At 41.1% G+C, this 53,884-nt stretch overlaps 2 protein-coding genes across 2 annotated transcripts; both read right to left on the bottom strand.

Moving 5' to 3' along the window:
* Positions 1–2,971: 2,971 nt before the first annotated feature.
* Positions 2,972–12,967, bottom strand: COMMD2 (COMM domain containing 2). Its single transcript, XM_055569387.1, has 5 exons — positions 12,808–12,967; positions 12,635–12,712; positions 11,938–12,020; positions 6,251–6,424; positions 2,972–3,546 (listed from the first exon to the last, which is right to left on the bottom strand). The coding sequence occupies exons 1-5, from the start codon at positions 12,872–12,874 to the stop codon at positions 3,349–3,351; spliced, it is 600 nt and encodes a 199-aa protein (XP_055425362.1). The 5' UTR covers positions 12,875–12,967; the 3' UTR covers positions 2,972–3,348.
* Positions 12,968–20,401: 7,434 nt separating this feature from the next.
* On the bottom strand, positions 20,402–50,859 carry ANKUB1 (ankyrin repeat and ubiquitin domain containing 1). The gene is made up of 6 exons (XM_055570356.1): positions 50,770–50,859; positions 49,342–49,485; positions 40,930–41,146; positions 31,013–31,127; positions 26,091–27,029; positions 20,402–20,531 (listed from the first exon to the last, which is right to left on the bottom strand). Exons 1-6 carry the CDS (start codon positions 50,857–50,859, stop codon positions 20,402–20,404), a joined length of 1,635 nt encoding a protein of 544 aa, XP_055426331.1.
* Positions 50,860–53,884: the final 3,025 nt, after the last annotated feature.

The following is a 53,884-nucleotide window of genomic DNA, read 5'->3' as shown; positions in this document are numbered from 1 at the left end:
GGGATTTCTTTGGAGGGAATGATGCTAAAGCTGAAACTCCAGTACTTTGGCCACCTCATGCGAAGAGTTGACTCATTGGAAAAGACTCTGATGCTGGGAGGGATTGGGGGCAGGAGGAAAAGGGGATGACATAGGATGAGATGGCTGGATGGCATCACCAACTCGATGGAGGTGAGTCTGAGTGAACTCCAGGAGTTGGTGATGGACAGGGAGGCCTGGCGTGCTGCGATTCATGGAGTCGCAAAGAGTTGGACACGACTGAGCAACTGAACGAACTAAGTAAACTCAGTATAGAAATTAAGAAGGCAAAGAAAGTCATAATCCTACCACCCAGAAACCACTAGGTAACATTTTCTCTCAGTTCCTTAAATAGAGTGTTTTAGACAGAATTCAGGTTATAAAATAATGAGACCCTCAGACCACATTAGTATATTCTAAAGTCCTATATTATACTGAACATTTTATATGCATGGTCTCATCTGGTCTCTACAAGACAATGAGACAGGTGTTATTATTCCTATTTTAGAGATGAAGAAAACAAAGCTTTGAGAATTTATCAAGGATCCATAAGAAGCCACAAAAACTAAATTTAAATCCTTTTGTCCATTCCCAAAGACTGATTTCTCATAGGATCATACCCTAAAGGGCAACATACTGTTGTACATTTTAAAGGTTCCCACACAAGTATCCTTTACACTTTTTAAAAATTAATTTAATTGGAAGCTAACTACTTTACAATATTGCTTTACACACTCTTAATGATTTTTCAAACTTTCCTTAGTATCAGGTTCTCATTTTCCAGTTTTCACAAAAGTCTGTTTTCTTCTTATAGTATCCACATCACTTTCTAGTTTGCTGTTTTAAATTTACTCAAGCTTGGAAACATCAATAACAAAATAAACTCAAGGAAATTCGTGAAACACAAAGGAGACTTCCAATGGGTGAAGTATATGTAGACTTTGTAATTACATATATTGATTATTCCCTACTCACAGAGCTGTTCTGAGAAATGACATGTTACCATTCTGGCTTTGAGACTTAAGAGCTATTATACTTAAGTCTAAACATGCATCAGCAAATCCTAAAAAATACACACACTCGTAATCCAAAATGTTGTAATAAACATTTAGATAGTTACGGATGGAAAGGCATATCCCAGAGTCAAGAAACTGGTCATATAGGAGAGTAGAATAGTGACTGCATCTGCAGAAAATATCTTCATATACAAACTACAAAAAAATAATTGTGCCATAAAACAAACAAGGCAGGGGAGTGGGTAAGGGTGTGGAATGTTCAAACAAGAAAAGGAAGAGGCTCATTAGATGCTCTGTGGGGAAAAAAAAAAAGTGAGTCCCAGATTCAAAAGGAAGACTGCTCCCAACTCATTCTGGCCCCCAAAAGCAAAGAACATCAGAAAGAATAACAAAGCACAGAGACTGGAGACAAGGGGTTTTTGATCAGTCACCAAGTCTTGTCTGACTCTTCATGACCCCATGGACTGCAGCATGTCAGGCCTCCCTGTCCCCCACCATCTCCTGGAGTTTGCCCAAGTTCACATCCATTGCATCGGTGATGCCATCCAACTATCTCACCCTCTGTCATCCTCTTCTTCTCTGGAGAAAGGAACGGCAAACCACCCCAGTATATTTGCCATGAGAACCCCATAAACTGTAATAAAAAAAAGGGGAGTTTGATACAAATAAAAAAAGAGACTAACACATGCTTTGTTGTTTTGCTTGGAATAAGAATAGTGGATATAGAGGAAGAATAAAAGTTGCCCTAAGAAGACACAAGGATATTATTTCAATTTTGGCTGGAGTCAGCCCTGCTTATCTCTACCCAATGTGGACAAATAAGAAGCCTCACAGAGCTATTTTTATTGTATAAGCTCAGCAGGCATGTTGCTTTTAACCTGATGACATTTGTTACAATTTCATGTAATACGTAAAGTTTCCTATTATTTGTGAGGTTGTTAACATGAAAGCTTCATTAATCAAGTTATCACTGTAACTAAAAATTATCTGAGTATAGTTTGCTTATAGCTACTTTGCAAGTGCATAACATGTTTTTTCTACACATGTATGGAAAAAAGATGCCTGCAAGGGGATGATGGGTGGCAATTTCAACTGTGCTTTTCTTCCACTGGCCTGTTTCCTGCTAGGCTCTCTCTTAAGAGAAAAGAAGAAACATGATGCCACTTTGACTTGGAAATCTCTAACTCTTAGGGGGCAAAGTAACAACAGAGCCTGGAGTACTGCTTAGAGTCTGACCTTTCTAAAGGCCCTCCTGGTTTGCTACATGGGCTAAGATTTTCAGAATAAGGTTTTGGATAGATATTTGAGACAGAACCCCATTTTCCACCCTTCCACGCAACATCCTCCTTTAGATTGTTACTCCTTAAGTCTTCCTGTGTCCCTGAGACTGACCTGACATGTCGGCATCTGAATTTTTCAGGCTAATAGCTTATAATCACCCACTTAAAAACAACACAAAACAAAAATCAAGTTTTTTTTTAAGGGAGAAGGGAAATTTGCCTGGAAAGTAGTAAACATGGCCTCCCTTTGCCCTCTTTACACTTTATTCGAACAGAATTTTAAAAAGTGACTGTAATTTATATCTAGATAATTAAGAACTGATTACAGTCTGCCTGCATCCATTGTTTGTAAATGTTGAATGGCAGCGTGTCTCTTAGATGCTTTGGTAGTAGGGAAAAAAATTAATCCTTGTTAAACTACAATATATTCACACAAATTTGAGTACTATTTAAGCTTATTAGCATGGCAACTTAAACTTAAGCAACAAGGTAAGTACTTAGTATATTCACAGCCAAATAAAATACATGAACTGCCTAAAAAATGTTGCTTTAAAAAATTCATATTCACTTCCCACTATTCTGTGGCTATTAACATCAAGGTGTGCTTTAAAGTCAAAAACATTAAATTGTCTAGAAATACTATGAATAGTAATAGAATTACACTGTGAACTTTATTTTTTTAAGTTTAGATCAATAAGGAGGAAAACAATAAACTAGTCAGGAAAAGCATCAAAAAAATATAGTCATTTATATACACAGAGATTTGAACAGTATAGATTCACTTTCAGTTGATTCAATCCTATTTACACATTTACGACACAAACTACATCTTAACTCAAGAAACTGACCATATTTAGCACCGAGAAAGAAACTTCACTTAGCCTGTGATCATGACCTCAGTATCTTGACATAGGAAAAGAAATTTTATGAAATCTCTATGCATTTATCACTATCAACTTAAAAAATTGTTTTGAAAAATAACTACTGGTATCATCAATTCACAAATGATTCAGGAGGAAGAAAACAAATTGGGACTACTTGATATTGCGCACGACTCTCCTACAGTGGTTTGTTTTCATCTCCTCCAAGGCTTGTTCCAACTGCTGAACCAAGTGGAGCAGGGTGGCTGGGTCTGTCTGCAGAACTTGGGTGTTGTGATCTCCATTCTGATTAAGGTGGAGCTTTATAGTCACTGATGGTTTAATCTGTTGCCTGAGGCTTCTGCTTGCAAGCTTAGTTTTAAATGGAATAAAAGCATAATGACTATTTAACAATCATGCTGAACATATGAATAATGACATTATACCATACACAAAAATTGAATTCCAGATAAATCACAGACTTCAAAATGAACAGTAAACTTTAAAATCTTTGGGGGAAAAAAAAACAAAACTACAATGTATAGGTAGTCATACAGTATGCAAGGGTTTCTTAAACATGATATAAAAACAAAAATCATAAATAAAAAACTGATAAACTGAAATACATTAAAATTATTAAAATTTCTTGGAAAGATATCTAAAAATAGTGGGGGGAAAAAAGCCACAACCTGAGAAAAGATACTTTGTAACACATAAAACCAAAAAAAAGTATCAAGAATGTATGAAGAAGTGTTCTGATTTAATAAAACCCCCACAAAACCAAGAAAATTGTACAGAAGATATATGAAAGCACTTTGCAAAAGTAATAAAAATAGATAAACACAGGAAATACATTCAATTGTATTAGAAAATGGCCAATAAAATCATGCTGTTTTATCAGACTGGCAAGAATTAGAAACCGGCCCATAAAGAGCACTGCAAAGTGATGGTAATGAAAACTCATCCACTGCTGGTGAGAGTGATGAGAGAATTACTTTGGAAAACAGATAAATTACCAGCAATTCCACTCCTAGGTACATACCGTAAACTCTTACACATATACACATATTCATAATAGTATTTGTTTCCAAGAGCCAAAAACTAGACATATCTCAAATATTCTTTACCAACAGAATGGATAAATTGAGAATCTTCATACAATGAAATGCTTACTAAATGACGGGGAAAAGAAGTAAACTATAGCAACCTGAACTGTCATCAATAAATCTAAAAATAAAATGTTTAATCAAAAAAGCAAGTTGCATATGCCTTCAAGGAGCCTGCTGCTGCTGCTGCTGCTGCTAAGTCGCTTCAGTCATGTCCGACTCTGTGAGACCCCATAGACGGCAGCCCACCAGGCTCCCCCGTCCCTGGGATTCTCCAGGCAAGAATTCTGGAGTGGGTTGCCATTTCCTCCTCCAATGAATGAAAGTGAAAAGTGAAAGTGAAGTCGCTCAGTTGTGTCTGACTCCTAGCGACCCCATGGACTGCAGCCCACCAGGCTCCTCCGTCCATGGGATTTTCCAGGCAAGAGTACTGGAGTGGGGTGCCATTGCCTTCTCCGTCAAGGAGCCTATAATCTGCTTTATACCTTCTCCTGTGTTAATATAAGCTTGTCTAGCTGAATTTCTGTAACCTATTCAGACCACTCAAATCAGAAGAATCTATTACAGTGGTTTACAAACGTTATTACACATTAGAATTACCTGGGTGACAAGAGAGCTTTAAAAAATCCTGATGCCCAGGTAAAACTCTGTACCAATAAATCAGAACCTCTGGGGCAGAACACAAATATCAGAAATTTTTTTAAGCTCCCTAAATCATTTCAATGTGCAGTCAGGTTTGGGAACTAGGGAGCTATCCCACATATTCATTTGTTCACTCTCAGATTCATGTGGGCCTTTACAACTTATGCTGTCTCCTCTCTCAATAATATTACCCTGGTTTTCTCCATTCATTTCTTTTTCTGAAATTTACCCTTCTTTTATTGATGCTTTTCTGGAACATGCCAGTGTACACTGAACTACATGAGATACAGCTTTTCTGAAATACTCAGAAGTACCTTTATTTATACAATTATATTCTTTTTTCCTCTCCAGAACCTTATTTCACAATTATCTTTAATTACTAGTAATTTTGAGACATCTAATATCACTAAACAAATAATATCTTTTCTAGCTGAGAAAGTATCTTACAAATCTGGTTCCCAAAGCATTCAGCACAGTCCTAATCAGTGATTGGATGGCATTCAATAAACATTTCTTAACTAGCTTATCTGTCACTGCTTGAGAAAGGGCTGCATGCAATGTCTGAAAATTCCTTTTTGGTTGTGTACGTGGCTTTAAAAACAGCCCAATCTCATAAAAAGAAGGCAGACATAGAATATTTATTGAATCATTTCATGAATAGAAAGTTAAAGAACAGAAAAAAATAATCTGTGCATTAAGAGTCAGGATGCTGGTTACCTTTGAAAAGAAGGATGGGGAAGTAACTTGTAAGGCAGGAAGGATGGGGAAGTAACTTGTAAGGCAAGAAGGCAAGAAGGATGCTTCTGAAGTGCTGATCATGGGTGCTGGTTTCATGGGTGTTTTTACCACATGATAATTCATTGGGTTATATACTGACCTGTGTACTTTTCTATAAATGTGCTTTATTTAGACAGAAAAAAGGTTTTCTAAAAGCTAAGCACCACTTTAAAAATATAGATAACCATCTGCTTTTCAAAATAACCTATTTCTTACAAACTTCACAAATTAAACCAATGTGAACATATTAAAAATATAAGAAAATGAGGAATTCCCTGACGGTCCAGTGGTTAGAACCCACCACTCTCACTGCCAAGAGCCTGGGTTCAATCCTTGGTTGGGGAACTAAAAAATCCCACAAGTCTTGTGGTGTGGTTAGAAAAAAAAAAAAAAGAAAATGAACTATTTGTGAAATGGTCTAAAAATGGACATTAAAAAACTGAAGTTTCAAACCAGAATTTGGTTAAGGTGGTAAAGAATACAATAAGTGTGAAGACATAGCCTAAAATAAATCTTATATTCTATGTCAGATTTTTTTAAAAAAGTCATACCTGTACATCCAGCCGCCATTCAAGGCTGTGGTAACTGGGAAGGTCTGGTGCCAATTCACTCAGGATAGTTCTGATCTCCTTTCTGTTGTCTAGATAAAGCTGAAGCAACAATTTGTTCAATTCTTCAGGAAATCCCAGAACAAAAACAGAGTCTTGGAAATCCAGTTCAGAAATCTAAAAATGAATCAAGTTTATCAAAATTTATTTGTGTCTAATAAATGCTGAAATACTGGATATACACAAAAAAATATGAATTCTATTCTGTCTAGTAAAAGAAACAACACTCCTTAGTAAAAGGCAACCCCTGTCCACTATTCCAAATTCTGAGTTTCTGATACATGAAAATAAAAATAAGCAACAAAAGCAAAAACAAACTAATGGGACTACTTTGGATAAAAGTCTTCTGCACAGCATAGGAAAGCATCAACAAAATGAAAAGGCAACCTACTGAATGAAAGAAAAATCTGCAAATCACCTATCTAATACACAATAGCAAAATAAATAAGTAAATAAACCCATAAACAATCTGATTAAAACATGGGCAGAAGATCTGAATTCACATTTTCCAAAGAACACATATAGAAGGCCAACAGGCACATGAAAAGATGCTCAACATCACTCATCACCAGGGAAATGTAAATCAAAATGATGAGATATCACTTCACATCCACTGGAACGGAGAGTATCAAAATGACAAGAAACAAGTGTTGGTAAGGCTATGGAAAAAAGGGAACTCTTGTACACTGTTGGGAGGAACACAAATTGGTGCAGTCACTATGTACAACAGTATGGAGGTTCTTCAAAAAATTAAAAATAGAACTACCATATGATCTAGCAATTCTAATTCTGGATATTTATCCAAAAAAAGCAAAAACACAAATTCGAACAGACATATGCACCCCCAAGTTCCTGAAGCATCTGTTTACAGTGGATAAAACATGAAAACAAACTAAGTATCCACTGAACGATGAATGCATAGGGAAGTTGTGGCAAACATACACAGTGGAATATCACCCAGCCATAAAGAAATGCAATCTTGCCATTTGCAACAACATGGATGGAACTTGAGGGCATTATGCTAAGTCAATTAAGTCAGACAGAAAAAGAAATACTGTATGATCTCTCTTACATGTCAAGTCTAAGACAAACAAAAGACAAAAAAAGCCCCATCAAACTCACAGATACAGAGAACAGACTGGTGGTTGCCAGAGGCAGCGGGTAGGTGGAAGAAAACAGTTTAGGTAAATCTTCGTGCGATATTCAAATGCTGACTGGACACAGGAAAGTCATGTATTTGGTCAGTAAAGGGAGTGGGAGAGAAGGACATGGAGTCACAGATTTTGGCTATCCAATGGAACAACATTATTAGGGACCAAGCAACCCTAACATTGGCAATGACTCTCAATAGGAAAAAAGGAAACTGCCAACAGCAGGCTTGCTTTTACTCCCTTATTGGATGCCCAACATGAGGAGGGATAAACAGGTGGAGAAAAAGTAGAGGAAGCACAATTTTTTTGTTTCTCTTCCCTTAATTGTATTTACCTCAGCCACTTTAATACTCTACTTTCCTTGTTCTTTTCCAGTTTCTGCATGCCACCCTTTTGGGGAGGGGATGTCACTGTCATTAGACTTGTTTCTATTTGTAATAGCATAGGCTTAGGTTATCTTGTCCCTTTAACAAGTATTTCCTGAGATCCTACTATGGGGTAGGTCCCATGCTAGGTATACAGAACTGAATAAATCAAATGGGCTCATTGCTGGTGAGGAGGGCTTATAGTCTTTGGGGCCGAGTGGGTTAGGTTTGTTGACCAATCACATCAGGTAGTCTGTCAGAAGATTCAACTCGACTAAATCGAAGAGCAAGAGGCTAGAGATCAATTGCGAGGAGAGCAGACAGGAAGGCTCTGAAGAGGGCCAGAAAAGATCACCTCAGGAAGCAAAAATGAGTTCCCCATATCAACTAATGGAACGCAGATTTATGTGACAGAGCAGTTGCTGTGGAACACCTCTAAGTGTAACATTTTAGGGAGTCTGACAAAAGCAAATCTATAAAATATATTTTTATGTAGTTAACCACTCAAATAACCTAATTATTTCACCCTAATTATTAGGGTGAAACACCATAACTCAATAAGCCATACTGTCTTTCATCACTTCCAGCATGATGATTTGCTATCAAAATGTTAAGCCTTTAGGGCAGTTTCCCAAATTTACCTGATCTTAAGAATCATTTAAAGTACCTTGAAAATATATTCTCAAGCCCCTCTTCTGGAAAACCTGATTCAACAGGTTTGAGACAGAAACCAGGAATTTGGTTTAAAATGGTCACACAAGATTCTCACTAAAAGGTAAGTCTGAGAAACAGGAGAATGGACAATATGTAAATTAAGCCGTGTGTGTGTGTGTGTGTGAGTAAAGTCACTTCAATCCTGCTGGATTTTCTGCGACCCCATGGACTGCAGCCCACCAGGCTCCTCTGTCCATTGGATTCTCCAAGCAAGAAAACTGGAGTAGATTGCCATGCCCTCCTCCAGGGGATCCTCCTGACCCAGGGATTGAACCTGAGTTTCTTATGTCTCCTGCATTGGCAGGTGGGTTCTTTACCACTAGCACCATCTGGGAAGTCCCATGTAGCCAGCTGTAATTTTTCAAATATTTTTTCTATTAAGAGCATGGAGAAACAACAACTGGTACAAGATTCCCAGCCAGTATTAAAAAGGGAAAAATGTGGGAAAAAAGGAAAAAAATACTTTATTAAAATACAAAAAGAACTGCTAAAATGCCCAGTTTGCTCAATTCTCCAACAAGCTGCTGCTGCTGCTAAGTCACTTCAGTCATGTCCGACTCTGTGCGACCCCACAGACAGCAGCCCACCAGACTCCTCCATCCCTGGGATTCTCCAGGCAAGAACACTGGAGTGGGCTGCCGTTTCCTTCTCCAATGCATGAAAGTGAAAAGTGAAAGGGAAGTCACTCAGTCGTGTCCGACTCTCAGCGACCCCATGGACTGTAGCCCACCAGGCTCCTCCGTCCATGGGACTCTCCAGGCAAGAGTACTGGAGTGGGGTGTCACTGCCTTCTCCGCTCCAATAAGCTAGATACTACTAATACACAAAAAGTTAAATCATTTCATTCTCCCTCTTCTTAGGATGCACACAGTAACATGCGGAATTACAGGCAATTCTAATTTATACCAACAAGAGGTATTCATGCCAGTAGGTCACATTATAGTCAGATTATGTACGCATGGCTTCACTCAATCAATTATAAATCAGTAACAACATTACTGAAATGAGCAGATCCTACCAGGACTGATATATAGAGTATATGCACTGGTCATAACAAACACCCTCTTCCAACAACACAAGAGAAGACTCTATACATGGACATCACCAGATGGTCAACACCGAAATCAGATTGATTATATTCTTTGCAGCGAAGATGGAGAAGCTCTATACAGTCAACAAAAACAAGACCGGGAGCTGACTGTGGCTCAGATCATGAACTCCTTATTGCCAAATTCAGACTTAAATTGAAGAAAGTAGGGAAAACCACTAGACCATTCAGGTATGACCTAAATCAAATCCCTTATGATTATACAGTGGCAGTGAGAAATAGATTTAAGGGCCTAGATCTGATAGATAGAGTGCCTGATGAACTATGGACTGAGGTTCGTGACATTGTACAGGAGACAGGGATCAAGACCATCCCCATGGAAAAGAAATGCAAAAAAGCAAAATGGCTGTCTGGGGAGGCCTTACAGATAGCTGTGAAAAGAAGAGAAGCCAAAAGCAAAGGAGAAAAGGAAAGATATAAGCATCTGAATGCAGAGTTCCAAAGAATAGCAAGAAGAAGTAAGAAAGCCTTCTTCAGCGATCAATGCAAAGAAATAGAGGGAAACAACAGAATGGGAAAGACTAGAGATCTCTTCAAGAAAATTAGAGATACCAAGGGAACATTTCATGCCAAGATGGGCTCGATAAAGGACAGAAATGGTATGGACCTAACAGAAGCAGAAGATATTAAGAAGAGATGGCAAGAATACACAGAAGAACTGTACAAAAAAGATCTTCACGACCCAGATAATCACCATGGTGTGATCACTGACCTAGAGCCAGACATCCTGGAATGTGAAGTCAAGTGGGCCTTAGAAAGCCTCACTAAGAACAAAGCTAGTGGAGGTGATGGCATTCCAGTGGAGCTCGTTCAAATCCTGAAAGATGATGCTGTGAAAGTCCTGCACTCAACGTGCCAGTAAATTTGGAAAACTCAGCAGTAGCCACAGGACTGGAAAAGGTCAGTTTTCATTCCAATCCCAAAGAAAGGCAATGCCAAAGAATGCTCAAACTACCGCACAATTGCACTCATCTCACACGCTAGTAAAGTAATGCTCAAAATTCTCCAAGCCAGGCTTCAGCAATACGTGAACTGTGAACTTCCAGATGTTCAAGCTGGTTTTAGAAAAGGCAGAGGAACCAGAGACCAAATTGCCAATATCCGCTGGATCATGGACAAAGCAAGAGAGTTCCAGAAAAACACCTATTTCTGCTTTATTTACTATGCCAAAGCCTTTGACTATGTGGATCACAATAAACTGTGGAAAATTCTGAAAGAGATGGGAATACCAGACCACCTGATCTGCCTCTTGAGAAATTTGTATGCAGGACAGGAAGCAACAGTTAGAACTGGACATGGAACAACAGACTGGCTCCAAATAGGAAAAGGAGTACGTCAAGGCTGTATATTGTCACCCTGCTTATTTAACTTCTATGCAGAGTACATCATGAGAAACACTGGACTGGAAGAAGCACAAGCTGGAATCAAGATTGCCGGGAGAAATATCAATAACCTCAGATATGCAGATGACACCACCCTTATGGCAGAAAGTGAAGAGGAACTCAAAAGCCTCTTGATGAAAGTGAAAGTGGAGAGTGAAAGGTTGGCTTAAAGCTCAACATTCAGAAAACGAAGATCATGGCATCCGGTCCCATCACTTCATGGCAAATAGATGGGGAAACAGTGGAAACAGTGTCAGACTTTATTTTTCTGGGCTCCAAAATCACTGCAGATGGTGACTGCAGCCATGAAATTAAAAGATGCTTACTCCTTGGAAGGAAAGTTATGACCAACCTAGATAGCATATTCAAAAGCAGAGACATTACTTTGCCAACAAAGGTCCGTCCTGTCTAGTCAAGGCTATGGTTTTTCCTGTGGTCATGTATGGATGTGAGAGTTGGACTGTGAAGAAGGCTGAGTGCCAAAGAATTGATGCTTTTGAACTGTGGTGTTGTAGAATACTCTTGAGAGTCCTTGGACTGCAAGGAGATCCAACCAGTCCATTCTGAAGGAGATCAGCCCTGGGATTTCTTTGGAAGGAATGATGCTAAAGCTGAAACTCCAGTACTTTGGCCACCTCATGCGAAGAGTTGACTCATTGGAAAAGACCCTGATGCTGGGAGGGATTGGGGGCAGGAGGAAAAGGGGACGACAGAGGATGAGATGGCTGGATGGCATCACTGACTCGATGGACGTGAGTCTGAGTGAACTCCGGGAGTTGGTGATGGACAGGGAGGCCTGGCGTGCTGCGATTCATGGGGTCGCAAAGAGTCGGACACGACTTAGCGACTGAACTGAACTGAAACCTCCTTAAGGTCCTGGTAATACAAAAGTACCCACAAAAGCCCTTACCATGAGCTTCGAACTTTCAGTGAGGAGGTATATTAATCCTTCCACACCATGTTGGACAGTGTCACTACTCACACTGAGTTTTCCTGAAAAACAGTAAATATTATCCATTACTCCATGTTTTCAAACACTGCAATAAAAATAATTTTGGTAATAACCTCCTGTTCATTCGCCATCCCAGGCAAATGCCTTCAGTTATTTCCCACCATGTAACCTTCTTTACAAAAGACAGATGCGTGGAGACAATACCAGGTGTACTATCACTCTCCTGAGCGCGCAGCCACTTCCAGTCTAACAGAAGAGTTACAATATCGGAAACCTCCCCTCGTCCATTGGGGGAAAAATAGTTCAGTAAAAGCAGATGTCTGAGCAAGGAACAACAGCCAAACACTTGCGTATTTATGGTTCACCGAACTAGTCCACACACTTGGATGCATGTAACCATCATAGTGTAATGGCAGATGGTGTTACGTCCATTACACGCCAAAACCCACAAGCTTTAAGAAAAAAACTCAGTATTTAGAGCACGGGCAGGATCTGCGCCCTGACTTAAGACCCCTTCTGCTTTTATTATGCCACAAACGGGGCGGGGCGGGGGGGGGAACACCCTTGTACCCAGAACCTCGTCCTCTCTAGGGAGATAGAGAACGGCCCACACTTCCCCGAGAAGATTGCACCGCTGTGCCTCCCCGTTTCTTACTGGCAGCGCCTTCGTAGATCTTAGGGTTCGAGCCACGCCTCAGGAACTCCACCGCAATTCGCCCAAACTCTGCGACCACTGCAACGGAAGCCAGGAGACCCTGAGCGCCTGGCAATCCCCCGATCCCCTCCCCAGACCGAAGGGAACCACCCTCCGCCGCCGCGCGCCCTGACCCGCGCTGTCCACTTTCGGCAGGAAGGCCAGGTGCTCCTTGTGCTCCTCCGACAGGTCCAGCAGCATCTTCCCTGGCTAGCCAATTTCACTGTGCAGCGCCAACCCCACCCTCGCGACTTCCGGGGCCTGAGTCCAAGCGTAAAGAGGCTCCGGAGCTTCAGCGCCCGGAGGTTTGGGTTCCGCCTGAAGGCCGTCCTACACTCAAACGCCTTCCTAGGCGCAGACTGAGAGCTGGAGATCCTTCGGTTTGCAAATCAGATGTCGCCTGAGGGGCTCAGAATGCCTTGCTCTGAGGAAGATGAAAATAAGTTTAAAATTCGACTCGCCCCCTTGCGGGGCTTACATTAATAATGTTAGCAGCTAACATTTATGAAGCACTATGTCAGAAACTGTTCTTAGGTTTATTAACTTGTTTAGAGTTCACAAGAACCTTATGAGATAGGTACCCTTATTGTCCCCGATAGAGTTAAGTAAACTGAGACAGGTCAAGCAACTGAAACTTTTTTGAGAGCTAAGTAGTTTGCTCAGAGCTTCTGTATATATTATCTTACTTGATTTATCTCAATAACCATGCCATCGTTTGTACAGACGGGCCATTTGTACGGCGCCGGTCATCATTTGTACATGAAGAATCCAAAGCTCCAGACACGGTGTTATCAGCCAGGGACAGAGTTGGAAGAAGGTCAGAGCCTTTGACCACCTGCTCCGAAATCCATCATTCTGCACAGCATCCTGAAAGATGGAGGTTTGTAACAAGTTCCGTGAGTGACTATAAATTAGGATAAAGATGAGGAGGAAGACAATGACCCATGCTTGTCTTTATTTTTTATGTTTTAAGGGCAGTGGGAGCATTTGGTTCCTTTACTAACTCAATCTTCTCACTCAAATATAATAGTCTTTTATATTTGAATATTATATTCAAATATAAGAGACTATTAAACAGCTTATTAATAAGAATATGACTCCTCAATTCTCACTCTCATAGTGAAGGAAAGGGTTGGGGAAAAGACAAATTTCACATCTATGGTTGTTATATCTAGGTATATAGATAAAAAGCTAACTATAAAAGACTCTTGAGAGTCCCTTGGACTGCAAGGAGATCCAACCAGTCCATTCTAAAGGAGATCAGTCCTGGGTGTTCATTGGGAGGACTGATGCTAAAGCTGAAATTCCAATACTTTGGCCACGTCATACGAAGAGTTGAGTCATTGGAAAAGACCCTGATGCTGGGAGGGATTGGGGGCAGGAGGAGAAGGGGACGACAGAGGATGAGATTGCTGGATGGTATCACTGGCTCGATGGACGTGAGTTTGAGTGAACTCCGGGAGTTGGTGATAGAAAGGGAGGCCTGGCGTTCTGCGATTCATGGGGTCACAGTCAGACATGACTGAGTGACTGAACTGAACTGATGCTCCAAGATATCTATATGCCATCTCCTGAGAAGAACTGAACATTGGAAATGTTTTCAGCTCTCCTCTCTGCGTCTCCTTCATCCCTTACGTGCGACTGAAACTGAAATTGTTTCCTATTGTTGTTGTTCAGTCACTGAGTCATGTCCAACTTTTTGCTTCCCCATGGACTGCAGCATGCCAGGCTTCACTGCTTCCTATGTGGGGGCACAGAAAGTCAGATCCTTAAACGTGTTAGGTCTTGAAGCAGCATTTGCAGAGAGAGTACAATTTTTACTTAGACTATGTTGCAGATCAGCAAAAATGGTATTTTCTGAAGATTTTATTCATACATTATTGAGAGAATGTCCATTATGGAGGGAAAAAGGAATGCTGAAATGAGTTTACGAATAGGTATACTATTATGCCAATATACCATAGCATTTCTTCTCTGTGATCTCAGGGACTTCAGCAGGAGAGATGATGGGGGTTGGGGGTGAGGATGGGAAATAAGGATGAACAGAATGGGGTGGTCAAGGAAGGTGGTCAAAAAGCCAAGTTATAGCTGGGGAAACCAGCCTGGGAGTTAGAACTTGCTAGGATAATGTATAGAGTGACTTTCTGGTACCAGGTGTTTTATGGTTGTTTAGAAGTAATTACCTGACTGAAAAATCAAAACTCTAGATTCCAGATCTGAATCTGACACTTAACTACTTGTAGGACCTCCACCAAGTTGTTTTTATATGTTACCAATTTAGCCTCTTCATTTGTAAAACGTGTGCTTCAATGCTGACTGTCCTTAGTGTGCCAGGGCTGCCATGATGCTCAGACGAATTAACAAATTCATATCAAGAAATTGATCTTGATGATCAAATTAAATAAATCAGCATTAAGCAAGTGATTTGAAAGTGGAAGTATTTATATTTTATGAGCAGATGTTGTGTGCACATGTCATTGAGAATGCCTTGTACATGATTATCATAAAATTCATTTATTTAATTTAACAAATATTTATGGAGCAGTTATTCAAAGCTCAAGCATATGCTATTCCTTGGCAATTTAGAGGTGAATACAACACTGTCCTTGCCTAAGAGAAGATAGTAAAGGAGTCAGTCAAGTAATTTCAATACAGTGTGAAAGTGGTAATACCTGAGGAAAGAACAGAATGACCCAGAGCAAAGAGAAGGTGACGCTTAACTTTGATTTCAGTAAGATTCAAGTTTGAAATAAATGTCCCACGGTATCCTGTCTATGCTAATATACTGCTTGACAACTGTTTAATATTGTAAGAAAGTAAGACCTTAATATCACTTCATACTATCTTACTTCTAGAGCTAAAGTGAATAAAGAATAAAAACTCAACAGTTTTTCAGTTGATTCTGGCAGGGAATCAATTGTGCTGTCACATTCTTTTCTTATCATCCTCCCCCTCATCTACCTTCCTTTCCCCTCATATTTCTTCATATTTCTTTCTTCTTCATAGACATTCCCGCCCCAGGAACTTTGTACCAGGCATCTCCTTGGTTATGTTTCAGTGATAGGCAAATAGTTTTCTTTCCAATCCCAAAGACAGGCAATGCCAAAGAATATTCAAACTACCCCACAATCACATTCATTTCACACGCTAGCAAAGTAATGCTCAAAATTCTCCAAGCAAGGCTCCAGCAGTATGTGAACTGAGAACTTCTAGATGTTCAAGCTGGATTTAGAAAAGGCAGAGAAACCAGAGATCAAATTGCCAACATACATTGGATCATAGGAAAAGCAAGAGAATTCCAGAAAAACACCTACTTCTGCTTTGTTGCCTACGCTAAAGCCTTTGACTATGTGGATCACAACGAACTGTGCAACATTCGTAAAGAGATGGGAATACCAGACCACCTTACCTGCCTCCTGAGAAATCTGTATACAGGTCAAGAAGCAGCAGTTAGAACTGGACATGGAAAAACAGACCAGTTCCAAATTGGGAAAGGAGTACATCAAGGCTATATATTGTCCCCCTGCTTATTTAACTTATATGCAAAGTACATCATGTGAAATCCTAAGCTGGATGAAGCACAAGCTGGCATCAAGATTGCCAGGAGAAATATCAGTAACCTCAGACATGCAGATGACACCACCCTTATGGCAGAAAGCAAAGAGGAATTGAAGAGCCTCTTCATGAAAGTGAAAGAGGAGTGTGAAAAAGCTGGCTAAAAACTCAACATTCAAAAAATGAAGATCGTGGCATCTAATCCCATCACTTCATAGCAAATAAATGGGTAAACAATGGAAACAGTGACAGACTTTCTTTTTGGGGGCTCCAAAATCACTGCAGATGGTGACTGCAGCCATGAAATTAAAAGATGCTTGCTCCTTGGAAGAAAAGCTATGACCAACCTAGACAGCATATAAAAAGCAGAGATGTTACTTTGCCAACAAAGGTCCATCTAGTCAACACTACGGTTTTTCCTGTAGTCATGTATGAATGTGAGAGTTGGACCATAAAGAGGGTTGAGCATCAAAGAATTGATGCTTTTGAACTGTGGTGTTGGAGAAGACTCTTGAGAGTCCCTTGGACTGCAAGGAGGTCAAACCAGTCAATCCTAAAGGAAATCAGTCCTGAATATTCATTGGAAGGACTGATGCTGAAGCTGAAACTCCAATACTTCGGCCACCTGATGGGAAGAACTCATTGGAAAAGACCCTGATGCTGGGAAAGATTTAAGACAGGAGGAGAAGGGAATGACAGAGGATGAGATAGTCGGATGGCATCACCGACTCTCTGGACATGAGTTTGAGCAAGTTCCAGGAGGTGGTAATGGACAGGAAAGCCTGGCATGCTACAGTCCATGGGGTGACAAAGAGTCGGACATGAATGTTCGACTGAATTGAACTGAACTGATTATCTCTTGCAAGGAATTGCAGTTCAGTTCAGCACATGGTCAAGGGGAAGGTAACATGGTGGCATCCATCACATGAACTGCCCTCTCATGAGTCTGAGGCTGGCATCAAGTAGTTTATTAATTAGCTCCTAAAATTTTTCTCATTATTTTAGTTAACTTTTTTTAACTGTATGATAAAATTCACTCAGAAAAGGGTACAGAGTTGGGGGGAAAAAAAACCACTTCTTGTCGAATTTTCTCAAATTGACCACATCTATTAGCCCAGATCAAGAAATAGAATGTTACCAGTACCCCAGAACCTGTGCTGTGCTTTCTTCCAGTTACAATCCCCTCTTACTGTCTCTGCAATGACTAACACTTCGGTACATGCTGCCTACAACATTTCTTCAGCATCATCTTTCCTTTTTTTGGTATCAACTTTGTATATGCCCAACCGTATAATATCAAACTAGAAACCTATTTTTAGATGGCTTTAGATTTTAGGTGTCTCTGACTATTATAAGGATCTACCTTATAAACCTTTCTAGCAAATAGAATAAAAAATTTAAAATATTAAAAAAAACATTTAATAAGTGATTTGTAAGACTTCTACACTAAAAACTAAAAACTTTGATGAGTGAAATCAAGGAAGACTTAAATAAATGGGGACATATACCATGTATGGTGAGATATATGGTGGGTTGTAAGATTCACTATTATTAAGAAGTTAGTTTCGAACAATCAAAATCCCAATAGGCTTTTTTAAAAAATAGAAGATAGCAAGTTTATTTTATTTTTATTATTTTTTACACATATATTTAAAAATCTTTTGGAAATGCAAGTGGCTGCTGTTTTTGCTTTTATTATTTTTTACACATTTATTTTAAAATCTTTTTGGAAATGCAAGTGGCTAAGAATAGCCAAAACAAACAAGGAAAAAGAACAAATCAATTGTAAATTGATTTTTGACAAAGGTGCCAAGGTCCTAGGGCTTCCCTGGTGCCTCAGTGGTAAAGTCACCTACCAATGCAGGAGACACAGTATTGATTTCTGGGTCAGGAAGATCTCCTGGAGAAGGAAATGGTGACCCACTCCAGCATCCTTGCCTAGGAAATCCTATCGACAGAGCAGCATGGAGATCTACAGTCTGTGGGGTCACAAAGAGATGGACACCACTTAGCGACTAAACACGCATAGACCTGAAGAACTCTGAAACTTCTAGAAGAAAACATTTGAGAATATCTTCATGGCTTTGGGGTGGGCAAAGATTTCTTAGAGAGGAAGCAGAAAGCATGAACTATAAAAGAAAAAATGATAAACTGTACTTCATTGGAGTTAAAAATTTTCATTCATCAAAAGACACCATTAATAAAATGAAAGAGCCCACAGATTAGTAAAAAATGCCTACAGTACATACATCTGACAAGGAACTTGTATCATGAATATATAAGACTCTCCAATAAACCAATAATTAAAAGATAAACAACAGAATTTTTTAAATGGACAAAAACTTAATTGACACGTCACAAAATAAACAGTACAAATAGCCAAGAACCACATGAAAAAGCATTCAATATTATTAGTCATCAAGGAAATGCAAATTAAAACCACAATGAGAAGTCATTTCAAACCCACTAGAATAAAAATCAAAAGTACTAATGACACCAAATTTTGGTGAGTCTGTAAAGTGACCAGAACACTTGTAACTAGAGGTGTAAAACTATAATACTGCTTTGGAGAACTGTTAGGTAGGTTCTTATAATGTTACTATATATTTACTGTATTATCACACAGTTCCATACCTAGATGTTTGCCCTCAAAGAAATGAAAGGATATGTCCAGAAAAAGACCTTTACCATAATGTTTAAAGCAGCTTTATTTACAGTATTGCAAAACTGGAGACACTCCAAATGTCATACATCTGAATACATTGTGATGTGACCACATAGTGGAATACTACTCAATAGTAAAAAAAGATTCAAGGAAGACTTGTATAGAGGAAGTGCAAATATTGGAGTTATTTATTAGACCTGGACTGGAAAATAACTATGAATAACATGTCCAAAATATTAGAAGACTAGTAAAGTATTTAATCAGAGCAGCAGAAACTGTAAAAAAAAAATAATTAACAAGTTAGAAAACAAATATACAATATAAAGAGTAAACAAAAGGAGCAGTTCATTGTAGAAAACTAATAAAATTAGTAAAATTGACAAAACCATTACAAGACTGACTATTCATGGCAAAAATAAAAATAGGGCAAAAGATACTAGCAATGATATCATCAATGAATAAAGGAATATTACTACATAGAGAAAAAGAAAAGAATGTACTACTAATACATGCAACAATGTTAATGAGCCTCAATAGATTAAGTTGAGAAAAATAACCCAGACACAAAGTGAACAGCTATATGATTTCTTTAATTGGAAAGTGTTATATACGGAGATATATCAGGAAATCAGAATAGCAGTTGTCTATATGGATTAAGATAAATTTAGGAGCTTGAAGGAACTTTCTGGGGTAATGGAAGTCTTTACGTCTTGACTGGGGTATTAGTTACACAGATGTATATGTTTGTTCAATCTGTTGAATCTTACATTTAAGATCTTTGTAATTCACTGTAGGTAAACTCTACATCAGTTTAAAAAAATTAATAGCAAGCAGTGTCTTAGCAGAAATTCAAAAGATATCTGAGACCAGTATTAGACGTAGATGGTGTTTATAACTCTACCAGGGACTTTCCCTATATCAGTTCAGTTCAGCCGCTCAGTCATGTCTGACTCTTTGCCACCCCATGGATTGCAGCACGCCAGGTTCCCCGTCCATCACCAACTCCTGGAACTTGCTCAAACTCATGTGCATCGAGTTGGTGATGCCATCCAGCCATCTCATGCTTATATAGAATATTTTTCCTATATAGAATTTTTTGAATTAATATTCTACTGTGTACTGCGATCATATGTTTAAAAAACAAAAATCATTTTTAAAAGTCCCAGGAAAGCAAATAATAATAAGAGAGGCAGAGAGAGGGAGAAAATAAACATTCCTGCTCATGTCCTTGTTTCTCACCTTCCCAGTTGCCCTACTACCATAGGCAACTGCTTTTCTCAGTTTCCTATGAATTATACCTCAGACTCTTTGTGTCAAAACAAATGCCCTAAATTTTCACTTAGGGTGATGGAGTTTTTGAAAACATGGTATTGAACTTTAAATATTCATGTAGCATCAGAACTGTTATCAGAAGCCCCCAAATTAAAACAGTTATTAGAAACTTTAGCATTAGAATTAGAAGTTCTGTCTGACCAGGTCTTCATACAAACTGGGGTTGTTGTGACTTTTCAAAGCACAATTTCTGGAGGATTTTCACATGCTGTCAAGCCTCCTTGGATAGTCAGATTAGAAATGCTCTTTTTCGCTAGGACTCTTGCTATTCCTAACTGCTGAAGCCATCGTTTCTCTTTAAAGGCACTGCAAGAAAACAGGGCATAATTTATAAGGAGGTCCATTCTTGTCCCCATTTATAGATAAAGTGATGGAAATCTTGGGCTTATTTTGTTGTTTCTGTGGCTGGTTTGTCTTGTCCTATGAGGAAGTAAACAGGAAAAAGGAATCTTTCTAAAACCATTTCCTTGTGAAGCAGTGGGAATGAAATCATCCCAAGGCAATACCAAAAGGTGAGCACTCACAGCTAGAAACAGAAAGCCACTCAATGTCATAGAATTTGCTGGGTTGAAGCTTTTTTATTTTTTGGCCGTGCTATGCAACTTGCAGGAACCTTAGTTTCTGAACTAGGGATTGAACCCACTTCCTTGGCAGCAAAAACCTGGGGTGCTAACCACTGGACAACAGGGAATTCCCTCCTTGGCACTTTTTATCAAAATGAAACAAAACAAAGCAACATAGAGAGTTCTGCTTTTATCAGGAGCATAAGAGCCCATCAGAAACATCTTTGGGTATTACCATCTATTCTCAGTGCACCCTGAACCTTCTGGACCAGTCCTCCACATTTGGATCTTCACTAAGCTGGATTTCCAGGTTACATCAAGTTCACTGGAATCAGACAATAAGCTGTAAGGAAGACAGTTTTCTAGGCACACCTTGGCAATATTCTTTGATGTGTATAAAGCTGACACTGTCTTCTGAGGAATGAGACTCAGTCACTGTCAGCTCCACACCAGCCACCTGCACTCACCACCTGAGACCCACATTAGCATTGGATCTGAGTTAACTCAATACTCTGAGTCAACCCTCACAAGTATATTTTTGTGAAGCTAAAGATGGCATTCCTAAAGACTTCCCTGGTGGTCTCATGGCTAACTCTCTGTGCTCCCAATGCAGGGGGCCCAGGTTCAATCCCTAGTCAGGGAACTAGATCCCACAGGCCACAACTAAAAGACTGAAGATTCTGCCTGCTGCAACTAAGACCAAGCACAGCCAAATAAATAAATAATAATAAATATTAAAATAAATGAATGAATAATGTTAAAAAAAATGTGGAGTTCCTGAATGACACGTAGTCCAACAAATGCTCTCATATGATGCCAGATGAAATGTCTGGGGTCCTGGTTTGGGAGATCACATTTCTCACACAGTTGGGAACATCTAATGGACTGTCCCTGACCCGGTTCTCCTGGGTCACCACCACGAAGGATTAGTCAGGCTCTTTCCCATCTCCTGGCTATGATACTAGCTTGATGAAGGTGGACCCCACCATCAAGATGGCACATGTCCATTTTTCACATTTTGGCCCAAGAGCTGTAACTGGTCCTTCAGCGCAAAGTGCTCAGACTACCTGGCTGCCAGGCTTAACTGCCAGCTTCAGATGGACATGAGTGCTTTCATGACTTCTGTGAGGGGGGACATGAGTCAAACCAGAGAGAGATTTTCAGGGGCGTAAGGTGTGCAGTTTCCCCCGTGCCCTCCACAACACACCAACAGGGGAATGTGGGATCATCCTGGGAAAGATGCTGTGGGAAAGGGAGAAGACAGATGGGAAGGCAGTCAAGAGTACAAATGCAAGGAAGAGAAAAATATTGGGAAATGAGGAACAATAAGTTTGGAAATAAGATTTCTATTCTCACCCTCATTGTGCTCAGTTTAGTTCAGTCACTCAGTTGAGTCTGACTCTTTGTGACCCCATGGACTGCAGCACGCCAGGATTCCCATCCATCACCAACTCCCAGAGCTTGCTCAAACTCATATCCATCAAGTCAGTGATGCCATCCAACCATCTCATCCTCTGTTGTCCTCTTATCCTCCTGCCTTCAATCTTTCCCAGCATTAGGGTCTTTTCCACTGAGTCAGCTCTTCGTATCAGGTGGCCAAAGTATTGGAGCTTCAGCTTCTTCCAATGAATATTCAGAACTGATTTCCTTTAGGATTGACTGGTTTGATCTTGCAGTCCAAGGGACTCTCAAGAGTCTTCTCCAACACCACAGTTCAAAGGCATCAATTCTTCGATGCTCAGCCTTCTTTATGGTCCAACTCTCACATCCATACATGACTACTAGTAAAACCATAGCTTTCACTAGACAGACCTTTGTCGGCAAAGTAATGTCTCTGCTTTTTAATATGCTGTCTAGATTGGTCATAGCTTTTCTTCCAAGGAGCAAGCATCTTTTAATTTCATGGCTGCAGTCACCATCTGCAGTGATTTTGGAGCCCCCCAGAATAAAGTCTGTCACTGTTTCCATTGTTTCCCCATCTGTTTGCCATGAAGTGATGGGATCGGATGCCATGATCTTCATTTTTTGAATGTTGAGTTTTAAGCCAGCTTTTTCACACTCCTCTTTCACTTTCATGAAGAGGCTCTTCAATTCCTCTTTCTTTCTGCCAGAAGGGTGGTGTGATCTGCATATCTGAGGTTATTGATAATTTTCTTGGCAATCTTGATGCCAGCTTGTGCTTCATCCAGCTTGGGATTTCACATGATGTACTTTGCATATAAGTTAAATAAGCAGGGGGACAATATATAGCCTTGATGTACTCCTTTCCCAATTTGGAACTGGTCCGTTTTTCCATGTCCGGTTCTAACTGTTGCTTCTTGACCTGCATACAGATTTCTCAGGAGGCAGGTAAGGTGGTCTGGTATTCCCATCTCTTTCAGAATTTTCCATTTTTTGTTGTCATCCACGTAGTCAAAGGCTTTGGCGTAGTCAATGAAGCAGAAATAGATGTTTTTCTGGAATTCCCTTGCTTTTTCTATGATCCAGTGGTTGTTGGCAATTTGATCTCTGGTTCCTCTGTCTTTTCTAAATCCAGCTTGAACATCTGGAAATTCTCGGTTCATGTACTGTTGGAGCCCCGCTTGGAGAATTTTGAGCATTACTTTGCAATCGTGTGAGTTGAGTGCAACTGTGCAGTAGTTTGAACATTCTTTGGCATTGCCTTTCTTTGGGATTGGAATGAAAACTGACCTTTTCCAGTCCTGTGGCCACTGCTGAGTTTTCCAAATTTGCTGGCATATTGAGTGCAGCACTTTCACAGCATCATCTTTCAGGATTTGAAATAGCTCAACTGGAATTCCATCACCTCCACTAGTTTTGTTTGAAGTGATGCTTCCTAAGGCCCACTTGATTTCCCATTCCAGGATGTCTGCCTCTAGGTGAGTGGTCACACCATCATGGTTATCTGGGTCATTAAGATATTTTTTTGTGTGATTCTTCTGTGTATCCTTGCCACCTCTTCTTCATATCTTCTGCTTCTGTTACGTCCATATGGTTTCTGCCCTTTATCAAGCCCATCTTTGCATGAAGTGTTCCCTTGGTATCTCTAATTTTCTTGAAGAGATCTCTAGTCTTTCCCATTCTATTGTTTTCCTCTATTTCTTTTCATTGATCATTGAGGAAGTCTTTCTTATCTCTCCTTGCTATTATTTGGAACTCTGCATTCAAATGGGTAGATCTTTCTCTTTCTCCTTTGCCTTTGGCTTCTCTTCTTTTCTCAGCTATTTGTAAGGCCTTCTCAGACAACCTTTTTGCCTTTTTGCTTTCTTTTTCTTGGGGATGATCTTGATCACCAGCTCCTGTACAGTGTCTTGAACCTCCATCCATAGTTCTTCAGGCACTCTATCAAATCTAATCTCTTGAATCTATTTCTCACTTCCACTGTATAATCGTAAGGGATTTGATTTAGATCATACTTGAATGGTCTAGTGGTTTTCTCTACTTTCTTCAATTTCAGTCTGAATTTGGCAATAAGGAGTTCATGATCTGAGCCACAGTTAGCTCCCAGTCTTCTTTTGCTGACTGTATAGAGCTTTTCCATCTTCAGCTGCAAAGAATATAATCAATCTGGTTTTGGTATTGACCATCTGGTGATGTCCATGTGTGGTATCTTCGTTTGTGTTGTTGGAAGAGGGTGTTTGCTATGACCAGTGTGTTCTCTTGGCAAAGCTCTGTTAACCTTTGCCCTGCTTCATTTTGTACTCCAAGGCCAAACTTGCCTGTTACTCCAAGTATCTCTTGACTTCCTACTTTTGCATTCCAGTCCCCTGTGATGGAAAGGACATCTTTTTTGGTGTTAGTTCTAGAAGGTCTTGTAGGTCATCACAGAACTGTTTAACTTCAGCTTCTTCGGCATTAGTGCTTGCAGCATAGACTTGGATTACTGTGATATTGATTGATTTGCCTTGGAAACGAAGAGAGATCATTCTGTCGTTTTTGAGATTGCACCCAAGTACTCCAGTTTGGATTCTTTTGTTGACTACGAGGTCTACGAGGTCCATTTTTTCTATGGGATTCGTGCCCACAGTAGTAGATATAATGGTCATCTGTATTAAATTCGCCCATTCCAGTCCATTTTAGTTCACTGATTCCCAAAATGTCGATGTTCACTCTTGCCATCTCCTGTTTGACAACTTCCAATTTACCTTGATTCATGGACCTAACATTCCATAGTGCTATGCAATATTGTTCTTTACAGCATCGGATCTTGCTTCCATCACCAGTTACATCCACAGTTTTAGGGCTAAAATTATTCCCACCAGTAGGTGGCAACGATCTAGCTGATATAAAGACAAATACAGAAAAGCCACTAAAACAATCTAGCTTTGTTTTTTCTTTCCTTCTCATGATATTGAGTAAGGGGGAAAGCCATTCATAAATCTATATTTCCACTGTAATCATGGCACCCAAGAATGCCTCATAAGTGGTGGATGGGTCCTGAGATCTAATTAGAGTTCTGTTTTCAGTGTAAAATGATGACCCACATATAAAATTTTACCTTATGAAATGAATGTGCCTGAAAAATTTGCTTCTGACACACTTGTTATGTCTTTAAATGTGATAATGGATTACTTTTTAAACTTACCTTAAATGTTAATATCAATTCTATTCTCTTATCCAACATAGTTCTCCCCCAGCCTGTATAGCTTGTCTATAAATCAACTGAAGTCTTATGATTCAGTTTGTCATTAAATTGTTCTTTTCTTCCCTTCCACTTTCACTACCATCCAGGCTTCCATTGACACTTTTGATATCTCCCAGATTGCAAGTTTCCCCCTTCTCCCTTTAATTATAATTAGCAATTCCTTTTAGTTTAAAGAAAATGCAGCAGCAGCAGCAAGGGAACTTGTTCATTGATACAACTCTTCTCTTCCTGAAAATTTGATGAGTAGAATACAACATGGATGGGCCAATAAAATCAGTTCATTTTGTCCTGAATATGAGGTTAGGCTGAGGACCTTGAAGCTGAGGACTGATGCATTGGAACAACCTGTGTTACACCATATGGCATGTTAGGGCTTCATGGACCATTTGTTCCCTGTGTATGTGTATTAGCCACTCAGTTGTGTCCAACTCTGTGGGACCCCATGGACTGTAACCCACCAGGCTTCTCTGTCCATGGGATTCTCCAGGCATGCATACTGAAGTGGATTGCCATGCCCTCCTCCAGAGGAGCTTCCCAACCTAGGGATCAAACTCAGGTCTCCTGCATTGCAGGCAGACTCTTTACCATCTGAGCCACAAGGTTGTACCCTAGAGCTGCCCTATTAAAGTTCACCTTTGTTTGAAGAGAAAAGCTTACCTGGCCACAGCTAAGCAGTAGATGGCATTCTCCCTTGGAGTCCTCCCACTATGCTCTGAGAAAGATGCGAAGGAAGATCTGAGTAAAAAGTCAGCACTGGGAGTTGCATAGTAAAAAGATGGGTGTGAATAGCCCACTCTTGAAATTGGAGGGAGAGGGACTTGGGGCATATATGTATTTTTTATGAGCTTTTCTTTTTTCCTAGTTGTGGCAGTAGTTTTTTTCCAGCTTTGTTGTCTTTTTTGTAATTCAGAGAGTGTGTTTGCATCTACCAGTGGAGGAAATCTGACTATCTCTTCTCTTGTGTCCTGCTGTGCAACTGCCAAAGGACAGGCAAGTTTCCTGCTCACAGTTTGCTCCTTGAGGGGCGGCAGTTTGCTCTCAATGCCTCCTTGTGAGTCTTTGTCCATAGCCTTCTGCCAGCTCTTGGAGGTCATTTTGGGTTTGGTGAAGCCGTCCACCATCACAACGTCTCCAACTTTTGCCCCCAAGACCCTTGCCCCGCAAAGCTGGCCTTTATTCAGGTTGTGACTCTGAGCTCTGAGTACCCATTGTTTTATTTTAATATAAATCCTCATGGAGACTGAGATTTTCAGAAAAGAAACCGTGGACCACATTTTACTCAGTAAATACAACACACAGTCTTTATGCTTGTGTTTGCACGCAATGGTCAGAGGAGTTTGTCCTGCTGCGTTTTTGCAATCCAGGCACAGCACGCTGCAATTGACAAAGGCCTTCAGAATCAACAGTTGGCCAGCTTCCGCGGCTGCATGAATGGGGCATTTAGAGACGTCTGTGTGCAGGGCTTCCTGGCACCATGCTCGGTAGGGGTGCACGCCGACTGTCTCGTGGGGCCGCACACCCTGTTTCAGGGCCCATTCAGTGAGCTCAATGTACCCATAAAAGGCAGCGATGTACAGGACAACCCTTTTCTGATACCTGAATGAATGAAAACAAGCCAGAGCAAACAGACAAATATAGTTTCACTAAATACTCCCTGAAGCATACTAGTTAAAATATTTATTTCTTCCTAACTTTTACCTAAAATGTTTTCAGAAAAGGCCTATAGTAATATACGGGCTTCCCAGATGGGGCTAGTGGTAAAGAACCCACCTGTCAATGCAGAAGACACAAGAGATACGGGTTCAGTCTCTGGGTGGGGAAGATCCCCTGGAGGATGAAATGGCAACCCACTCCAGTATTCTTGCTTGGAGAATCCCATGGGTAGAGGAGCCTGGAGGGCTACAATCCATGGGGTCACAAAGAGTCGGGACACAACTGAAGTGACTTAGCACACAATATGCAGGTTAAATCACACAGGCCTTGCTTATACACACTGTCCTACTGTGCATATGTAAATAATTCAAACTGGTTTCTTTGGAGCAGTTTTCTTTTTTATGAAAATCAAATGTTCAAGAAAAATATTAAGCTTTGTATTAACTGGGAAAGTACAGGAAGAGATTCAGTACATTTTTAGACATTTGAACGATTTGTATGTTTGTTTGCTTTGTCCTTATTTTCTGGCTTCTCAGAGTCTCCACTGCTATTCTGAGCTAAACCACTAGGTTGCCTCCCACCAGCATGACGGCCAGTGCCACAGTCTCCTAACTGGTCTCCCACTTCCTTCTTATCCTGCTTGGGCTTTTCCTCACATAGTGCTTAGCAATCTTTTTTTTCCTTAAGTTGGTGGTGGCCTATGCCCTGTTCTAAACAATAGCTTAGTTTGTTCTAATAGCTTCCTGCTGCAACTGAAATTCTAATGCTTCACTTTGGCCTACAAGGCCCCTGTCACCAGGACCCTGCCCATCTCTAACATCACTTCCCGCCAACTCCCCTTCTCTTCCACTGTATTATACCCTTACTGGCCTTCCTGACATCTCGATCCTTCCAATACCCCATCAGGCACAAATCAAATGATTGGTGAAGAGCGTTCAGAGAAATAAGAATTAGGGAGGCAAAGCTAGACAGGAACCTGCCAGGTATTGTCCAGATCCACTTGGACAAGGCTTATCAGACCCCATTATAGAGATGGAGGCAAGCTAGCCTGGTATCATCCAAAATCTACTGCATAGAACTAAGTCTTGTTTCTGATTGCATGCTCACCACAGCATCTGTTCCTGTCTATTGGCTTCCCACGGAATTCTCCTGAATGAGAAAGATGATCTTCCCGGAACATGTGAGTTTCTAGGGCCCTATGACCCTAGTTAGTTAGAGTCTAGTTAGTTAGACCCTAGTTAGAGTCTAACTAACTAGAGTTATACATGAATGCACTTGTGTTTTGGTTCATATATCAATTTATTTTGAAATTCATTAGTGTAAGCCAGCAACTCTGAATTTGATCAGTTTTCCTGATTTGGGGAGAAAAGCCTCTCCTGGGTCAACTAACTGGCCTTTGCTTTCATCCTTAATACCCATGTTTTTGGAACTAGAGCTCTCTTGTTGCTGAGCCTAGTTGATTCTGCCTCCTAAACCATCTTTTCACTATCTATCTGTTCTCCTAGACCCACCTCTGCTACATAAGCCTAGCTCAGGCCGCCAGTGTCTTTTGACTGTCTGCCTCTATTCCCCATACTGCAGCCAGAGCCAACATTCTAAAATGCAGATTGCATCATGGTCTTTCTCTACCTTCCATGTCTTCCCACCATTCAAAAGATAAAGTCCAAATTCCTTCACATTCCTACAGGAGCCTTCATGAGCTGGCCTCTTCTAACCTTTCCAGACTCTGGCCACTAGCTTCCTCTTATTCTATAAACTACCATGTGGAACTTCTTTCAGTTTTTAAAATCTATTCTTGCCCCTGGGCCTTTGTACATGTGGTTCCATCTGTTTTGAAAGTGTTAGTTAATCCATCGTGTCTGACTCTTTGCTACCCTGTGGACTGTAGCCCTCCAGGCTCCTCTGTCCATGGGATTTCCCAGGCAAGAATACTGGAGTGGGTAGCCATTCCCTTCTCCAGGAGATCTTCCCAACTCAGGGATCAAAGCCAGGTCTCCTGTATTGCAGGCAGATTCTTTACTATCTGAGCCACCAGGAAAGCCCTCATGGGAACGTTTTAATTCTTCTCCCAATCGTTTACCTGAGTATCAGCCCTTCAAGTTCCTTTTTAAGGATGCTTTATCTGCTCCTGTAAGTCTGGTTGTCCCTACTCTACATTCCCTTATCTTCTGGCACAATGCCCATGTCATCATACTTTTCAGGCTGAATGGTAACAGCAGTGACACCTAACATTTATATGCTCCTGACCATGTGCCAGGCCGACCGCTAAGTTCCTTATGATGTTAGCTCAGTTAATCTCTAAAGTAGTTCTATAAGATAGGTGCTATTATTATTCACATTTTACAGAAGAGGAAACTGAGGTACAGGATGACTACTTGCTCAAGTGTACACAATTAAACACTGAGGGAGTAGGGCTATGAATCTAGGTAGATTGTCACTGGAGTTTGTACCCCTGAACATTTTGCAATTTTGTTCTTCCAAGAACTAGTTACTTATTTTTTGTTTCTTCTACTGAACTATAAACTTGCCAAAGGCAGGAATCATATCTTGTTTATTGCTCATGCTGCTGCTAAGTCACTTCAGTCATGTCCGACTCTGTGCGACCCCATAGCCGGCAGCCCACCAGGTTCCCCCGTCCCTGGGATTCTCCAGGCAAGAACACTGGAGTGGGTTGCCATTTCCTTCTCCAATGCATGAAAGTGAAGAGTGAAAGTGAAGTTGCTCAGTCGTGTCTGACCCCCAGCGACCCCATGGACTGCAACCCTCCAGGCTCCTCCGTCCATGGGATTCTCAAGCAAGAGCACTGGAGTGGGTTGCCATTGCCTTCTCCTTATTGCTCATAGTACATAGTAAACGCTCAATAGATGTTTGTTGATTGGGTGAATGAATTGCAATAGGAGTTTTTCAGTCTTATTATGTATATTCTCTGAGCTCTGAGATTTTATTTAAAGATTAAGTGGAAATGGTTAAGTACATGTGCACTGGAGTAAGTTGTTGGGATCCAAAACTTAATTGGGCCCTTTGCTAGCTGTGTGATGTTGGGCAGACTTCCTAAATCAGTTTCCTTACCTGTAAAATAAGATAAAGAATAAGATTTTTATGGGTAATCTCATAGAAATGTTCTAAGTATAAAATAAGGTAATAAGTATAACACAATGTCTGCAACAAAGTATTCAACAAATAGGCATTGTTGAAAGCAATGAAATGTTTCTTTGCATTCAGAGCATGCAAAGAGAGCATCATAATTATCCCCAAATTATTTGAATATCTTAGAAAATTTCAAAAACTGGCTTTCCAGTCTGTCACCTCACAGCCTCCTGTGTGTGGACATCTGTAAAGTATGATTAAATCACCACAAGGGGGCACTGTTCAAAAATACCACTGCATTAAAACCTAAAAGGTAGTTTATGCACCTGGGAAGCTACTGGCTGCAGAGATAAGTTAAAATGTCCACCTGCTTCTCTGAGCCTACCCTCCTCCATTGCTCCAGCAGCACAGGCAACACTTCATGTGCGGCAAAAGTTTAAAAGCGTGCGTTAAAAGTAATTTGATAAGTTACATGATAGCTTAGGAAGAGATCACGGATATTTTAAGCCAATCAATTAGCAATCAGTGGTTTTTAGAACAATTGAATAGAAGAGTAGCAAGGCACTTATTCTGGTAGCCTTTAAAAAGTGTTGTTAAAAGTCTAATATCCAAACCAAAGTGAAGTCTCCCATTTAGATTGTTAGTATAAGGAAAGCCTTCCTGAATTGCAATTCATCACCAAAGGCTCTCAGCCCTGGTGGCATCCTTGCTGTCTTATTCCAGGATATATTGCAATAAAAATGTCTAAGGGGAACTTTCATGGAGCAACACCCCAGCTAAAGAGGTCCTATGAGAGTTTGGGAAAAATTGATTAGTTTAGCATTTGCTTTATCTCGTACTTGAGGATTGGTCCTTCATTTGATAAATAGCGTTGGACTTGAAGTTTTTGTCCAAGGAGACAACCCATCAGAAACTCCTTCCATCCGTCCCAGACATCCAAGCGAAGTGTTGTGCCTGTGGATAAAGAGAGGTGGAGACGGTTAGAGTCACCAGGGTTTGGTGATCAAAATACATCTGATGATAGCTTTCTCCAAACTGGCCTGAACTGGGTGCCAAATGAAAAGTAGCCTTTGAATAAGGAGACGGGGGTGCCTAAAAGTGAGAGAGAAAGAGAGATGCTGTCTTTAGCTTGGGCCTACATTAACTTGGAAAAACTTTTAACTTCTGTATACTTGGCATTTGGAGAAGGCAATGGCACCCTACTCCAGTACTCTTGCCTGGAAAATCCCATGGATGGAGGAGCCTGGTAGGCTGCCGTCCATGGGATCGCTAAGAGGCAGACACGACTGAGCGACTTCACTTTCACTTTTCACTTTCATGCATTGGAGAAGGAAATGGCAACCCACTCCAGTGTTCTTGCCTGTAGAATCCCAGGGGCGGGGGAGCCTGGTGGGCTGACGTGTTTAGGGTCGCACAGAGTCGGACACGACTGAAGTGACTTAGCTTAGCTTAGCTTATACTTGGCATTTTCTCATCTGCACAGTGAAAGCATACAATGCTGGACTTCTTTCTGCAGCTATCTTAAAGTAGTCCTGTGGACACTGATTCCTTGCTGATCTATACATCACCATGTAAATGTAAGCTGTTATGTTGAAAGAGAAACTCAATGGTGCAGAACATATGTACTTCTTGGCCTTTAGCTTATGTTGTGGGCTATGGGTGAAGATGAACGATCCTTGCATTGTATCCTTCACAAAACAGGAGCCATTCTGCATTATGAACATAATTGCATTGCAGCTGGAGGATTTATCACTTGTTCCGCAAAAGCCTGCCTACTCCTGGCTTTGTGACTACATTCCCTTTGTCCTTCAGGCTGGTGTTTCCCAAGAATCTTTCCTCAGGCTTCTGCCCTTAATCTACATGTTCCCTCAGGATAAAACCCAGTCTTGGGAACATTCTTGAAAGTCCAGAGGTTAAAACTCCATGCTTCCAACTGCAGGGGGCATGGGTTTGATCCCTGGTTGGGAAACTAAGATCCCCTGGCTGGAGTCCAAACTCCAGCCAGGCCCCTGCTCCAGCTGCAGATTCCTCCTGCTGGGGACGTCACCAGACAAAGGATCATGCTAGAACCCTACTGTTGTGAAAGACAACCTTTGCAGTGCGACCAGAAAGAGAAAAAAACAAAAACGGGTTCCTCCCCATCTGACCCACTCAGAGGCCCTTTCTGCCTCCGGCCTGCCTCCCTCACTCTGTTCTGGCCATTCTGACCTTTCACCTGTTCTTCAGATACATCAAGTCCACTCCCATCCGAGGATGGAAAGACCTACAATTTCTTTTGCTTCAAAGGGGCTTTATCCAGGTCCACAGGGCAGTGTCCTTCTTACTCAGCTTTGCCTTCAACATTGTATCCTCACAGAAGACCATTTCAGTCACCATGGCTAAAGCAATCTCTGCCACAACCCACCCTCCCCGAAACCCCTTATGCTGTGACCTTACTTTTACTTCTTCATAGTCCCTATCATCAGTACTTGAAATCATTTTACTTGTTTGGACATTTTTTTTCATGGCCTACTAAAGAGGAAGATCCTTTAGGACTCGCCACACCACCTGCCACTTGCTGAGTGCTCACAGATGGTCCTCTGTGAGGATACAAGTGCCCACTCCAAGTTTGTTGGCTGACTCACAGGCCACCTCAGTGCCACTGATGGCATCATTGATCACCCCTGTGCCCTCACCCCTGAGTCCGCCAACTCCAGGCAGGCCTCTGCTCCAGCTGCAGATTGCTTCTGCCGGGGACATCTCCAGCCAAGGGATCATGCTAGAACCTACTGTTGTGAAAGACAGCCTTTCCCCCACAACCTGCTTTTCCTCCTGTCCCGTGTCTGAGTTTGTGTTACCACCATCTTCCTTCCTTGCCTGAACTGGAAACCTGGGAGTTGTTCTCCATCCCTTCCTTTCTCTCATGCCCCCAACATCTACACGATCACTTGTTTTTCTTTAGTCACTCGGTCATGTCCAGCTGTTTACGACCCCATAGACTGTAGCCCACCATGCTCCTCTGTCTGTGGGATTCTCCAGGAAAGAATACTGGAGTGGGTTGCCATTTCCTTTTCCAGGGGATCTCCCCGACCCAGGGATTGAAGCTGTGTGTCCTGCCTGGCAGGCAGATTCTTTACCACTAAGCCACCTGGGAAGCTCATACAATCACTAAGACCTGACAGTTTTACTCTTGTTTTCTCACCTCCATCTCAAACAGCTCTGTCCTATTTCAGGCCTAAATAATCTCTCACCTAAATCTACCTTGAGAAGCTCCCCACAGCCTTCCCGTCTTTATTCAATTTTCTGCTCGGATGTCATCTCCTGCTCTAGCCAACCATCTACAATAACCTCTCCCCACCTTACCATGCCACTCTCTATTCCCTTCTGCTTTCTTTTATAGTTCTTCATTCTATTTAAAATTGGATATTTTTCTGCTTACTGGATGATGCATGCCTTCCCCACTGAAAAGCAAGCTTCAAGACAGTAGGAACCTTGTTAGTTAAAAAAAAAAAAAAAAAAGACTTTTATTTATTTGGCTTTGGTCTTAGTTGCAGCATGCAAGATCTTTAGATGTGGCATGTGGAATCTAGTCTCATGACCAGGGATTGAACCTGTGTCCCCTGCATTGGGTCTTAGCCACTGGACCACCAGGGAAGTCCCTGGAAACTTGCTACTCTTGCTCACAACTCTGTGCTTGTTTTCCCGAAAGGTGCCTGGCTCATGGTGGATGATCAGTAAATACGTGTTAAATGAAGTTCTGACCCACTGCTCAAATACGTTCTGGCCGTGTACTGCCCTCCTAACCCTTAGTAGCTCAGTAGACTATCCTGTGTTTCTCTGTGTACCCCAGGCTGTTTCTGGATTTGTGGCTTCTTTTGCTATCCCTTCTTTAAAATTCTTCTGATTCTCCCACTTTCCTCTCAATAGTTCACGATGCAATCCTGGCATCACCTCCTCCAGGAAGCCCTCTTTGACTGCACCATCCTCTTATCTCTCCAAATAGGATAAATGACTGTTCAGCTGGTTACCATAGAATACTTGGAAACATTTGTCATTGAACATACATTTTTGCTTTTGAATTACCAGTTGACAAACACTAAAAGAGAACTCTTTGAGCCTAAGCATCATGTTTCATCCAGTCTATGGGCTCTATTTCAATTATGCTCTTGGGTTGCAAGGAGACCCTCAAGAAAATGGGGCTTATTATATCGAGACAATGACAACATCTTGATTTCTAAGGAACCAAGAGACCTCTCAAAATGGGCCATTTCTCCCATGGGTCCCAGGATCTCTCTCTCTCATGCCCTCTAGGTCTCTTTGTGTGCCTTCCTTTCTCCACTGACAGGCTGCCCTGCTTACTTCCAGAGTTTCTGTCCTATCACAACTTTGGCATGTTGTGGATTTGCTGTAACCAACCTTACTTCTGCTTTATTGACTATGCCAAAGCCTTTGACTGTGTGGATCACAATAAACTGTGGAAAATTCTGAAAGAGATGGGAATACCAGACCACCTGACCTGCCTCTTGAGAAACCTATATGCAGGTCAGGAAGCAACAGTTAGAATTGGACATGGAACAACAGACTGGTTCCAAATAGGAAAAGGAGTCTGTCAAGGCTGTATATTGTCCCCCTGCTATTTAACTTACATGCAGAGTACATCATGAGAAACGCTGGGCTGGATGAAGCACAAGCTGGAATCAAGATTGCCGGGAGAAATATCAATAACTGCAGATACGCAGATGACACCACCCTTATGGCAGAAAGTGAAGAGGAACTCAAAAGCCTCTTGATGAAAGTGAAAGTGGAGAGTGAAAGAGTGAAAAAGTTGGCTTAAAGCTCAACATTCAGAAAACGAAGATCATGGCATCTGGTCCCATCACTTCATGGGAAATAGATGGGGAAACAGTGGAAACAGTGTCAGACTTTATTTTTCTGGGCTCCAAAATCACTGCAGATGGTGACTGCAGCCATGAAATTAAAAGATGCTTACTCCTTGGAAGGAAAGTTATGACCAACCTAGATAGCATATTGAAAAGCAGAGACATTACTTCGCCAACAAAGGTCTGTCTAGTCAAGGCTATGGTTTTTCCAGTTGTCATGTATGGATGTGAGAGCTGGGCTGTGAAGAAAGCTGAGCGCTGAAGAATTGATGCTTTTGAACTGTGGTGTTGGAGAAGACTCTTGAGAGTCCCTTGGACTGCAAGGAGATCCAACCAGTCCATTCTGAAGGAGATCAGCCCTGGGATTTCTTTGGAAGGAATGATGCTAAAGCTGAAACTCCAGTACTTTGGCCACCTCATGCAAAGAGTTGACTCATTGGAAAAGACTCTGATGCTGGGAGGGACTGGGGGCAGGAGGAGAAGGGGACGACAGAGAATGAGATGGCTGGATGGCATCACTGACTCGATGGACGTGAATCTGAGTGAACTCCGGGAGTTGGTGATGGACAGGGAGGCCTGGCGTACTGCGATTCATGGGGTCCCAAAGAGTTGGACATGACTGAGCAACTGAACTGAGCTGAACTGAACCTTACTTCTTGATGCTTTTCATTTTTCACCCCTACTGATAACCGGTTTTGTCTCTTTACATTTCCCGGTTTGAATTCACAAGAATGATAGTTAATAATAATAATAGTAATATATTGAATATGAATAGCTAATATTCACTGAATGCTTATTATATGTTCTAAGTACATGAAGAATTTCATAATTTAAAATTCACAACAACCCTAAGTGATGGGTTGTATTATTTTCTCCATTTGACAGCTGAGGAAATTGAGGCACTGTAAGATGAAGTGACCCCCAGGTTTTACATAAGCAGTAAGTAGTGGAACCCGGTGTTGGACTTGGACAATCTGGCTCATGGGCCCTTGTTCTGTCCTCTCTGTCATGCTTGTCTCCAAGTGAGACTCTAATTGCCTCAGCTAGGAGAGCTGAGGTCACTGGACAGCAGATGGATTGATTGCTTTTGACTCAATATGATTATGGCCCCAGAAGTTGCATGCCAAAGTGATGATGAGACAGTGTGTGACTAGGCTCATCCACGCATATCCTCAGGCTGAGACAGGTTCACCATAAATACTTGTAGGTGAGAAAGAAGGAAGGTAGAATATTCATAAGAGTAGTAACCTTAGAGTCACAAAAGGCTGAAGATAAGAAGATCCACCAGGGCTTCCCTGGTGGTCCAGAGGTATAGAATTTGCAGGGGACATGGGTTCAATCTCTGATCAGGGAACTAAGATCCCACATGCCTAAGGGCATCTACTGAGCCCTCGCTCTCTGCAACTAGATAAAGCCCTCTCAAAGACCCAGCACAGCCAAAAAAAAGAAAAAAAGATCCTAAAAGACCAGCCCATGGAGAATTGCCTGAATTACTCGGTGAGCTGGGAGTAGAATTTGGCTTGGAATTCATGTCTCTAGGGTTCTTTTGAATGCTTAGAAAGTCTCCTTTTTTCAGTTACCTTTCTTCTCTTTCTTTCTTGCTTCTCTGCTCTTGCCCTTCTTGCCTCCACTTCACAGGTAGACACCCACACAAGTATATGTTCTTCCTGCTGATCCCTCTTATGTGGTTTTGTTGTTGCTGTTTGTTTTGTTTTTGATCCCTCCCTTTTGAATGTTACAATCTGTAGTCTTGAAGTGGGGCTCTTCTGCCCTTACTCTTGGCTCTAGGATTTCTTGACCTTGGCCTCATTGTCCTTTGTGGGTTGATTCCTAGTTGACAACGTGTTTACTCACAGAGCCTGATCTGCATTAATACCCTCAAAGCTCCTAGCCTCAGCTAGGAGAACTCAGTCTCTTGCTGGAGAGTTATGGAATTATTCTGTAGAGATTGAGTAGCAGTTCTACAAATACACTCTAGAAATGCCTTAATAAACATTTTCCAAAACACGGATCATCCCCGACATAATAGATTTGTTTCTCTAAAGCTTCTTGCTGTATTTAAACTTTCTTGTAAAATATTTGAGGACTTTCCTGACAGTCCAGTGGTTAAGACTTCACCTTCCAATGCAGAGAGTACAGGTTTGATCCCTGGTCAGGGAGCCAAGATTCCACATACATTGTGGCCAAAACACCAAAACATAAAAATCACAAGCAATATGGTAACAAATTCAATAAGGACTTTAAAAATGGTCCACATCAAGAGAAAATCTTAAAATAAAATATTGGATTTCTATGACTAGCACTAGAAACAAGAAACTTTAAACACTGTACCAAGTGCATTAATATTATCTCCCAACTTAAGTGACTTACTATCTTTTTAGTTTATGAAAATCACTCACACATGGCATTGAAAAGCTTTAGCTTAGTACTCTACCCCAGGCCCCTTGGTCCTCCACAGTGAGGCCACATAGTCTCCATTCGAATGACTGGAACAGTCTGAATTTCAGTAGCAGAGGACTTGTTAAGGTTGCAGGCTAGCAGCTCAGAAGTTTGGTGGAAAGTTGCTCTTCCTGTTCATCCTGCTCAGATGTTGTCCTGTTTTAGTAACTTGCCTTATTCCTCCAGGAATAAGAGACCAAGTCCACATCTTATGCCTCAGAGCACAAGTCTCAGCATCCTACTCTACCTTTGGGGTTTCAGAACTGAGATCCCATCTCTGTTCTCTGAGCTTGGAACTTGGAGAATTCTTATTCTGAATCCCAGTCTCTGGGGTTAGATTTCTCTTACATGTTGACAGAGGCTCCAGTGTCAGCAACCAGCTTGTCTCATTTCCTACCTGTTCTGTCATTCATTCATTGATTCCTGGTGGCTCAGCAGTAAAGAATCTGCCTGCAATGCAGGGGACATGGGTTGGATCTCTGGATGGGGAAGATCCCCTAGAGAAGGAAATGACAACCCACTCCAGTATTCTTGCCTGGGAAATTCCATGGACAGAGGAGCCTGGCAGGCTATATAGTCCATGGGGTCTCAAAGAGTCCGACAGGACTTGACAACTAAATACCAAACAACAAAACAAAAAAAATTCCTGGTGCTATGATTCACCTACTGGGGCGCTGCTGGATCTCCCTAAGGTTCACCTTCTGTCTTCTTCCATCTTACCAATTGTTAATCCAGACTTACCTGCCTATTCCAGGACCCTCACCAGCAGAGTATTTTACGTGAACAAATGTTACAGGTATTCTAACTATTAATTTCAGTTTTTTGTAGTAAAGCAGTTCTAATTTCTCAAAAATCAAAGGTGACAATGGATAGTTTTTCTCTTAATGCTTAACTTGGGAATTTCTAGCAAATTTCTAGGTGAGTTAATAAGCACCATTTATTAGATAATCTTTCCATCCCAATTGAGCTGTAATGCCTCCTTTGTCACACATTAAATTCCTTCATAAGCTTAGGAATTCTGTTAGAAAATAGCAACTTATTTTTAAAGTGTTCTGTTGCTCCAGAAAATACAACTAAAATTTATAACCAAAAGTAAAACTAATGAGACTTAAAGGACTCTTCCTACATGAACTGTCTAATTCTTTACTCTTAATTTTTTTAAGTGGATTCCCCAAATTGTATATATTTACAAAACCTGGATCCACCCACTCTCTACTTCCAAACCCATCTACCATGCCTCAGCTACGCAGAAAAGCAAGTGCAAGCAACAGGGCCCGTTCTAGGGAATGTCTCCATCCTCTCCCTGTGTGGTCCCTCTATCCCAAGTTCCTGGATTCCTCATGCATACTCCGGGGACAGTATTTGCCTGTCCGATTTGGGCTTTTTCTTTCTGAATGTGGAAACCATGTCTCTGGCTTGGGTTTCCCTTAATGGACATCAAAACAGAACACTGATCAGAACTTAAAGAGCACAAATCAGATCAAATCAGATTAGATCAGTCGCTCAGTCGTGTCCGACTCTTTGCGACCCCATGAATCGCAGCACGCCAGGCCTCCCTGTCCATCACCAACTCCTGGAGTTCACTCAGACTCACGTCCATCGAGCCAGTGATGCCACAAATACGTATCAGTAAAGACACTGGGTTGACAGTAGAAGTTGTTGGAAAGAGCCCAACCCTGAATGTGAGATGACTATTCATTACCATATGACCTTGAACAAGGTCACTTAACTTCTCTGAGCCTCAGTTTTCTCATATATAAAAGGCATTAAAATGGCACAGTAGGTCTCTAAGTGGCCTAAAGTCTGGCTGAGGGGCCCTGGAGCCCACCTAGATTTCGAGGCCTGAGCTGACAGGACCCTTTTCTTGGCATAGTCTCTCAGATGTGATATGCTCAGTCTGGGCCATGAATACATGCCATGAGGTGTTCACAGTGAGAAGTACCAAATGGCATCATTCTGTCCTGTATAGGTTGATTCAAGAAAAGGTATATGTGTGTGTGTGTATGTTTGTGTCTCTTGGACCTATATAACGTGTCACTAAACCCGAAGTCATAAAATTATAAAATCACAAACATTAGGAAATGGTTAGCTTTGATCAATGCTTGATAAGTTAATTCTCAGACATTCTATCACCAAAAGAGCCTTTTATCCCTGGATTACTTATCTTCTTCTTAATGCCTGCAACCTTTCTGTCTCCATCCAGTTTATTGGAATTGCTCTCTCTGAGCTCACCAATGACCTTTAAACCAGAACAAAAGGTTTTTAATCATACACTGTCTTTGGTCTTTTACCCGCTTCCAGTAGTCTCTTCTTCATCATCTGTGACAATGCAGAATCCCTGTTCTGCTTCTGACTCTGACAGTTTTCTGTATCATTTTCTGACTCCTGTCTACTTATGTCAACTTCAGCACCTCCTTCTTTGAGGATCATTTTAAAGTGTGTTATCCTTGACATACCCCGAGCAAGTAATTTAAGCATATAGAATCTTTTTGTTTTCTTTAAATCTATAAAAAATTAGGGATTGGGGGAATTCCCCAGTGGTCCCATGATTAGAATTCCATAATTCCATTGCAGGTGGCACAGGCTTGATCCTTCATGGGGAAATAAGATCCTGCATTCCACATGGTGCAACCAAAAAAAAACAAAAACAAAAACAAAAATAGAGGTTGGACCAGGCCATTTCTGAATTCTCCTCAATCTCTAAAGTGTCTCATCATGACCTGAGCAGCACAAGCCTGAAGAAAAGTCACCCTGGTTTTCTCATTTATCCTTTGTCATTTCATTAAATAACTAGGTCATAAGCTGCTTGAAGACAAATGCCACTTCTGTAGTGTGGTGCGTGCATGCTCAGTCATGTCCGACTCTTTGCGACCCCATGGACTGTAGCCTTTCAGGCTCCTCTGTCCACAGGGTTCTTCAGGCAAGAATACTGGAGTGGGTTACCATGCCTTCCTCCAGGGGATCTTCCGAACCCAGGGATTGAACCTGCATTTCCTGCATCTCCTGCATCGCAGGGGGATTCTTTACCACTGAGCCACTGGGGAAGCTCTTGAGATTGTGAGAAGGTTCTTATTTCTTAGTCTACAGACCCAGACAACAAAGAGGGGTGTTTTTGTTTTTTGTTTTTTTTTCACTGTGCTGGGTCTTCAGTGCGGCGTGCAGGGTTCTCTAGTTGTGGTGAGCAGGCTTACTTCGTTGCCCCAAAGCATACGGGGCTTTTAGTTCCTTGCACAGGAATGGAACCCGTGTCCCTGCATTGGAAGGTGGATTCTTTATCTCTGGACCACCAGGGATACCCCCCCAAAGAAGTGGGGTAATTTACATAAATTTGATAATTTACATCCACACTGCACCTATAGAGGTTTTAGTTTAGAAACAACCCCTGCTCCTGTTGTGCATCTGGTATCTAAGAACCCGAGTGCCGAGCAGTAGGTGCTATCACACGTCGTGGGGGGTACCGAGTTCTGTCTGGTAGTCCCTGAGCAGGTTGCAGTCGTACATCTCCAGTCCCTCTGGGGTCCGAAGACAGAAGACACTCACGGGGAAGCCACATCTCAGAGCTATCAGTGTTCTCAGATCAGACACTTTTTTATCAAGAAGGGAAATGTCCTCCCTGATGGCCATGGTCTCTTGGGTCACAGCGTTGAACACACAGAGAGTGGGCTTATCTTCCTCCTAAGGGAAGAGAAAAGGAGAGGACTCAGGAATACGTCTTATCTGGGGGTTGGGATGAGGGACAAACATCTTGGAGTGTTGCTCTCAGTGCCTCTAGCTCCTACAGCACGGGTACTAAGGTCGCAAGCAAGAGTCATTGAGGTGCCTTGACTTCTGGTCTGAGTCTCATGCTTCTGTCTGAAGATATTTGTGAGCCCTGCTGGAGTAGGATATAGCAACTCACTCCAGTATTCTTGCCTGGAGAATCCCTTGGATAGAGGAGCCTAGTCCATGGGGTCACAAAGAAGCGACTTAGCATGGCTTTGAGAAAAGTGAAGGAGACTTGGCAGGGCTTTGAGTCCCTTCTTACTTCTTACCTATGGGCCCAGATACCAAGAGGAGTGGTGATCATATATCCCATGCTCTGCTTCTGGAGGTGTTAGTTTAGTAACAGTTCCTCCATCATGATGTACTTTAATATGGAAATACTGTGGATTCTAAACCTCAGCCAATTAAATTCTTTCTAGGAGGTTGTCTCTGGGGAGTGGGACTGAGCTCAGGGTAGAATTTTGCTTATCATTTTATGCTCTTCCTCTTCTGTATGGTTTGACTTTTTTTTTTTTTTTTTTCAAATAACTCATGTATTTACTTTTACTGCTTTAAAAAGGGAAGTACTCGGGAAGATCCCCTGGAGAAGGAAATGGCAACCCACTCCAGTATTCTTGCCTGGAAAATCCCATGGATGGAGGAGCCTGGCAGGCTACATACCATGGGGTCGAAAAGAGTCCGATATGACTAAACAACTTCACTTTCACTTTGCACTAAATAAAAGTGACAAAAGTTTCCTTTGCTCCTTTTGTTTTGGAATCTAAAATGGAACTCAGATATCCGAGAGTTAAGAAGGAATGTTTAGGAGAATAATAATCTGTTAAGACAGTTAAATCAATCAGACCAGAACTAAAAAAATGTAGCAATAGGGGCAAATGGGGAAAGGGTGGGAAGGAAAGGTTACTAAAATTTTCGTTTTACAACCACAACAACAAAAAAGAAACTGGCTTAACTTTCTCTTTAGCGGATTCAGGAAGATCTTGTTTTTCTTTAGCCTGATGCTGCCATAGCAGGTGTCAGCTCACGGAGCTGCCACCCAGGGTCCCAGTAACTGGTTTCACAGGGCCTTGAGCAAAACTGAGAAGCTGGCCTGCCTCCAGGTTCCTCAAGTGCCTGCTCCAGCCAGTCACTGCTCCCCTGCCCAACTCCTGCTCCCCTCCCCCTTCTTCCTATTAGAACTGCCTTGGGTTTCTCCAGGAACCCCTCCCTGCTTCGGTTTGTAATACATGAAATTCGTTGTGCACCTCCCAGATAATACATTGCCACAATGTGAGCAACATGCGGATATCTTTGAAAGAGCCTTTAAGGAGTAGTGTTATTGATGATCACTTAGGCTGTGGTGCTCTTATCTGAGGTCCATTTCAGGGACTCAGATCACTGGGAGCAGTTCAGCTCTCTTCTGCTGAGCTAATCTGCAGGCAGAGCTGCTCGCTGAATTTTAAGTGCTTGGAACCATTTTCCTCAACAGCTCCTCATAAACTCCCTCAGTAAACACTGAAAGGACATAGGAGTCACCCTTTGTCTTTCATCATGCTCCTGTTTTCCTAAAGCTCCATCAAGGCTCCTAATCCATATGATGTTTATAGCCAGGAAGAAATTCCTATGAAATCTGAATAAAAAGATAGTGAGGAAGAGAGAAAAATTATATTTTATGTGATAGTTATTTCTTATTTCTTTTATGATTACTCTGATTTCCCTAAAGTTAGCCCTTGATCTGGGTTTTAATTTATATTTAGAATTAACTGCAGAATGTACAAACAAAACAGCAAAGCCCCAAATCACCCTTAATAACTAACTAACTGCTATTTGATGTTAGAAAAATAAGTTTAAAAGCTACTTTTCAGAATATGCATAAATATTTGCCTCCTTCATTCTGACCTGGGTATTTTGGAAACTATTGCTTGAGTTTTGTTCATTGTTGTCACCCAACGCCTAGACTAGTACCCAGTACAGAGTGGACTGTCCATACATATGTACTGAATAAATAATTCATAACACAGCTGGAACACAGTTCTCATTGCACTATTTTAACTCTGTATTTTCACCATTTTATAGCTTTGTTTTTGTGGGAAACCCGTATTAAGTTCACTAACCCATTTTAGTTCACTAACCCATTTTAGTTCACTAACCCATATTAAGTTCACTAACCCATTTTAGAAGGATAGGGAAACCAGCTGTGCTGTAGTCCATAGGGTCACAAAGAACTGGACATGACTTCATTGGAAGGACTGATGCTGAGGCTGAAACTCCAGTACTTTGGCCACCTCATGCAAAGAGTTGACTCACTGGAAAAGACCCTGATGCTGGGAGGGATTGGGGGCAGGAGGAGAAGGGGACGACAGAGGATGAGATGGCTGGATGGCATCACTGACTCGATGGACGTGAGTCTGAGTGAACTCCGGGAGATGGTGATGGACAGGGAGGCCTGATGTGCTGCAATTCATGGCATGGCAAAGAGTCGGACATGACTGAGCGACTGAACTGAACTAACTAAACTAGCAACTGAACAACATTTTAAGTTCTACTGAGGCATACCAATTGGTGATGCTTCTTCATATTGGTTTGACTGAGAAGGAGCAGGTAACCGTTGATTAACAGCAACTTGCTGACTCACCTTATCTATTTATAAAAAAGGCATTTATCTATATAATATCCCTCCCTGAATGTTCTGAACGTTGAAACACTGGTAGTTATACCCAAGAAAGTCAGATGCTGTTAAATAAGCAATTCCATAAACAAACCATTATTGACAAATGTAAAATTAGATTTTCCACTTTACAAGCAAACCAAGGCACCATGGTAAGAGGTACATACAAAGTGTCTTACTTTTCGATAAAGAAAATACATAGATCTATTTCATGCATGCGTTCATGCTCAGTTGCTCAGTTACTCTTTGCAACTGTATGGACTGTAGCCCACCAGGCTCCTCTGTCCATGGGATTCTCCAGGCAAGAATACTGGAGTGGGTTGCCATGCCCTCCTCTAGGGGATCCTCCTGACCCAGGAATCAAACCTGCATTGCACACAAATTCTTTACCGCTAAGCCACAGGGGAAATTCTCTAAATATAATTCTGCCAGAGAAGGAGAAAATAAAGATCATTAAGAATCTGTGGAACTTGAGTTTTTAACTAAACCCTTCATGTTGGCCAGTCCTGTGACTTGTAATCCTATTCTTCCTGGACTCTCTGGAAAAGTCTTGTACCTCTACATTTGATTCTTGTCATTAGTAGTTTAGAACTTTAGGGAAAGTTTAGAGTTCAGTGCAAAGGCAGCTTGTATCACTGTGATGGATGATGCTTAATTGGCAGAAGTTATGAAATATTTTTGTAAGTAAAATTATGAACAATTGGTTGCTTTGGGGAGGGAAACTGGGGGCCAAAGGTTAGAGAGAGACTTTTTATTGTATATCCTTCTGTAACATTTGAATTGAGCACCATGTGAATGTACTACCTGGTCAAAAATAAATAAAAATTTTAAATAATGAAAATAAAGTCAGTGCTTAACTAAGTAAAAGTTTATACTATATAGTATATATATACTTAGTTTATACTGTGGCTGCTGCTGCTAAGTCGCTTCAGTTGTGTCTGATTCTGTGCGACCCCATAAACAGCAGCCCACCAGGCTCCCCCGTCCTTGGGATTCTCCAGGCAAGAACACTGGAGTGGGCTGCCATTTCCTTCTCCAATGCATGAAAGTGAAAAGTGAAAGTGAAGTCGCTCAGTCGTGTCTGACTCTTAGCGACCCCATCCATGGGATTTTCCAGGCAAGAGTACTGGAGTGAGGTGCCATTGCCTTCTCTGTAGTTTATACTGCTGCTGCTGCTGCTAAGTTGCTTGAAAGACATTTAAAAAATAACATGGAATTTAATCTGCTTAAAATGTATTATACTACAATTTTCTGAATATTAGAGGGAGAAAAGCAGAAGAAATTGTTTTTATTTCCTTTGCTGATGATTAGGTATCTTTCAAGAACATAAAAACAATACCTCTAAAATAAGAAACAAGAAAAGGATGCCCACTCTTGCCACTCTTATGCAACGTATTGGAAGCTCTAGTCAGAGCAATTAAGCAAAAAAAAAGAGAGAGAGAGAGAGAGATGAAAGGCATTCAGATTGGAAAGGAAGATGTAAAGCTGTCACAATTTATGGATGACTTGATTTTGTATAGAGAAAAGCCTGAAGACTCTACAAAAAAAGCTATTAGAAATAATAAACAAAGTTACAGAGTACAAAATCAACTTTCAAAAATCTGTTGCAATTCTAGGGACTTCTTTGATGGTCCAGTGGTTGAGAATTCACTTTGCAATTCAGGGGATGCAAGTTCGATCCCTAGTTGGGGAACTAAGATCCCACATGCCCTGAGGCAACTAAGCTCACGTGCCACAATAAGAGAACCCAAATGCCACAGTGAAGATCCCCTGTGCCACAACTAAAGACCCAATGCAGCCAAATAAGTCAGTTCAGTTCAGTCGCTCAGTCGTGTCTGACTCTTTGCAACCACATGGACTGCAGCATGCCAGGCCTCCCTATTCATCACCAATTCCCGGAGTTTACTCAAACTCATGTCCATTGAGTCGGTGATGCAATCCAACCATCTCATCCTCTGTCATCCCCTTCCCCTCCTGCCCCCAATCTTTCCCAGCATCAGAGTCTTTTCAAATGAGTCAGCTCTTCACATCAGGTGGCCAAAGTATTGGAGTTTCAGCTTCAACATCAGTCCTTCCAATGAACACCTAGGACTGATCTCCTTTAGAATGGACTGGTTGGATGTCCTTGCAGTCCAAGGGACTCTCAAGAGTCTTCTCCAACACCACAGTTCACAAGCATCAATTCTTCGACATTCAGCTTTCTTCACAGTCCAACTCTCACATCCATACATGACCACTGGAAAAACCATAGCCTTGACTAGACAGACCTTTGTTGGCAAAGTAATGTCTCTGTGTAATGCCAAATAAGTAAGTAAATATTAAAATGCTACTCTCTCAATTCATCCCACCCTCTCCTTGCCCTTTAAGAGGGAGGAGATATATATATACTTATGGCTGATTCATGTTGTATGGCAGAAACCAGCAGAACAATTACCATCCAAAGGGAAAAAAAAAAGAACAAAGAAAAGACAAAAAATCGGTTGGATTTCTAAATGCTAACAATGAATTAGCAGAAAGAGAAATTAAGAAAGCAATCCCATTTATAATCACAATGAAAAGGATAAAATACCTAGGAACAAATTTAACCAAGGAGGTGAAAGACTTGTACACTGAAAACTCTAAAACTGTTGAATGAAACTGAAGACAACACAAAGAAATAGAAAGATATTCCATAAATTCTAAGAATCAGTATGATCGGACACCTGAAACTAACAAAACATTGTAAATCAACTGTACGCCAATAAAGTTTTTTTAAAAGTTGACTGGTTGTGACAGAGAGTATATGGCCTACAAATCCTAAAATATTTACTATCTAACCTGCAAAGAAAAAAAAAAGCAAAACTTTGCCAATTCTTGTGTTAGATAATTATATCTCAGCAATATTGAAAATCCTGGCTTGAGTATTACCATAGTTTTGTAAGAGAATGTTGTTCTTGCTTCATAATACACACTTAAGTATTTAGAAAAAAAGAGTCAACATTATTAAAATGTTCATAATAACTAAAACTGTCTACAGAGTCAATGCAATCTCCATCGAGGTCCCAAGGACATTTCTCACAGAACTAGAACAACAACAACAAAAAATCCTAAAATTTATATGGAACTACAGAAGATACTGAATAGCCAAAGCAGTTTTGAGACAAAAAGAACAAAAAAGTTGATGATATCACACATTCTGGTTTCAAACTATATTACAAAGCTATATTAATAAAAATGGCAAGGTATTGGCAAAAATAGATTCATGGAATAGAATTGAGAGCTCCAAAATAAACCCACACATATATGGACAATTAATTTACACGAAGGAGCAAAGAATATAAAATGGAGAAAGGATTGTTGAGAAAACTGGAAAACCACATGCGAAAGAAAGAAAAAAGAAAGAAACTAGATCAATATCTCCTACGATGCATGAAAGTCAACTCAAAATAGATTAAAGACTTAAATGTAGGACCTGAAACCATAAAATGGGATAGAAGAGAACATAGGCAGTATGCTCTTTGACATTAGTCTTAGCAGTATCTTTCTAGGTATGTCTCCTCAGGCAAGGGAAACAAAAGGAAAACAGTACTACATCAAACTATCGGACTAAAAAGCCTCTGCACAGCAAAACAGTAATTCAAAAACATATATGTACCCCCGCCCGTGTTCGTTGCAGCATCATTTACCATAGCCAAGATATGGAAAGAAGCCTAAATGCCCATCAACAAAAGAATGGATAAAGAAGATGTGGGGGGTGGTGTGTATATACATATATATGTATGTATGTATATATATATTTATGTGTGTGTGTGTGTGTGTGTGGATGGGTGTACAATGGAACTACTTGGCCATAAAATGATTAAATCTTGCCATTTACAACAACATGATGGACCCAGAGGGTTTTATGCTAAGTAAAATCAGACAGATGGAGAAAGACAAATATCATATGATTTCACTCCATGTGGAATATAAAAAGCAAACTAGCAACACAAAAAAAATGAACAAATCAAACCAAAGACATAGATACAGTGAACAGAGTAGTGGTTAGCAGACAGGAAGAAGTGGAGGTAAAGGGGTATGACATGGGTAAAGGGGATCAGTGGTACAGAGATGAATGGAAACTAAATTTCTAGTGACAAGCATGTTATAGAGTTTATGAAAGTAGAAATATAATATTGTATGCATTAAAATTATATAATATTATAAACAAATGTTGTGGCAATGAAAAATAAACTTTAAAAATACATGAACAAATGCTTATAAGATATTAAAAACACATATAAAAATATGGTCTTTTTATTTACCTAAATGGGGATCAAACAATGTTTCTTTTTCTGTGACTTATCTTTACTACATAATAGTAGATATTTTAGAATATTCCTTTTAAAAATAGACTTCCCAGTTAGTCTATCAGTAAAATACATGAAAACAAAGAGTTAGCTTTAGCTACCATTAACATTTTCTAAATGCTAAATATGAGAAAATTAGTGCCCTATTTAGCCAAGAATATGTACTTTACTATGTTCCCTGAGGTTGGTGTTTTCATATGGAGTAGAGAACTAGTACTGAATACTATTTCTGTCTTAGAGAGCAACTCTTATATTGCTTGTCTCTTTGAGAAATTGTTAAAAGTTAAGGATCCTTCGCCCTAAAAGTCTCCAGGTACATAGTTTTGCATATTTTGCCATTTTAGGATTTTGTTCTTAGAGCCCAGCCATGGATCCCAAATTAAGCACCACTGATTATGGACAGTATAAATGGAAAATGCTGTCTCCGTTTGTACGTACAGCTAATTCATGAATGGCTGTGCTGATGGATTTGAGTGTAGAAACTGCCCCTTCATTTTTATTGTTATGGAGAATTTCTTCCCTTTCCTCATTCCCATAATCCATTGTAAGCCCAAAGAAGTGACTTAACCTTCTTTCTCTCACATCAGTATTCTAGATCTGCTCCTCGGTCTTGCTTCCATATTGGTTTATGGGTTGCTCTGTGATGACTATTTTGGGGCAGGCAACTTATGGGGAAAGAGGAGGGAAGGGAAAAAAGGAGTCAGTGAGGGAACTCTATCCAGTCTCCATGCCTTGTTTGCCTTACTGCATGGATTTTTGCCTAAGACTAGTTTTACAAGTGGAAGAGAGGGCAAGGCAAGAAGAGAAAACCTCTTGCTAAATTATGAAATCACTTTAGTTGAATTATCCATAAGAAAGGGAAAGAAAGGGAAGTCGCTCAGTCGTGTCCGACTCTTTGCGACCCCATGGACTGTAGCCCACCAGGCTCCTCCGTCCATGGGATTTTCCAGGCAAGAGTCCTGAAGTGGGTTGCCATTTCCTTCTCCAGGGGATCTTCCCCACCCAGGAATCGAACCCAGGTCTCCTGCATCGTAGGCAGACACTTTACCGTCTGAGCCACGAGGGAAGTCCATAAATTTATTCAAAATGAGGTAGACATCTTGGACAAATGTTACTCTGTTCATCCATCATACCTTAACAAAGCATTTGAGAGTTGAACAAAAAGATATTCCAACATCAGCAAGACTCCAGCTGTCCTTTAGAGCTGCTCCAGCATATGTCAGCTCCAGATACCTTCTGCCTTGTTCATCTTCAGAGAGAGGAATGTGGAAATAATCCTTTAAAATCAATAGCATATTATGAAAACAGCACATCTCTACATTAGTAATCTCTTTTCTTTTACATTTTCCACTGAGTATTATAAAATTGTTTAGGAGAGAAGGAAGAAGTCTTAGACAGGGGTTCTTAACCTAGAGTCTTTAGATATTCCCAAAAGTTTATGGATAGAATTTAGATGGGAAAAACTGTATTTGGGTTTTATTAACTCCAAATAAAATTGGAATTTTCCTTATGTATATAGGCAACAAACTAAAGTAGCCGTAATTGCGTGTTCCTGTGACTTTGTCACCAATAGAAATCACAGATAGCTTCATATCCCATTATAGTTGCTGCAGATATCTCAAAATACTTATACTGATCTTCTTTGAAACTGTAGTAGTTATGAGACACACTGCAAACACTTGCTGTGTTAATAAGGAAACCCACATGTTGCCAATTTGTTTTCTAATTTTTGAAAATTGTATTTCAATATAACTGGTTTCCTTTTTGTGGATATGCATTTTTATGCATTTAAAACGGAGTCCATAGGCTTCACCAGACCGCCTAAGGGATCCATGACACATAAAGGTTAAGAGCCTCTATGTTAGAAGATCTAGATTTTAGAGCTCATAGTAATTACTAAATATCATACAACTAAGATTCAATAAATGCTTCTCAGCAAGTGGGAATAAATCATCTCCAGTTAAATACCATTTGATGGTCAGTTCCTAAATGTTTGTGTTATTTCCCACTTTAGAGTGAGTATTTATAAGAAACTTTTAAGAAAAGTACTGCACCCAAATTATTTCTTATTCTGGCTCCATGATCCTAGGTTAAATGGTCAACCTCTCTGAACTGCAGTTATTCCTGGATGCAAAATGAGACTGTAGCCCCAAAGTCCCCTCCGCATCCCAAGTCCTTTGGTTCTTTATAGTTGCTTGCTCTACACACAAGCCATTGTCTGATAACTGTCATGTTCTACTTACCCAGCCTAGAGGTAGTGTTTTGTTTTTCTCCTTTTATGAAGAATTGCAGTAATACTATCTGGCCAATGCACAAACTTATGAATCTTATAAAGAGAAGTTAAACATTTTTCCCCCCTGAGAATTTTCCTGTCTAGCATATTTACAGTTAACATTATCTAACAAATGATTATGTAAGCAAACAATGATATTTTCAAGTAGTTTTACTTCCCTGTTTGCTGAAAATGTACCCAATAATATCTTTACCCCACATACAGTTTAAACTTCACTGCGTAGTTAAAATTAATACACATCTTAGTGGCTCAGGGACAAAATACGTACCTTTATCATCAGCTTGACAGACTCCACAGTTTCATCTGTTGAAACATCAAACGGTTCAAAAGATCCCTCAAAGGCTATGAAAATTCTCATTTTCTCAAAAGAAGAAGCTTTTCCCAAAAATTCTATTGTATAGCTGGGAGAATCTCAATTCACAATTAAAAATGATGGCCGGGGCCACTGTTACTGTCCAGCCTCAAAGGCGAGTTGAGAGAACGTGGAGAGAGCGGTCGTGCAGTGCCGCAGGCTCGGCTGACACTCGCAGCAGCTCCGGTGGAGGAAATGCATCTCTGCAGATGGCGTCAGTCACCAGCCACCTGTTCCTCTATTACGGAAACCAGCATGCTTGACAATGGTTGAGGCAAGTGTGAACAGGTGTCAAGCATGTAACACAAAAATGCCACATACGAATTATAATTTGTGATGTGACCCCCATCCACTGACCCTTGAATCCACAGTCGCCCAAGTACAACTGACCAAATGACCCTTTGAAAGAGATATTTGATTGGGATGCCTTGGCACAGAGTAAAGCAAAACAGAGTTGATTTTCTTGAATGTGACCATCCTGGAAGTTCTCTGTAAATAACTCTGAGCTGAAGCATTCTGGTTTCCATAACAACTTTGTGTACTTGCTCCCCGGCGGTATTTCTAATCCTGCCACGGGGTACAGAACAATACCCACTTGCACCAGGGAGATGAATGTGTAGGCAAATGACTCTGTGGTTTTCCCTTCTCTGCATAATGGGATCTGCCCAATAACAACACAATACAGTTGGTATTTCTTTTAGTCCTTGCCCTTATGTTATTTAGAACAATTTACCATTGTTATCTCCTTCAACTTCCCTTAGTGTTGGTGGAAAATATTTCAAACCCCTCTCAAAAAAATGAGCAAACATATTAAGCACTATTACTCAAGTTTATAGAGTAAGCATTTTACTGGAGCTTAATTCTGACTCTCCTTTGAAATCCACGGTATTATACACTTTGTTTAATGTTATTATGTCTGATCATTTTTTCATATACATAAATCCTGTTTTCTTCCTGAAATTCCTCCCAATCTGGGACAGAATCCCTATCTTACATTTCTTTTTATTCTTAACAGCACTTAGCATAATGTCAGTCACATGATAGGTGCTCAGTAAATTTAACTCTTGATTAATTCTATTCTGATTCCCAGTCTGAGTTCCAATTATAAGAAACTTAAGAAAATGGAAAACATAAAAATGGTAAAGGATTTCATCCCCAAACTGATTATTTTGCCTCATATGTTTCAAGTGTTGCAACGTGATGATACCTTCTTATGCTTTCAACATTTTGATTGAAACAATATTAAAACAGGATGTAGTTTTAACACTGTTTTGGTGTCTTGCTTACCCTCCCTCACCCCCTCCAGCTGCAGTTACTGTTGACTGCTAAAGGCTTATAGCTACACCATGTTTTCCAAAGAATTGCCCTCAGTTGATGGGAGCTGTCTTGCCAGGAAAGCTAAGCACTCCCTTCAATAATTGACCTCACAAGTCATTTTGTAGCCCACTGTCTTACATCAAGGGGTGAAAATTCTGCAAAGGATCCCGGCAGAACAGGCCATAGCTGGACTTTAACTGAGATTACATTTTTCCTTAGCTCTTTGTTTTTTCTCAATCCTGCATAATTCTATTCCTTCCTAAGGTTTTCTTTTCTTTTTATTTATTTATTTATCTTTGGCTTCTCTGAGTCTTTGTTGCTTTGCATGGAGTTTTCTCTAATTGCACTTCCCTGGTGGTCTAGACAGTAAAGAATCTGCCTACAATGCAGGAGACCCAGGTTCACTCCCTGAGTTGGGAAGATCCCCCAGAAAAGGGAATGGCAACCCACTTCAGTATTCTTGCCTGGAGAATTCCATGGATAGAGGAGCCTGGAGGGCTATGGTCTGTGGGGTCACAAAGCGTCAGAGCAGACTAAGTGACTAACACTTTCACTTTTCTCTAGTTGCTGCAAGTGGAGGCTACTCTTTGTTGTGGTGCCCATTGCATTGTGCAGGCTTCTCATTGTGGTGGCTTCTCTTGTTGTGAAGCTCAAGTTCTAGGCTCACAGGCTTCAGTATTTGGAGCACATAGGCTCAGTAGTTGTGGCTCACCAGCTTCGTTGCTTCACGACATGAGGAATCTTCTTGGATCAGGGATTGAACTCATGTCCCCTGCATTGGCAGGCCGATTATTACTGCACCACCAGAGACGTCCCAGGTTTTCTTGAAAAGTGCTCCCTCGGTAACTGGCACACATCCCAACCCCTGTCTCAGGCTCTGCTTCCAGAGACCAACTTAGGGCAGAGAATCTTGAAAGTCATGTGTGCATGCTAAGTCACTTCAGTTGTGTCCAACTCTTTGCCACCCTGTGGACTGTAGCCCACCAGGCTTCTCTGTCCACAGGATTCTCCAAGCAAGAACACTGGAGTGGGTTGTCATGCCTTTCCCCAGGGGATCTTCCCATCCCAGGAATCGAACCCACTTCTCCAGCACCTCCTGCATTGCAGGTGGATTCTTTACAGCTGAGCCACCAGGGAAATGCAAAGAAGCTCATATGCGTTAAGAAATCACAACCAAGTACTTTATAACTTCCTGAGCTGCTTGCTTTAGTTTTGTCTTCTAGTTTTGTGGACTTGCCTTTGGAGTAAATGCTCAGCTCTGGTAGGCATGATTGGCCCCTGGTCTAGTTGGTTGCCAGGCCCTGACTTATGTGGAACTGCTGGCTACTGGTTGGTGGGCTGGGTCCTGAGGTGCTGGCTGAAGAGCCCTAGGAGGCCCCAGGGCCAGTGCTGACCCACTGGTGGGTGAAAACTGGTTCTGAAGTAAGTGGTTGTGGGGCAGATCTAGTGTTAGCCTGCTGGTGGGTGGGCTCATTTCCTGACATGGCTGGCTGCATCTTCTGGGGTGTTCTAAAGCAGGTGCTGGCCTACAGATGATTGGGCTAGATCCCAGGGCAGCTGGTTGAGGGGTCCAAAGTGTCTTGGAACTGGTGCTGTCCTGCTGGTGGGCAGAGCTGGGGCCCAGGGGTTTCTGGGGCTCATGCCCACTGGTGTGTGAGGCTGGTCCTTTGGTGGTGGAACAGAGTCCTGCGGTTGCTGGCTGTAGGGAACCTGG

This window comes from Bubalus kerabau, chromosome 2 (genome assembly GCF_029407905.1).
Source record: "Bubalus kerabau isolate K-KA32 ecotype Philippines breed swamp buffalo chromosome 2, PCC_UOA_SB_1v2, whole genome shotgun sequence".
Classification (NCBI taxonomy): domain Eukaryota; kingdom Metazoa; phylum Chordata; class Mammalia; order Artiodactyla; family Bovidae; genus Bubalus; species Bubalus kerabau.
This window is presented reverse-complemented; position numbering and strand designations above follow the sequence as displayed.

Coding starts and splice junctions, on each gene's coding strand:
- ANKUB1 (XM_055570356.1), bottom strand. CDS start 50,859: ATGAGAATTTTCATAGCCTTTGAGGGATCTTTTGAACCGTTTGATGTT. Junction 49,486..50,769: donor CTGTCAAGCTGATGATAAAG/GTACGTATTTTG, acceptor TTGATTTTAAAG/GATTATTTCCACATTCCTCT. Junction 41,147..49,341: donor CTCTCAAATGCTTTGTTAAG/GTATGATGGATG, acceptor CTCTTCCCTTAG/GAGGAAGATAAGCCCACTCT.
- COMMD2 (XM_055569387.1), bottom strand. CDS start 12,874: ATGCTGCTGGACCTGTCGGAGGAGCACAAGGAGCACCTGGCCTTCCTG. Junction 6,425..11,937: donor CTGAAAGTTCGAAGCTCATG/GTAAGGGCTTTT, acceptor ATTCATTTTTAG/ATTTCTGAACTGGATTTCCA. Junction 3,547..6,250: donor AATGGCGGCTGGATGTACAG/GTATGACTTTTT, acceptor TTTAAAACTAAG/CTTGCAAGCAGAAGCCTCAG.